This window comes from Triticum urartu, chromosome 3, assembly GCF_003073215.2.
Source record: "Triticum urartu cultivar G1812 chromosome 3, Tu2.1, whole genome shotgun sequence".
NCBI lineage: Eukaryota > Viridiplantae > Streptophyta > Magnoliopsida > Poales > Poaceae > Triticum > Triticum urartu.
In genome coordinates, this window is record NC_053024.1 from 11,525,220 (window position 1) to 11,597,308 (window position 72,089).

At 45.7% G+C, this 72,089-nt stretch overlaps 2 protein-coding genes, 1 long non-coding RNA gene and 1 other non-coding gene across 4 annotated transcripts; 2 read left to right on the top strand and 2 right to left on the bottom strand.

Annotated features, from left to right (window-relative positions):
* Nucleotides 1-17,327: 17,327 nt before the first annotated feature.
* On the bottom strand, nt 17,328-17,427 carry LOC125549652. The gene has a single exon (XR_007301427.1). It is a non-coding gene; the product is annotated as a small nucleolar RNA Z103 (small nucleolar RNA).
* Nucleotides 17,428-18,982: 1,555 nt separating this feature from the next.
* LOC125547632 (probable ubiquitin-conjugating enzyme E2 23) lies at nt 18,983-22,738 on the top strand. The gene is made up of 5 exons (XM_048711449.1): nt 18,983-19,960; nt 20,006-20,698; nt 20,773-20,898; nt 21,061-21,447; nt 21,953-22,738. The coding sequence occupies exons 1-5, from the start codon at nt 18,983-18,985 to the stop codon at nt 22,520-22,522; spliced, it is 2,754 nt and encodes a 917-aa protein (XP_048567406.1). The 3' UTR covers nt 22,523-22,738.
* A 3,439-nt stretch (nt 22,739-26,177) lies between these two features.
* LOC125547633 lies at nt 26,178-27,730 on the bottom strand. The gene is made up of 4 exons (XR_007300716.1): nt 27,239-27,730; nt 26,740-27,132; nt 26,554-26,654; nt 26,178-26,413 (listed from the first exon to the last, which is right to left on the bottom strand). It is a non-coding gene; the product is annotated as an uncharacterized LOC125547633 (long non-coding RNA).
* Nucleotides 27,731-58,354: 30,624 nt separating this feature from the next.
* On the top strand, nt 58,355-62,224 carry LOC125546479 (probable ubiquitin-conjugating enzyme E2 23). The gene is made up of 6 exons (XM_048710734.1): nt 58,355-58,831; nt 58,922-60,034; nt 60,134-60,259; nt 60,494-60,850; nt 61,351-61,432; nt 61,506-62,224. The coding sequence occupies exons 1-6, from the start codon at nt 58,355-58,357 to the stop codon at nt 62,222-62,224; spliced, it is 2,874 nt and encodes a 957-aa protein (XP_048566691.1).
* Nucleotides 62,225-72,089: the final 9,865 nt, after the last annotated feature.

Consider the following 72,089-nt stretch of genomic DNA (forward strand, 5'->3'; position numbering starts at 1 on the left):
TCCAGGTTTCGCTATTGGTTATTGACCGTAGATGAGTCTCGGTCATGTCTACATAGTTCTTGAACCCGTAGGGTCTGCACGCTTAATGTTCGGTGACGATCGGTAGTATGAGTTTATGTGTTTTGATGTACCGAAGGTAGTTCGGAGTCCCGGATATGTTCACGGACATGACAAGGAGTCTCGGAATGGTCGAGACATAAAGATCGATATATTGGAAGCCTATGTTTGGACATCGAAATGGTTCCGGGTGAGTTCGGGCATATACCGGAGTACCAGGAGGTTACCGGAACCCCTCGGGAAGTATATGGGCCTTATTGGGCCATAGTAGGAGAGAGGATAAGGGAGCCTAGGAGGGGTCGCCCCCCGCCAAGCCCAATCCGAATTGGGTGGGGTGGGGGGGGGGGGGTCGGCCCCCCCTTTCCTTCGCCCTCTCTCTCCCTTCCTTTCTCTCCTAATCCAACTAGGGAAGGGGGGGCAAATCCTACTCCCGGTGGGAGTAGGACTCCTCTTGGGCGCGCCATAGAGGGGTCGGCCCTCCCCCTCCTCCACTCCTTTATATACGGGGAAGGGGGGCACCCCATAGACACACAAGTTGATTGTTTAGCCGTGTGCGGTGCCCCCCTTCATAGATTTCCACCTCGGTCATATCGTTGTAGTGCTTAGGCGAAGCCCTGCGCCGGTAGCTTCATCATCACCGTCATCACGCAGTCGTGCTGACGAAACTATCCCTCGACACACAGCTGGATCTAGAGTTCGCGGGACGTCACCGAGCTGAACGTGTGCCCAGATCGCGGAGGTGCCGTACCTTCGGTACTAGGATCAGTCGGATCGTGAAGACGTACGACTACCTCAACCACGTTGTCATAATGTTTCCGCTTACGGTCTACGAGGGTACGTGGACAACACTCTTCCCTTCTCGTTGATATGCATCACCTAGATGGATCTTGCTTGTGCGTAGGAATTTTTTTGAAATTACTGCGTTCCCCAACAGCTGACGATCGGCTAGGTAGGCTGAAGTGACGATGTTTTTTTTTCATGATATAGGTGAAAGCCTAGGTTAGCCACGTTATATGCCAGCATTGACGATGCCCTAGGACGTCGTTACTTCCCTCAGAGACATCATTATGGAGCTCCTTCACATCCCTCGTCAACATAGTCCGGGTCTCGAGTGAAACCACAAGTTTTTGCCTAGGTTGTAGCGTGGCGGCGTTCCCATTACTTGCTCCTAGGGACGGTGCCTTACCTTGTAGTTTCACCACTGTCCAGGTGGGCATGTGTCCTCGGGGAGGTGAAGGAGTTCCTCGACCACACCTCAAATAGAAGTTAAGACATCCAAGGACACCGTGCTCATCAGCATCGACCCAACATGGTCGAATCATGCCCAACCATCCATTGAAGCCACAATAGGCATGCGTCATAGGAAGATTGTCGTCGCCAACAACCATCACCACAATAAAATGGGCCCAACCAACATACACATACCATTGCCCACGCAACGCCAACATGTCGCACACACCATGGAGGGCCGATAACTTCGCCCTACAGAGCTGATGCTGCCAAATATTTCGGAGTTGCCATATCAGTGTACGTAGGGTATCCACATCCTGAGGTCACCGACCTAGCTTCTACCGTTCACTCGATCCACCCGATGTCCCCACCTCCAGGACACCATGAAATCCCAACCCCTTGCATGATCAAGGCCACACGGCCTCCAGTCGGCATGAGCAGTGGTGTCGCAACACTAGAGACAAGTGATGGAGCCCACATGCTACACATCCACGACACCCGGAGGCGTAGGGCGCCAGACGGGCCATTGTTGACTCCCCTTCCTCTGCCCCAGACGTGATCGCATCACCGCGAGGTCGATCGCGCCGCTTTGCACCACCCGACCAACGCCGCACACCGTCCCCAAGCATGCTGCTCTTCCATCACCATCTCCGGGGTCGCCGCTTCAGTATCCAGTCTCCGCCACGCGAGAATGGTCGGAAGACCCCCTCCCCCTTTGAGGGACTGGGACTACCACCTTCACGATAGTGGCAGTGAGATGGGATGTCAGGGAAGGGCGGTGCAAGCTATGGTTTCTCCCATGAGTTGTGGAAACAAGTGACACATGGGTCGGCAGATCATGTCTCTTTTTGTACTTAGTACTCCCTCCGTTCGAAAATATTTGTCATCAAAATGGATAAAAAGAGATGTATCTAGAAGTAAAATAAGTCTAGATACATCTCCTTTTATTAATTCTGATGACAAGTATTTCCGGTCGGAGGAAGTATATGCATGGTTTTCATTTTTAGGACACGTAACATGTACATGACATACATGATACGTGCATGCCCACTTATAGAACTCGCATTGTTCCTATTTGGATCTATTCCTTCCTCAGTGCCTCAACAAAAGAAAAGTAAGCCATCACATCTGTTCTGTTGATACTTGGATGCGGTTCATGCATACAAATATGTCACATCATTAAAGAAGTGGGGATCAACTTGGATACGATCCATGCATGCATGCCATTAAGAAACTAATTTAACAGTGATCACGTCTGTCACCGTCAGGTAGGCTAACGGAGGAAGCAAACGGCGTAGAACCAAGGAGAGGGAGCGGGCAGCGGACACGAGTTGTGGCCTGCGCTGCACCTTTTGGGTTCCCATCGCCCGTACGTAGGTGCAGGAAAAGCCCCATTCGTTTCCTTCTCCCACCCCCTGCAAGCAAGGCTGCAACAGTAGTTGTGCTTTCTTTCCCGCATGCCCAGCATCCATGGCAGGAGTTGCCGTTTTGTTTCTTGCCATGGCTACGACAACTTTCATCTACATTTAGTCTTCGTTGGATTTGATCAACTATCCGTCCTAGTACGTGCAAGGAAGCCCAATTCTTTTTCTTCTCCCACCCCTGCAAGGCTGAAAGTAGTTGTGCTTTCCCGTTTGCCCAGCAGCCAGTACCGTTCGTGGCATGAGCTGCCGTTTCGTTTCTTGGATCTGCCCTCTCCCATGGCTACGACTACTTTCATCTACTTTGGGTCTTCGTTGGATATGGTGAACTATCCTTCTTGGTTCCCTCTTTTCTTTCTTTTTTTTCGCGGGGTTCTTCTTCTATTTATTGCATGCCTTTTTGGTTTCGTCTATTTGCTTTTTTTATTACATTTTTCTTTTGACGTGCCAATGAGTCTTTTGGAAAGGAGCCCACGTAACCCTTCGCTCCTACCCATGTGCGAACTCCCATCTAGGGTTTTCTTGCCTCTCGCCGGCGCCGCCAGTCCGCCTCATCTTCTATGGTTCTTGGATCATGGAGGCATGGTGGATCACGGCCCTTGCTAGCGGGAGGGCTCCGTTTTTATATGCTTTTCTGAGTTCTGTTAGGGTTTGTGCCATGCTCAAGAAGATGAGCTGGCGGCGGCTTCATGAAGATGGAATAAGGTCCTCCCCGGCCAACCCCCGTCCCGGTGATGTTTCAAGCATCGTCGGAAGCCGTGTGGAGATTTATCTCCGACAGATCTCGTGGGATCCGGTCGGCATTTGTCTTCGGTGGATCCGACTGGATCCGGTCTTCGTTCGTCTACATTTCTGTGTCTGCAGGTTGGATCCTTTCGGTCTATGCTTCTCTTCATTGGTGGCGGTTGCTGTTCTGGTGCGCTGGTCCTATGGGGCCTTAGCACGACGACTTCCCGACTGTCTACAGCTACAACAATGTTTGCCCGGCTCCAACGAGGGAGGGGCGATGATGGTGGCGCGCCTTCGGCTCGCTCCAGTGCTTATAGTCGTCGTTAGGTGGTCTATGGACCTGGATTTAAATTTTACTTCTAGTGTTCTTTGTACTACCTGGACAGTTGATGAATAGATGGAAAGTTTTCTCGTAAAAAAAGGAAAGGGCTACTAAATATTCCTACACAAATAATTATACTCATACTACTCCCAAGACCATCTACAGCCGGACTTGGCAATCCGACCCCTCAAACGCCCGCAGACGCACCCGACTCCCTCAATAAATGCATTCCATATTCGGATACCTCAAATTAGAAACTCAAATCCATATTATTACATGCAAAGTGAATCTTAATCTAAGTGGAGCTCGGCCGGCTCCGCCGTGGCCATGTCCGGCGGCTGGCTACGCTCCTCAGAATGTTGGTCCGGTCGCCGGCAAGGTAGAGTAGGGCATGGGAAATGAGCCGGCTCACGGGACTCAAGGCGTTGCCGTCTCCCATGGCCTACTCTTCCTTGTCGGAGCCCGAAACCCGAACGGTGCCGGTGGACATCAGATCGATGACGGATCCGTCCTGAGATGAGCCGCGGACTTCCACCACAACTCGATTGCCCGGACTGATGCACCATACAGGGCGCCGGAGAATGCGACTCCACCTCGCCGACGTCCATCGCCGCGAGGGCTGCCACTGTCTCCCGCGCCCGGTGCCTTGCACGGCGGGCACACCGTGCCATGTCCTCGTCGGACGAGGCCCATGGTGCGTCCCCATGCTCCGTGCGCCACCGGAGGGGTTGCGGGTCCGCCAGGGCATTCGGACACCAGACGGACCGCACGGCCACCGGCGAGGCAGCTATGGTTGGCCTAGTGTCGGATCCATGCGCCATTTGGGCGGACGCAATGGATTCTTGATGGAAGGAGTCTGAGCGCTGCCTCGCACGAGCCTCCTCCCGGGAGCGGCGGAGCGCATGCCGGACGGCTATCTCCTCCTTGGGGCAGCGTGGGATGAGCTCAGGGTCGATGGATCTGAAGGTGAAAGACTCGGATCCACTGCCCGTGACGGTCGGAAGGAGTCGGAGACGAGCTTGGGTGGCGAAGGGGAGGGGACTGAAGTGGCTAGGGTTTAGTCCGGCTAACGGATGGGGGAGGGGGAGGGGGTTTTATGTGGGGTCGGGTGGGCCAGCGTGTCCGGGGCCGACGTGGCGGCCGCGCCCAGGGGCCCCCATATCCGCCCCATAATTGGGTTGGATATGGGAGGTGTCGGTCAGTCCGCGCGTTTGAGGGCCGTTTGAGGGGGGCGTCTTGAATGGTCAGCCCGCCCGGGCATATGAGGCGGTTTGAGATGTTCGGCTGTAGATGCTCTGAGAGCTGCTTTGATTCGTAGGGAGCTTTATAAGAATATGATCCATGATTTTTCTTCCTATGGGTGTTGTTTCATTTATAGAATGAAATCCTTAGGAATGGTTCCATCCGACCGGCAAGGAGACTGCCCAATGGGAGGAGTGGCGAAGTTTAGAGCCGTTGGTTCGACGTGGTCCACGGTGACGGTTGGGTACTTGTCCTGCATGGTGTGCCAGCGAAGCAGGGCGACGGATTTGAGCACCATAGTGGGCGTATGTAGTTTGTATTGAAATCTCTAAAAAGACTTATATTTAGGAACGGAGGAAGTACTTATTTCACTTTCATGCTGCTTGGCAGAGGCATGCGTATCACGTGTGAGGAATAAAGGTGATTAAAATCGACTAACATCAGTATCACTAGTTGATGGGTATTTATACAAGTTTCAATTGCTGTTGAGAGTGATAGTGGTTGCTACAGTACCAAACAAAACCTAAACTCCTATTGGCATTTGCAAATGTTAATGTCGCTTTGCTAATTACAGTGAACCTTCATGTTCTAAAACTATCCCCAACAACACCAAACACCACCAACTTTCAAATTATTCCCGTGCCTAACAAGGATTCAGGTTCAAAAAAGAATACGGTGTATCCCATATTGCGTGCGTGAAGGTGGTAAATTACTTGGAATGTACATACAAGTAAACCCAGAAATAAAACCGTTGACAGCAAATCCAGTCGATTTTAGTGTGTTCGACTAAAATTTCCCGCGGCCATATTGTTTTCCGAATCCACCTAACACAGAAGGAGGGCGGACAATAATGTGTTACACGACGCATTTTCTTACATGAACTATAACACATGCCTTACATTGAAGAAAGATTTTCTTCCATGAACTATAACACATGCCGTACATTGAAGAAAGATGTGTTCTGCTAGGTCCTAGAGGAGACTCTCAAGAAGGGAGGATGACACAATTTCTTTTTCTTTTTCTATCTCAGCAATAAGCCTAGAACACAACCATACTCCACACTGTTCATGACCTTTCATAGAAAATTTATGAGGCAACCCAATACAAGGGAAGACACTGTATACATGACTAGCCTTTTCACAGATGGTCTCTGCATGATGGTGTCAAAGATGCTTGATTTCTTTGAATTGTTGAAAGAATCCAGTAGCTGTTTCCTCCTTTTATTTTCTTGTCGATGTTTCCTTAACGCTTCCCTGAGAGGCATTTTGTACAAGTGCGTATGGGTAGTCAGCCTGGTTCCGCCTAAATCATGCGCAAAGTAGAATAGCCCAGCCTGCAAGCGGCGCTCTTTGTATCTTTGAATGCTATGCCTGATAGATTGCATTGAGCTTTCGATGGCGAGGCGATGCTCTTCGTAAACTTCCCACGTAAGCATGCCATCTCTCACGAGTTCATCGTAGACCTTGAGCGCTGATCTAAAAAAGATGCGTTTGTACGATTCACGGTACAACGATGTGGTCCTGAGAATAAGGTGCCGGTTGACCATTGGGAAGGTACCGTTCTCCTCCCTTCGGCAAAGTCTAAAACTTTTTTTTGGCATCTTGAATTTTTTCTTTCCATGACTTTTGCTGCACAATATAAAACGAGACTCTTAATTAGCCTTGATGCTCAAAATATAGCGAAGGACGGGACTACCAAGATTTATTCGTGAAATTCATGCATGCTCCTCGGAAAAATATATTCATGTCAACCCATGTAAAAAGCTGAGGATCATACCTGACGTCTCCGCTGCTAGTCTCCTTCATCAATCCAGCCATAAGAGCAGATGCTCGAGAACGATCGATGTGTTTGCCGCCTGCCGATATACGTACTCAGCTGGGTCCTTGGCGAGGTTTTTATATACAACAAAAGCAAGGCTGATTGTGGTTATAAATAGAAGTCCAACCCGAACTCGTACCCGTCAAAGCTACCAGCCGTACAGATGGAGGAGTCCTTACCTGATTAGGCACATGAGGAGACGCAGAAAATAGTAAGTATTCCTTCGATGCGCCGTCGGACCAGCATAGATCCACCGACATTTCCTTTATGCGTATAATCTGCTCGGTCTCACAAAAAAAAACCTGCTTGGTTTAGGGCATCTCAAAATCTATATCTATACCTACTAATAAAAGAAAGAAATAGGTATTCTTAGTCCGTTTTGCAATTTTATAGAAAAACCCCTAATGTTTCTAACATTAAACCCGCAATACATATCAAATGTTTTTAAAAATACTCATATCTACTAAACCGTAGCTCCAAATTTAACATGTTATATATGGAACTAGATTAGAAAAATATGTAGAATTTGAATATGATGTTATTTTACCTGTTAACAATTAAAAAAATACTATTTAGGCAGCAATGTTAATCAATAATGCATTATCCGTCTTTTTTCCATACCGGTACTGATTCAGATTGGGGATGAACACCTCAGCAAAATCAGGATTAGACATGAAATTGAAGATAAATTTGCTAGGGACACCCAATAAATAAGGACATGCATGACAAGAAATAAAAAAAGGACCCAATAAAAATGAGATGTCCGCTATAAAAGAAATAAAAGAGAAAATGCAGAGAAGATTTGATAAAGATGAGAAGAAGAAAAAAGAGGACATGCATGAAGAAAAGTAAAACAAGAGGCATGCATGACAAAAATAAAATAAAATACAAGTTTGATAAGATATACATAGTGATGAAACAGGTACCAATACCTATGACATGTATGGCAAGAAAATAGCGGCGCAAATACCTGCGTCCACAGAAGACCATACAAAAATGTTCTTTTCTAGATAAAAAAGTCATTTTTATAATTAAAAATCATGTATCTTTTTAATAACTCTTCATTTATTTAAGAAATATGCATGGGAAAAAAGTGTTCAAGAGTTACCCTAAGTTGGTGATTCTTAAACTGAAAACTGCCATTGATGCACACATGTCTCCTTAGTGTGCTAACGTGTCATCGTTTGTTTTTGTCCTTTTTTTTACTCTCGCGTAACAACACCCCATTCCGAACATGACATGAATAAATGCATAATCACTTACCCGTTTCTTTGTTTGGATTAAATCTACATGCAAGCCGTGTTCAAATAGAACACCTGTAGAATATTAAACTAGCTTTATAGGTTAAGACCATCTTTGTTTGGGCCGTAGCTACAAATTCACAGATTACATACTATTTTTTTCTAAATTAAGAGCCACTACAAGAAATATGTCAACTTATGACCTTCTGTCAGTGGCCCTCGAAGAATTGGTCATAAATTTATGACCATTTTAGACCAATTGGTCAAAAGCTGTTCAGAGGGCTCCAAACCCTAAACCATTGCGACCATTTTGGTCAGAAAAGTCGTAATTTCCTTACACGAAATGGTCACAAAGCAAACAGTGCTAGTCCGCTGCCTTATTTCTAGTTGTTAATGACCAATATAGATGGTCATAGCCTTGTAGATTGTGGTGGGTTGTGATGACTAGGCGCCATCTCATCAGTTTTGCCTATGTGTCATGTTCATGTGGCAGTTTTTGCCCTAGGTTGTGAAGCAACCTATATTTCTATCATTCCCAAAATTCCCAAAAAAATCTCATAAATTCTTTGGGGCATATCTTCATCAAATATGTAAAAATCCTTCCTTGCCTAGTTCAAAACTAATTCAACAATATTCATTTTCCTATTCTGTTCACAACAACACTTTATGAAGGAAGTGCTATTTATATATTCTTGATTGCCCTCGGAATTTTTGGGCATTCTTTCCTATCCAAATCATTACCGCATGACAAAATTCAGCTCCATTTTCCTAGCAAATCTTCCTCGGCAAATTTTCAAAGTTTTTGTCCACCTAGAAGCATTGTGAAGGAAGTACCTTTTTTATATCTCTAAATTACATGAAATTTATACAGTTCCTTCATATGCCCAAATTATCACCCTCCTCCAAATTGTAGCTCAGTCAAATCATCTATGTGAGCCCAGGTTCAGTTTATATTTTATGGCCAAATTGGCACGTTGCAAAGCAAGTGTTATATAGACCCCTCCTATTACCCTGAAACTTTTCGGGCACTCTTCTATACCCAAATGATTGCCACATGATAATATTCAGCTCAATTTTCCTAGTAAATCTTTCTCGGGAAATTTCCAAAGTTTCTACGTCAAGAGAAGCTTTGTGAAGTAAGTACTAGCTAGGCTTACCCAAATGATCTGAAAATTTACCAGCGCATGACCATACCTAAGTAACTTACCTACACCACTTTTGAGCTCATTTCATTCATCCAATCTCTCTCACTAGTTTTCCCAAATTTTTGCCCATAGAAGAGCATTGTGAAGGAAGTACTACTTTCGCATGTCCAAATGGTATCAATTTTCTACAATGCTTTCCTATGCCCAAATAACCATCCTCCACAAAATTTCCGCTCACTCCACTCATTATTTTGAGCCCAGCTTCAACATTCATATTTTTGTCCAACGTGGTACTTTGGAAAGCAAGTACCACCTAGGATCCTCCTTTTGAGCTAAAAATTTGTGAAGACATTCTCCTTAGTAGATGATCATCCTCAGCCAAAACTCACGCCCATTGGCCATGTGCATTTCCCGTACCGCTAATCAAACACTTGGCTGCTAATTCATGTTTGAGCATCGATCGGTCTCCTCGTGAGAATCTTATGTTGTAATCTTCTTCCTAGAACCAACCTGGGGAGTGCCCAACCCACTAGACATGCCTAGGCCGCCCAGAACACATGGCAACATTACGGTCACGCGGTGACCACGTGACGGGCATGCGAGTTTACGCGCTCTAGAGTCGAGGCCCTCGGCCACCGCCCAAACCTCGACGTATCGCCACCAAACTATGTATTTATGATTAAATAGGTCCTTATGTAACTAGAAATGATTTTTGGAAAAAATAAATAGCAAACTATGAGGCAGCTGCAGTTCAAATTTGACCCGCTTCCAACTGAATCGGTGGAAATTTGTATTTTTCACGAGAGGTGGATCAAAACATTTTACACCCAACCATTTTGTCAATTGTGCATTAAATATGGCCTAGTATTTTATAAAAATGATTTGGTCCAATTTTGCAACAATTATTTGGTAGTTCCTTCACAAAAAAACCTCCTTTCGGGCACTCGAAAAATGGAAAATGGTTTTTTCGTCCAACGAAAATGAAAACTTCCTTAGGCAACATTGTTTGCCATTCCAATATGCATCCTTGTGCACAATATGAGATCATTTGAACAAACTATGCCATGAATGTGGCCATAAGATTGATCATTTGGCTTGAAAGCCATGAATCTTCACACTTGATAGCTCATTTCTGAGAACACTTTTTTAAAATAATTAATTTATTACAATTTTATTATTTTTCCTGGAAACTTGTTCACATATAATGACACAATGCGAAGGTTTTCCAATTTTTGATTTTTTTTTGAATTTTTTATGCCCGTTTCAAAATGTGGTCAAAACGGCGGGTTTGACCGTTCCTAGCTAGTGGTTGAATATTGGAATTTTTTTGGTGTTTCTCTGATTAAATAGATACTTATGTACCTAGAAATGATTTTTGGAAAAAATAAATAGCAAACTATGAGGCAGCTGCAGTTCAAATTTGACCCGCTTCCAGCTGAATCGGCGAGAATTTATCTTTTTCACCAGAGGTGGATCTAAACTTTTGACACCCAACCATTTTGTCATTTGTGCATTAAATATGTCATAGTATTTTATAAAAATGATTTGGTACAATTTGCAACAAATATATGGTAGGTCCTTCACAAAAAAACCTCATTTCGGGCACTCGAAAAATGGAAAATGAATTTTCCGTGCAAAGAAAATGAAAACTTCCTTAGGCAACATTGTTTGGAATTCCAATATGCACCCTTGTGCACAATATGAGATCATTTGAACGAACTATGCCATGAATGTGGCCATAAGATTGATCATTTGGCTTGAAAGCCACTAATCTCCATACGTGATAGCTCGTTTCTAAGAACGCTTTTTTAAAATAATTGTCGTATTACAAGTTTGTTATTTTTCCTGGGAAATTGGCCACATATAATGACACAATGCGAAGGTTTCCAAATTTTTTGATTTTTTTGAATTTTTTATGCCCGTTTCAAAATGCGGTCAAAACGGCGGGAATGACTGTTCCTAGCTAGTTGTTGAATCTTGGAATTTTTTTGGTGTTTCTCTGATTAAATAGATACTTATGTACCTAGAAATGATTTTTTGAAAAATAAAAGAGCAATCTACGAGGTAGTTACAGTTCAAATTTGACCCGCTTCCACCTGAATCGGCGGAAATTTGTCTTTTTCACGAGAGGTGGATCAAAACTTTTGACACCCAAACATTTTATCAATTGTGCATTAAATATGTCCTAGTATTTTATAAAAATGATTTGGTACAATTTTGCAACAAATATATGGTAGGTCCTTCACAAAAAACCTCATTTCGGGCACTCGAAAAATGGAAAATGAATTTTCCGTGCAAAGACAATGAAAATTTCCTTAGGAAACATTGTTTGCCATTCCAATATGCACCCTTGTGCACAATATGAGATCATTTGAACAAACTATGCCATGAATGTGGCCATAAGATTGATCATTTGGCTTGAAAGCCATGCATCTTCACGCATGATAGCTCATTTCTGAGAACACATTTTAAAAATAATTGCCGTATTACAAGTTTATTATTTTTTCTGGAAATTTGATCACATATAATGACACAATGTGAAGGTTTTCCAATTTTCTGATTTTTTTGAATTTTTTATGCCCGTTTCAAAATGCGGTCAAAACGGCGGGCTTGACCGTTCCTAGCTAGTCCTTGAATCTTGGTTTTTTTATGTTTCTCTGATTAAATAGATAATTTCGTACCTAGAAATGATTTTTAGAAAAAATAAATAGCAAACTATGAGGCAGCCATAGTTCAAATTTGACTCGCTTCCTGCTGAATCGGCGAGAATTTGTCTTTTTCACCAGAGGTGGATCAAAACTTTTGACACCCAACCATTTGGTCAATTGTGAATTAAATATGGCCTAGTATTTTATAAAATTGATTTGGTCCAATTTTGCAACAAATATATGGTAGGTCCTTCACAAAAAAACTCATTTCGGGCACTCGGAAAATGGAAATTGAATTTTCTGTGCATAGAAAATGAAAACTCCCTTTGTCAATGTTGTTTGACAATCTAAGATGTAAACTTGTGCAAAATATGACATCGTTAAACAAATATTTTATATGTCTTTCACCAAAAAACTCATTTTGAGCATTGAAAAATGGAATGAAAAATTTGTATGTAATCAATCATGACCAATTTATATGGTCAAAAGATCTTCAAATTATTTGGTGCGCTCTGATTGGTCCATAGGTATATCACGCGGATCATGCGTCAACCACCGTTGGATGCTTCTGGATCCAATGGCAGCCCGCGCCCCCTTACCCTCTCACCCAAACCTTAACTTCTGAATCCCCACCTCTCCCCCGATCCACTCTCCCCTCTCGTCCCACAGCCGCCACCTCCCAACCCTCTCGCTCCTTCTCAATCTCTCGATCCCCAACCACCCTGCCGCCGCCGCCACCATCCTCCTTCCTCTCCCCCAACCCCGGCCGCCGTCAACCCCTCACCTTCCCTTCTCTCCCACGGCTGCGGTCGGATCCGTGCTCCCCCCTCGCTCATGACCTAGACCTAGCCGCATGGCACGGCCATGGCCATGGCGGCGGCCAGATCCATCCCCTCCCCTGCTCCATTCCCTCGACGCCCGGTGGTCATCCCCCATTAGGCCACCCGCAGCAGCTCACCCGTCCCTCCTCCTCCTCCCCGACGCCGATGCGCTCGTTCCCCGCCTTCCCCCGCCTGAACCGCCTCCTCCTCCCCGCCGATCCTTCGCTTCCCCGTGGCCCTAGGCCAGCATCGACGGTGCTCCCTCCCAGATCCGGCAGCGCCGTCGTCGAGGTCAAGGGCTTCTTTGACCCGGTCCTTGACGGAGGGCAGGCTCGAGCGTCGGGAGATGACCTACGCGTGCTTCTACGCGGCCCAGATCGAGCAAGGCAGTGGTACGCATCCCTGCTCCTCCCCTTCTCTTCTCCTGCATCTCGCCCCCTCCCCCTCCCTAAATCTGATGCATGCGCCCATTTTCTTGCATGTTCGTGAAGAGACTCGATCTGGTTTTGTGAAGGAAGGGGCCGGCCATGGAGAAGATCCCGCGGGCATCAGATCATCCATGGCGGCCTAGGAGGAGCACCACCGGTTCAGTTTCTTCACTTGCTCCACCGGTTCAGGTGAGTCCCTCCACTTCTCCTCATTTGGATAATCCCAAATCTCTGCTCTCTTACTCACCTCGTCCGTTCTCCCTCCCAGATCCGTCGTCACTCGAGCACCAGGATGTCGGGTTGACTACTATCGACGCCAACGGCCGCCGCCGGCCTCGTCATCGACGACCACACCAACTGGCGTTGCCTCTCCCATTCCATGCCTGTTTAGTAGCTCTGTGTGGTCATGTTTACAGTTGCATGCATATGTTAACTGGTATTGGATAAATTTTAAGAGACAATGTCATTTGGTACTCAAGGTTGCCTAAAATTACTCTGCCATTGTTAACTGAATGAACAGAAACAATACTACATGAGTTCCACTGGTTAGCTAGCTGTTACACAACTCTGCTCTATGTCATGAATTTGGATGAAGAAAATTTGGTTGCTGGCCTAAAAATTAACTGGTCTGTAATTTGGTTGCTGCCTAAAGACGTTAAGATTGCTGTGTGGTGGGGGGTTTCGTGTGCTTTTTCTGTTTTGAGGCGAATGGTGATGTAGTTAAAATGTTGGGATTCTTAAGGCAGGCCTCCAGTTCTGCGTACATTTGTGCTTGAGTTGGAACCAACACTTGCTCATAATATAAACACAACTGTGTGCACAGTTTAGCTAATTATACTAGGGGTGATTAAGAGTGCACTGCACTGGAATGGATTATTGGCTGTGATACTTTTTTTTATTAATCTACAAACGCATGTACAGTGCATTGTTGCTAGTTTGCTTAGATATGTTCTGTTCTCATCTTGGATGAGCAGTGTTTTCTGGGCCAATATATGTACCGGTTTATGTTCTTCTGCACTTGAAACATCAACATGTATTTTTCCTTGTTTTCTGGAATAATTGGTAAACTTCATATTATGCAAACCTGTTGCATTTCGCACAATCAAAGCTTGTTACTACATCAGTTGCTTTCTCCAAGTGTCTTGGTCTTGGATTTTATCTCGATATGCACAACACTCCTATATTTTTGGATAATGTTCTGGATAATGAAGTGAGTTACCCTCCAATTTGGACGACCCATTTAGTTGAAACTAGTTTCTGCACCATATGCTATCTAGCTGTTGGGTGCTAATTCTAGTTACTTTATATGAAGCAACAGTTATCTTGCAGCCATCTAATATGCAATTCTAATAATATTTCATATCCTGATTTTTAAGTTGTATATGTCATTCATGCATGAATTCCTTTCTTATGTACCAGCTCCCTAATCATGTTTTTTGTTTTTCGGGTTGCTATCTTGGGATAGAATCCCTTCTCCTGTCTCGTTGTGATTCCTGCCTTTCATTTGATTTGTTTTGCTTTTTGTGCAGGTTGCTTAGATCTGATTTGGACGAGTTGTTGCTGCTCCCGCAGGTGGATGACGAGGCCTCATGGCTGCTCCCTACTCCTCCAACCACATGACTTGGTGTGGTGAGCTCATGTCATGTCATCTCATCTCATCTCACGTGCACAACAAACTTTGGATTGTTCTGGACATGTCTTGGTTCATTATTTGAAAATTTGATTGCTATGGTGTTGTTTGAGGCTGGCTTGAGCAGAGGAAAAGCTGTTCCTTTTTTTGATGATCATGGTGATACTGCTGTCATGTTGCTTCTTGTAGTGAGTAGTATACACATGGACCTGATAAAATGGTCCTTGATATGATGGAATTAGTAGCATTTGTGTGGGTTTACACTGTTGTGCCTAAACTACTATGGTTGCCAAGCCAGCATCCATTGCATCAATCCTCATGAATTAGTGGACAATGTACACATAAACTCTATGGAACAATAATGGTAGTGATCCAGCACAATAGTTTACTTAATTCCTTTGCTGATGTTTAAACTGATAATTATGATGCATTGGTCCATATGGCCTTGTTTTTTAATGCATATATATGATTTAGTTGACAGGCCTTGATCTCAACCTCTGAAGTTTAACAAACTGGTCTATATTACTGAGGATGTATAATGTAGAAGTATAGAAACCATAAATTCAAGCTTCTGCTGTAGCATGCTCAATATATACTGTTCGAGAATAGTGTGTTCTACAAAAGGTTGAAACAGCATGGTCTCGGTCATTTGTAGGAAGTAGAAACACTAAGGCTGACATCTTTTGGACCTCACTGTTTTATTTGTTTTTTCTAATTTAATTTTGTGGATAGTAAATTCGCAATTGTAAGCCCTTTGTAAAAAAATGCATTTTACGTTTCCATGCCCTGGAGTGATGAAGCATGTGTCTCTGATATTCTGCATGACTGAAAGGCTGATATCTTGTATAAATTTGGCTTTTGCAGGTAATCCTTTTCCCTGCCACGTTCAGCTGCATCACTCTGATGCCCATGAAGGGTGATAGGAACCATCTTCCTGCCGCCATGAAGGGCCACTTGAAGCTGTCAAAAGACACCTGTAGAGTTTGTTATACTGTGATCGCATTTGTATGTGTTGATGTAATAGATTGTTGCTTCTTGTTGATGTAACAGATTGTTGCTTCTTGTTGATGTAACAGATTGATCACATTTGTATATTAGAATCGGCTTGTTACACTTGTTTTCTGTCTATTTTGATTTAAATACTGGTTGTTTAATTATTGGCATATTGAAATATGAGGAACATGGTCATGACAACAAAGTTCCACAAACCAGAATCAGACATTTGGGACCCGCTTATCAGAACCTGACAATTGGGACCCATTTGAAAAAGGAAAAAAAGGAACACAACCCAGAAATAAAAAGGCCGAACTATAGGGCCTGGCCCGTGTAGCTTACCCAAATTGCAAGAAAAAAACAATAAATGGGCTCGGCCCATGTAGAAAATCAAATTGGACCGGGCTGAATCTTGTGCCACGTCAGATTGCCACGCTGGATGCCTACGTGGCCTGGGGAGGTTGCTAGTGACCAAAACGCCACAGTAGACGTATTTTGGTTATAAACGTCTACGACCATTCCAGAAGAAAGGTCGCTATAGTCAGTTTACGACGGCCAGCTTTTGACCTTATGTTTTTGGTCACAAAAAGGTCACAAATAAAAATTTGTGACCATTCAGTGACCAATAGTGGTGGTCACAAGTTGACATATTTCTTGTAGTGAGCGTGTAGTATTTGTTTTCTCCCGTTGCAACGCACGGGCCTTTTTGCTAGTAAATCATCAAACAAATGCCACCAAATATCCGCGAACACATTCAAACATGGGTTCAAACGTATTCATGGACAGCCGGCCGGGTATAGGCCATCCAATGGTGATCATCAGATGTCTCAGTCAAATCCGTTCAGTTTCTGAGTACTGAAAACAAAATGAGATAAAAAAAGGTGGATTCAATCTTCTGCCAAAGTGTGGCGATTCCATTATTTGGATGTTCACCAAGGATGGATCGTACTCTGCTTCCTCGGCTTACAAGGCGCAGTTTGAGGGCCTAACTACGTCGGCAATGGTCCTATCGGTGTGGAAGGTGTGGGCTCCTCCATGGTGCAAATTTTTTGCCTAGCTTGTTCTTCAAGATAGAATCTAGACATCGGATCGCCTTGCTCGGCATGGGTGGCCCAACTGCCGGCTATGCCCTCTTTGCAAGAAAAGTCCAGAGACGGCAGCACTTACTTTTCCAATGTCATTTCACCCTTCGTGTGTGGAACGATATTCTTCACTGGCTAGGCATGAGTCAGATTCATACTACTGCTTGGCCAGCGAGGGGCTCGGTGTTGGAATGGTGGAATGGAAACGTATATCTTCGTTCCGAATCCCCCAAGGCGCTTGCCTCACTCATGATGCTAATCTTCTGGGAAATTTGGGCGGAGCGCAATGCTAGAGTTTTTCACAACACGGCCGCACCTACGACGGTCGTCATATCATTAGTAAGATAAAAGAGGAATTTTCGCTTTCGGCGTTGGCGGGCGCCAAGCATTTAAATATTGTAATGCCACAAGAGTAGATTTTATTTCTAGCCACTTCGTGGCCTGTCTAAACCTTCTTTTTAATGAATGAAATGGCAAATCTTTTGCCTTGTTTCAAAAAAAGGTGGCGAAGATAATAAAGATGGATCGATTTTTTTCACTTGGAATCCTCTGACAAAGGATTACATTTGAGCACAGTATAATTATAGTCGATCAGCTGGGGAAAGGATCCTCACTTCCGTCGGTCACTTTTTCTTTTAACAGTACGATCAACTTCCAACAACCATCAAGTGCGCACTGTTCTTCTTTTCTTTTTTCTTCCTCCGCCCTGATGTTTTCTCCTACCCCGTAGAAATGAATGGGCTTGACCCATTAACAATTTCTGAAATCTCAAAGTGGCTCATGTATAAAATAGCAAGTGGTGATTCTAAAGTTTAATACCACCCTGAAAGTTGAGGAAGTGAGAGACCTCTTTATATAGTTGGTTCTCTACACCATACTTATTGAGGTGTGAAGGAGATCGCATGCGTGCACGCTCGCCTCTCCATTTTATTTTTTGATGTCTTAGCAGAAAAGTTAATTATTTCTTGTTCGGTAAGTATACGAGTTAGAATCCAAGTCGGTTTGAGATCATGATCGCGACACAATACCGCCTCTGGTCCTCTTATATGTACTGCTACCGGGCCGCAGCCAAAGATACATCGAAAACACCTAGTGTTTTGCCTCATCTTGCAACTTGCCCCGTCACCATAGTCTACTCTATCCCGAACACCGGCGTGCGGGAGAGAAGGTGTCCGAATTCGTTCTTGCATACTTACATCAGGTGAGCATGAATTAGGTTTCTTGGGAAGCGCTCTGCGCGACTACCCAAGTTTGTCATCATGGGTCCTCTTCCGTCCAAGTCGGGCGGTGCTACTTATCATCGTCGTCAGCAATAGATCGTCGCCAACATTGTCACCAACAACGCCGATCCCGCAGCAACTAATGAACCGTACGTCCATCATGATATGTTCATGTGTCTACCTATAGTTGTTGTTACATTCCAATGTTGTTGTGCATGTTTTTTCTATTCATCTAGTATGCTAGATTGTTGCATGCTATTTTCTATTAGAGTCATAAAGTACTTACTGGAATTAATCATGAATTTGTTCATCTATAACTGACAAGGACTAAACAACCGTAATCTATAAAATACTAATCGGAACAGAGGCATTGGGATTCTCCTCCCCACCACCGCTCACCGGAGCGGAAGGCAGAGGGAAGGCGAATTCATAAGGTCACCGGTAAAGTCTGGAATGAGAGTTTGCTTTGACCGCCTAAGGTCTAGGGAAGAAACTATTAAGATGGGTTCTGCATCTCCGGAAAGAGTGTACTTCCTTCTCTCCATCTACATTGCCATGGGACGGCGCTGCACGATGCATGAGGCGGTGGGAATTTTTGATCGGGGGACGAGGAGACAAACGCTTCCGAGACGCCTATGATCTGTCCTTTTTTAAAAAGAAAAAAGAATGTGCTGCTTTTGTATAAGGAACAAAAATCTCATCCGTATAAGGCTGGAACTCAGGAGCCGTAGTGTGCGATCTATCTGTTGGAATTAATTAAGCAGGCCGTGGTACTTTTGTCCGTGTAGTATTATAGGAATTCTAATCCAATCCGTACGTGGCATAACATATACCGCACGACCGTGCGTTTCCAGCCGGACGAGATCTAGCAAGCCTCCGGCCGGCGAGATCAGTCGACACCAGGTTCTGGCCGGAAAGCAATCGGCACGTACTCTCGCCGGAAAAGTCGGTTACGATGGTCGTCCCCGCGGCGGCATCTCCCAATCTTTACTTGCTCGACCTCGTGAAATCGGGCCGCATGCTCATCGACCGTGGCCTCGTTCTCGCGGACGGCGAGGTGGACAACATCTATCTCCCAGTCGACACGTTCAAGCTCTTGCGCATCGATGACAGTGTTGTGTACAAGAATGTCGGTGACATCAAGGTGGTCGACAGGAGCCACCTGTACCCCGGACAGGTGGTCGGGTCGGCATCTGACATGGGCGGCCAGATCGGCGTTGTCACCGGTGTCAACACCGTGCTCAACCTGGCCAAGCTCGACAACAACGGCGTGCCGACCAAGGTCATCAGGGGGGTGTCCCCGTCTAGCCTGCGGCGCGTCAGGAGTCTCAACCTTGGCGACTTTGTCGTGTCCGGGCCGTGGCTCGGCCGTGTCGTCGAGGTGTCGATCGACGTCGATGTGTTGTTTGATGACGGAGCCATCTGCAGGATCACCGATGCGGAGTCCACGAACCTGGCCAGAGTGCGTGAAATCGGCACCATGGCGACCTTGCATCGCCACCAGATGAATAGTCAATTCCACCAGGGGCAGCATGTCACCTTGACAGGCGCTTGTTCACTCTTCAAGGATGCTCGCTGGCTTAATGGCTACTGGCATCCCTACCGACAAGTAGGCACCATTATGAAGGTGGAGACGTCCGGCGTCCTTGTCTACTGGGTTGCATCCAGACATTGTGGCACCGACAAGGGGCTAGTAGAGGCATCCGCTCCTCCAGCCTACCAGAACCCAGATGATCTTACGTTCTTCTGCGCCTCGTACAATTGCTGCTGGGGGCTTGCTGACCGTTGTTTTTTTCTAGAAACAAGTTCCACCAAAGAGGATGCAGCTTGTGCTCCTGATCAACACGGTGATGATGATGATGAGGTGGTGGAGGAGGACGAGGACGAGGACGAGGAAGAGGAATACAATGCGTGCTCACAAGACAACCAAGAGGTGTGTGAAGCATCAACCTCTCATGTGGGACCACCCACCAAGCAGAAGGATGAGAGGTTTTATCGGAAGCAGCTAAGGAAGGTCGTCTTTGAGGGCCATAGACGGGCGCAACGACCACAAGTCATGAGACATGTGGAGGTGGAGTTTCCTATGGTCGTCGCCGACACCTGCACCACCGTCGATGTGTTGTGGCAGGACGGCACACGGCAACATGGCAGACGTTCAGCGACTGTCGTCCCCTTTGGGATCTGGAATGAGCAAGAGTTCTTCCCGGGACAACATGTTGTCGCCAACATTCTCCCTATTAGTGCTGCCGTTGATAGTACTGGTGACCATGATGATGTGATAACTACTAGTGTCAACAATGACATTGTTGCGTCTGGAACTGGACCAACAGAGCGTGTGGGCATCGTCAAGAGCCTGCAATACAAGGACCAGACGGTTTGTGTATCATGGTTCAAGACGTCAGGGCACCCAGATGAGGCTAGGGAGGTCGAATGCGACCAAACCATCAGTGCTTACGACTTAAAATTGGACTCTAACCACTCTGCTTACTATGGTGATATTGTCATTCGTATCCTACCATCGGGATCAACAAATGACGCTGAAAGTGCACCCTTGTTATCGGGAAACAAGAAGAAAAATGCCGTTCCTGCCGATCTTTCATGGGTTGGGCGGGTAGTTGAACTTCCTAATGGGCACATCCAAGTCAAGTGGGGTGATGGTAGCATGTCAACGGTACGTGGATAGTTTCTAGTACCTTTCTTAGATCTACAGACTCAACTTTGTTGATTTGTTTGGGCGTGCTGCAGGTATCGCCCCATGAGATCGTTGCCGTCAAGGACAAGCACTACATGGAGCTATGGCTTGAAATGGGCGACTGGGTAGAGGACGATGGCATCGATGATGCACCCGAAGAACCGGTTGCTGCCAACATGGTATTTATCTATCTTTCTAAACATTGTCCACTTCGACAAATAATGAGGTGGGGACTATTTTGGTTTCTCCTGGTAGGCACCAAAGTACTATATACTATGATAAATGATTATATGGATGGATACACCTCAATTGATGTGGTTATATGTGTTATCTTATTTTAGGAAATTGATCTTCAGAATCTAGATAATGATGTCGAAAGCGTTAGCCCGGCAATGTCAAGGACAAGCCTTTTAGGTTTTCCATTCCGGTCTTTGCTCCAATTCACCAGTGACGTGGTAGCTCGAGGTAAAGGATACCTGATGAACTGGCGGCCCTCGTCGTTGTCACCAAGCTCAGAGTTACCCGCGCCCGCAAATGATGATAGTATCGGTGGTGCTGCTGCAATGGGGATCAACGATGCTGCTGTAGATTTGACTTGTCACGGTTTTGCTGGGGGGACGAAGGCTGCATATGCTACCTGTTGCTGCGATGAATCGTCATGCTTTCCACATTTCAATGTACTGCAGATGAGCCCTCTGGATCACCACTACCTTGACACTACGGACCAGGTAATTATATATGTTAGAAAATGATGAAGAACGGAGGTAATTAAGGTTAGAGTAAGGGATGTTTACATGCACAATATGGTTTGTCTAACGGTGGAATCGATCTTATGGCATTCATTTTTTAATGCAAAACTAAACTCCATAACTTAAAATAAGTAAATGACCACACAACATATTACAAGTCATTATTAAACAAATTTTACTAAATGTAGAACTTTAATCTATACTCTTTTCTTTCAAAGGAAATGCAGGGCGCTAGTTGTGGGAAGAGTTGGGCCAAAACAGTGCAAAAGGAATGGAAAATTATGGAGAACGACTTACCAGGTATGTGAATGCACCTGAAAATACACGGTCCATGTGCATGGTTACAAATGAATAGCCAACCATTTAATGTGCAGAAACCATCTACGTGCGAGCGTTTGAGGACCGCATGGATCTGCTTCGGGTGGTGATGGTGGGCGCAAGCGGGACGCCATATCATCACGGCCTCTTCTTCTTTGATATGCAGCTACCTCCGTCGTACCCGGATGCCCCACCGCAAGTGTACTACCACTCCTTTGGCCTACGCCTCAATCCCAACCTCTACGAGTCTGGTACAGTGTGTCTCAGCCTGCTGAACACATTCGGTGGCGAGGGCACTGAGGTTTGGTCGTCAGCAACATCAAGCCTCCTCCAAGTCGTTGTCTCCATCCAGGGCCTCGTCCTCAATGACCAACCATACTACAACGAGGCCGGCTATGAGACACTGGTCGGCAAACCGGAGGGCCGCCGCAATGCGCTGCCCTACAATGAGAATGCTTACCTACTAACCCTCCGGACCATGCAGCACCTTTTACGTCGGCCACCTCGGGGATTTGAGGAATTCGTCAAGGAACACTTCCGCCGTCGGGGAAAATTTGTGCTTAGGACATGCAATGTATGGCTTCAGGGAAATGTTGTCGACGATGCCCATGCCATTGAAGCGACTAGGAAGCGACCGTGCTCGGCTGGGTTAAGGCTTGCACTCACAAACATGATGCCAAGCCTCGTGGCAGCCTTCACCGAGATCGGCGCCGTGGGGTGTGAAGAGTTCCAGTAGCTGCAAATCAAGTTGCCATGTGCTCTCAGCACCACTCACTAGACAGAGGAGTGTTTGATGGTGGGAGCTTTGCTGCACATGGGGGGCAGGTTAGTTCAAAAGAGGGGTCCGTGGATATAGGATTTTTGGTGATGGTGGTGGTCTTGTAATCAGTCACATTTTTGTTCTACAACAATTACATACTCCTTTTTGCTTTATTTTCTCGATTAAAAAGGAGTTCAGCAAGAGAGGTATCATTGTGGACTACGTCATTTATCTATCAACATATATAAAGGCTGGGTGTATATTTATCATTGTGATGCATTAATACAATATTTATCTATCAACATATTTTGTGTATATTTATCATCTATATATTGCCAAGCATGGTCATGCTTTAAGAACGTGCAAGATCTGCTTTTGGATCCAGCTCAATCCAGTTAGCAATAATAGACGGAGATGACCTAGAGGTTAGAGAGCAGGTTAAGCATGCACTTCCAGATGACCTGTTTATATACCCCATATATAGTAGTTACTGCAAAAAGAAATGAGGTTTAACTGAATCATTAGGTAGAAAACACTCTTTGGTGTAAAGCTACAAATTAAGATGGTTATCATCACCATTTGTTTAGGTGTTTCAGAATTCAATCTGCTACTTGCATCTTAATTGCATGGTGTACAGTTGATCTTGCTACTACTATTGTTTTCTTGAGATGAAGTGATCTGGCTAAACCAAATCTGTAGACAAGATAGGAGGCAATATTTATTCTTTGCTTACCCCAAATCTTGTAGAGGGCTGCTGAGTCCTGCAAGCTTCTCGGCCATGATACCCTCGTCTACAGTCATGGCACACTAAAAGCAACATTCGATAGAATCACCATCATACTAAACTGAAGAACAGGAAAAGCAGCCAAATGACAGCAAACTAGTTCATAGACCAAACATGGAAGTGGGGAACGCATGTTCAACAAAAGAAGCACACGCATGATACAGTCTTGATGAGGGGTAACAAAATTTACAGGACAATAGCTAAGGTCATATGGATAACACGCATCGATAGAACCAGAAGAGCAGGGTATGTAGGTCACATTGTCTTGCGAAGAGCACTTGCAGCTCATGGCACAACAACAGAAGCAAACACGTGGATCACACAGATATATCACATAGCAACAAAAAACACCTTGTCGCTACACAAATATGAGCTCAATTAGGTTGGTCTCTGGAGATGGTGCGACATAACCAGAGTGTGTACTTGGGATATACCTAGGTTCTGGGGGTTTCACCACAGATGGAGACGTTGGAGGGATGGGCACCGAAGGTGAGACCTTGTTTAAACAAAATATAAGAATAGACAATAATAAGATTGCATAATGAATCAATGAGAAGAGGAAAGAAAGATGGCAACACAAGCAGAGATCCTGACCTCAGAGATAGCCACGTCACTAAAACCAAGGCCACCAAAGAGCTGAAACTGAGCATCTTTAGAACATGCAACCAGACGTCACTAAGTTTTTGTTTCTTGTCCAAGTTGCATGCTTCATAGTTCCTACCTCAGCTAAAGAAATAGTGTCAAGTCAGTTCCACCTCTATATTCCCAGCTGTATTCACTGCTTATGTCCGAAATCCAATATATGATTGCCTTATGTACTAGCTTTTCAAGAGAAACCTTATTGTCACTTGTGCAGAAAGTAGAAACATTACGGGCCAGTTCTGGTACAGCTACGCTACTAATTACCTCATAGTTAGAAAAATAATCATGATAAAAATTGATGCCTTGAACCCTCGTTTGATTAGTATACCACCTCTCAAGCAGGGGAATCGAATTCTATATTACTTCATTTAAGCTGCACATATGTTAGGTATAATCCGTAAAATTTATTAACTCATGCGATCAACATATTTAGAGACATCAGACAACTCCAGGTCATATGAAACTGAGAAAGCCCTAAAAACATAAAACTATGCAATGTTGGCATTGTTCAACCGGAAGACAGCTCTTCCACTACTAGCAATTTGCACAACCCAAACAGACATACATTCTATGAGGAACCAGGTAGTGGCACAATGACACGATGTTTGGATAAATTTCAAAAGCAATACATTCAGTCAAGTGCCCACATATCACCAAAATTGCACAATGTTCAGAAATGTACTACCAGTTCTAGATCAGTCTTCACTGAAGCTTGTCTTTGACTAATTTCTCTACAAATAAACAAATATTGAGAAAAAACAGTGAAACAAACTACACATAATAGACACAATAGCATCACCTTGCTTGTTAACCCCCTACGAACCTGCCCTCCTTTCCTGAAACCCACAGGAAAAAAACAAAACCAAAATCAGAGACATGTTAGGACGAGATTATCTCACAAAATCTGCACCTAATTGAATAGCAAACAAAGTTGAAAAGATCCATCACACGCATACTGTTTTATTAAACTGGTAGCAAAATGCACCACTTGTTTGTTATTCTGGCAGTTCATGCAAGCAGCCATGTCTTTATGTTGGTACATAAGAGTAAAATAATCGAGCATGAAACTCACTTTCTACAACACAGCATTACTTTCTTAGGAGCAAGAGCAACAAAATAGAGGTGGGAATAGTATCTTGCAGATAGAGATGAATAATCGAGTCTGCTTTTGTCATCAACATCTAGATTCTGTCATGCCTAAAAAATACAAGCCAGCACAAAATAGTATCTTGCAGATAGATACTACAGTTGAGCACTAACCATGTATTCCCATAGAGTCCCGCATGGGAAATTGAGACCATCTTTCAAAGTTCATCAACACGTGCCTTCTCATCCTTTAAATGCACCCTCTAAGTAACTGTACATTCAAAAAACCAAATCCCCCGCACAAGAACATTAGTCCTGTACAACAAGAAACATTAACCCCGTGAACTACAAGCAAAAACTGAATGTCATGTAGATAAAGAACACTATACTCAAAATAAAGAACTTGATCGACAACACAGTAGGTTGATCAATAACCATTCAATAACGAGCATGCAAAAGCATCAAAATGAGCAGCTGCCTTCCCAACTACACTGCATCAAAGGTAGTGTTGTACTACTACGGCCTGATGAGGACGTTGCCGGGTTAGGGAAGGTGGCCCCGGTCAGAGGAGGCCGGATGCGGAACTCGGCGGCAAGAAGCAACCAATCAAGGTCGACGAGGCCGTGGTGGGCGCGTGGGGGAGGTCAGTGACGTAGACCCTCAACTCGTGGCAGCCAGGGTCGGCGGTCTGCACCGACAGGAGGGCATTACGAGGAGGTAGTGGGAGAGGAGGATCCACGGCGGTCGTGTAGTCAAGTCCAGAACGGCGAAAAAGGAAAAGAGACAACAGATGTGAGCTAGCAAACCTAAGAGGTGTGTTACCTTTTAGGACAGAAATGAACCAAAAGCAACTTCAACTATAAAAGGGGGTACAAAGTAATAAGAGGCACCCTTGGGTAGGGGTTGAGTCAACACCTTGAAACCCATAACGCAGCAAATCAATTGCCAGACTTCGCCTCTCACTGACGGCAGTAGCCACCTGCCCTCCTTCCCACAAAATGCGCACTCTGCGGCGAAGAAGAGCACGAGTACTACTCCGTCCGTCGCATAATATAAGATCTTATCACATCCAATTTTCACAAATAGGATGTAATAAGATCTTATATTATGCGAAGGAGGGAATATCTAGTAGATAAATACACCAAAAAAGCATTGCTCACCATAATTAGTTCGAGTTGATTGTATACGAAATAATACTTTAGACTAGATAGAGTATGGATAATTGGCCACTGAGCGAGGAGGACATCTCACCACGTCGACCGGAGAACCAACATGAACAGCAAAGAATTGAGCACCCAAACCAGCGAAGATATGAGTGACGACGTCGTCTTTGAACCCAGGAAGTTTGATAATGACTGTAGGATAGACAATTCAGTTCACAACAGCAAGAGGATAAGCAAAAAAACAGCAAGAGGATAAGCAATCAAATATAGGAGATCATGACAGCAAGAGAGAATAAGCAACCAATTATAGGAAATCATGACAACAAGCACACCTGCTTCACTTGATCATAACTGAACAACTCAGAAGCGTTTATGATGGCCTCATGTCCAACATTCAGACCAACGTCAGTCCGCACAAAGCAGCAACCCCTTCCTAAAGATGATACAAACATATCTGAAGCAAGCTATTTGGGAAATGCAGCAATCCACAGTTAACGTGCAGAGCGGAAGAAACTGACCTGCCTAACAATCTTCACATAAGCATGCATTGTCCGTGCAACGGTGTGGCAAACCAGGTGCCAGCTTCCCCTCGGACTGAGGCCTGAGTTTGACAAGGTCAGTGGGGTTGGCCACAGCGATCGCAAGGGCACCTGATGCATGTCACACACACCATCTAATTTTGCTGCATATTTCATTTCACTTGGAAGGGAAAACTGATTGGAAATTCGATCTGAACAATCAACTATCGTTCTCAAGTAGTACTAATCATCTTAAAATCCCGGAAACTTGTTAATCAATCTGACCTTGGACGAGAGAGCAAGAGGGCGTAGTGGGGAAAGACTGGTGAGCTTGCTGCCGAGCTTGGCTATCCCCGTCTCGTCACAATCGGTCTAGTATTTCATCATAGCACTCTGCACCGGCAGAGGAAAAGAGAAGCAAATAATCCGTATGGGCATGCCGTCGAACAGATGGTGCGCGTGTTTGGGAAGTAGACGGGATGGGAAGGGCTGGGCATACAAATTCGCGGAGGTGAAGGGTATCGAGGAAGCATTCGACGAGGAGGGCGTCGTACACGAAGATGTGGTCGCGGCCGCCGGACCGGCGCCACGCCGGGTGGGCGGTGTGGTGACGCGAGCGACGACCTCTCGCTAACCGGCGGCAGCCGCCGTGGCCCTCCTTCCTGCGAAATGTTGCATCTGGTGGCGCCCCAGCGGCATCGGAGCTCCATCTTGGCGGCGAAGACGGGCACGAACGAAGACGGCGTCAGAATCGCTCCAGTCCGTGATGACCTTACACGGCGGAGGCGGGGGCGTCGGGGTGGAGGAGGGGAGCCAGCACTTGGCGCTCTGCTGCCTGATGAGAGGAAGGTGGTTGCCGGGGCTAGGGCGGGCGTTCCGGATCGGAGAAGGCCGGGATGCGGGAGTCGGCGGCGCCGGCGGGGAGCGACCAGTTGAGGTCGAGGAGGCCGCGGTGAGCTCGCGTGGGAGGTCTCGGAGGTTTTTTTTTTCTTTTTATTTTTTTCTGATTGAGGTGGGTCGAAGAACTGGGGTAGACGGCTTCCCATTATTGTTACTCACAGCCTTTTTTTTTCAGGGATATACACATTCGCGCTAGATCACGAAAATCAAAGTGGCATGTTCTACCTCTCAATTTTACTCTCCATATACTAGTCAATAAATTACAAATATATTTGTACCTTTAACAGCACGAATGTGGAGTCCCCTCATCTCGAGATGTGATCTTGACGCTTAGAGGTGGGTGATCTTCAGGGTTTTTCTTTATATATATTCTTCTCTAGTAGTCATCGTACTCTTTCTGCAAATAAAATTACTCCAAGTCTTTTGTGGCTGTGCCCTGGAGACAGAGAGGTCTTTGTTCTCGCAGAGTCGATTATTCATATCTGATGAGATTATGTTGCCGTGTTGTGCTATGTTGGTTTGATTTTCTAGGGAGCTAGAATCCCTCCTCGCATTATGGTAAGATTATGTGGTTCGATGGCCTCAACATCTAGGGAATCATTCCTGGCCCAAGTAGTTCATCGCTCATGGATTCTGGACTTTTAGGATGGGTGACTCATGGGATTTCGGATTCATTGACCTAAACATCTAGGGAATCATTCCCAGTCCAAATAGTTCATCGCTCAAGGCTTCTGCCTTATGATCTTTTTGGATGGGTGACTCAAGCGCTTTCGAAAACTCTTTATTTGTAATCAAGTTTGTCTAGGAGAATGAGTTGCAATACTGCTGCTCTAGTCCAATTCAATTTCTTTACTAGAGTCTTGGCGGTACCACATTTTACAAAGATTGATACGTCAGAAAATATGTCTCCAGGAACTTCTATTGTAATTTGTAGTTGTGAAAATTACTTTAGAAAAATATTTTGTAATTTATTGCATGTTGGATCCAAAGAAGTGTACCTATAATGATCGTTGTTATGAATAAAATTACCGGTGTTTCTAGAAAAAGTCTAAATTTTCTCTCTTGCTTTAGCTATCACTAGATGACCCGTTGCGCCCATGGCGCAAAGGCCGAGCGCAAGCCAGGTATTGGAGGAGTGTGCATTGAAATATATAGATACAAATTGAAACATATATAAGAGCCTTTTCAGTTGACATACATCTGGACTTATTTGAGCAAATATTCTTGATAAGGCATCTTTACACTAAGAATTTTAAAAAGTAGAGCTTGCATATTTGCAATGAGCAGAGAATATGCAGTAGACAAAGGAAGATTTTTTTAAAAGTATTGCTGCTGACAAAGCATAGCTCATGATACTGCATGCAACAAGTAAGTGATACTGATAAACAATTATGCATAGGCCCTTGGACGTGCACTTAAAGGCAAAAGCATATATTGGTTCAGAAGCGCACCAGACAACAGTCTAAGCTGCAAATGACCGACAGTTAAACGCACAGGATGGTCTTAGGTGATTACATAAGATTCAAAAGCATGATAAACATAGAAGTCTTGGTAGGCATGTATACTAATGCGAAGTTATATAATAAAGGGCTCTTGCAACTTAATTATATTGAATAGACGATCAGAGAGTCCTTTGAAAGTGTATTTGAAGGCGAAAGCATATGCTTGACCTTCCTCCATGTGCGCCTGATGGAAGAAGTTGGTCCAGCCTCTAGTGATGGTGGCCCTTTTGTCAACACCCTTGATAAAGCGGGGTGTGCAGCGATAGTTCCATCTCTAATAGTGACTGGCAGTTCACCATGGTCAGCATCCATGTGAGGGAAAAGGGAGCCCTTAGAAAATGGTTAGTTAGTATATCATTTTATACGATGTCATTGTATGAAATAGAACAAAGTAATTGCAAAGGATTACCGTCCTTTTGCAGTCGGTAGCAAATGTTTCCATCATGTGGCACACATATATAGTACTGATTAGGTGTGGTGGTGTTGTGGAGGAGCTTTCGCAGCCTACGACCATTATGGTTGTCGAGCTTTAACTGTGTTTCCCCACACAAAGTGCCGACTAAATTCATCTAGGTAGTGGGTGTCAGGCTTACCTATGTTAAATTATATTAAGTTATACCATTTTGTAATTGCGATGAGAGTAGTTGGAATGAGAAGAGTAATGTACTCCCTCCGTTTCAAATTACTCGTTGCAGAAATGGATGTATCTAGAACTAAAATGCATCTAGATACATCCATACCTGCGACAAGTAATTTAAAACGGAGGGAGTAGCTCTTACCACGGAGAATATACTTTCTTGACTTTAGATTGATTTTCTTGCCTTTGAATTTTTGCATTGAGCTTGCTTTGCGTGGGTGATGAATATACTCGAATGGTTTATTGTGCTTCTGACATAGCGGTTCGTCTATAATGAATAAATAAAACCATGATAAAATAAAATGATGTCTATGATTTGAAACTTGTCAATAGTCATTATAAATATGTTTTTGAGTATTACTCTTGGTAATTTGGCCGCCGCCGGTATCGTTGGTTGTGTCTGCCTCCTCTTGTTTAATTGCTGACATCTGGAAAGAAGTAGTAGAATCATTAAGCTGACCTATCTGCCCTGTGGTTTCACCTGGCATGTTTAACAGTTATGCATGTGTTTGAATACAAGCAGACCGAGTTATTACTGGACATAATTTCACAGGCTGTTAGTATGAAATTGCAAGTGTATCAGAAAATGAATAATCCGCTGTTGCCGCATAAATATAGGAGCTGCATGATTTCTTATTCTCCACCAACTGCCTTGTTTGTGTGCCACGTGCCTCTGTGGGGTCCTCACACCGCCCTCCCTTTCTCTTATCTCCAGCCGAGAGACACACGGCCACGGACACATATTTCCCCAAGCCCCTCCTCCCTTCCTCTGTTCGTCTCTCCCTGATCTGTTGCCTCCCCCAAGCCCCTCCTACCTCCCCGATCTGCTGCCTCCGTCAAGCAATGCAGTCAAATCGATGGCCTCCATGTGTGTCCCAAGAGAAAGTGAGGTAGAGGGAGCGGACCATGGCTGGATTACGCTGCTGCAAGCTCAGTGGCTCTGCTGCGAGCCCGGGACGGCGGAGGTGAGAGTATGGACGCCAGCTGACGACGGGATACTGTGGGCGTCGTCGGTTGGGGCTACAATGGAGCTCTGCCGGGGCTGCAATGGCGCCCGGAGCTGCAATGGAGCTCCGTCAGGGCCGCAATGAAGAGCGGGCGCTACTGCTGGCGGCATGGCAAGTTGAGGACGGCGACACTCGCCACCGGTGCTGCAATGAAGCGGGCGTTGCTGCCGGCGGCATTGCAATGGAGCAGCTGCTGCTGCGGGCGGCGCGGCAAGTCGAGGACGGCGACGCTCGCCACCGGTGATGCAATGAAGCGAGCATTGCTGCCAACGGCGCGACAAGTCGAGGACGGCGGTGCTGCAATGAAGCGTCAATGGAGCCACCGACGACTGGGTCGCAACATCGCCGCTGCTGCGATATCGTCGGCGCTGGCGTCGTTGCCACGTTGAGGACCTGCTGTAGTCACGTTGGTCATGCGGAGTCAGAGTCACGTTTGCTGCTTTGCGTTGCTTGTGCTGGTAGTGGTGGATGATTTCGTAGCAGCCGCCATTGTAAATTGGTGCTACCACATCAGGCGAGTGGTGGATCCCTGATCCTTGCATGCAGTACCAGTTTAGATAGTAATACTGGTTAAATTAACTCATGATCAACTGTTAAAACCTGCCGCTCTAAATTAAGGTGAAAGGCCCCTTGAATTGTATGCCTCGTTCACATAATGAATTCTTTGTGCAGGGAGTTATAGCGATGCATTATACAAGGAGCTATGGCATGCTTAAGCTAGTCTGTTGATCACAATGCCTTGCCAAGGTGAAAGGATTTACTACTTTCCAGATGGTTATATGGATCAGGTATGTCTCACCGCATTGGCATTTGCTCTTCTTGATGCCCCATAACTAATGAATGAATTTTGCTAATCAACACAAACAATAGCTATTTGTGCTATGGGACACTGCTTGCTTCTTGCGTTAAAATGACAATGACTTTGTTTATGTGGAACACTCATCCAGGTATTTAAATAATAATCATCCAGGTATTTAAAGATCGTCCACATACACATTTAGAACCTGTTAGGGTCCTTGTGTGTGCGAGGCATGTGCTTCTCTAGTATGGTCATGTATTGGTTGACAAATGAGTATCCATGAGAGGGCACCACTTTACATACAGTGCTTCGAGCCTTGTAGGCCTCACCATAAGTCCCTTTGCCAAGCTTCACTGTGATGCCTAACTAACTATTTCACAAACATCTTTGTTAGCTAATAAAAGCAACAGTGAAGGTAAATAAACTCATTTTCACATGTAATGACAAACTGATTTCTTCCGGCTGCCCAAAAAACAGAGTACTAATACACCGAGAGACTGTACAATTGTTCAAGCTACTTTACAAATTAATTTGGGAACAAATTAAACATATCAGGATATACACCAGATGACTGCGAAGAAAAGAAATCATCATCTACTAATACTCTACTAAATGAATGCATCCGTTCACATCTCCAGAATTGTATTGTACATGTCAGAGAATGACTAACAGTACTTGTTCTTCTCTGAAAGCTGTCAAGAAAATACAGTTAGTATAAAAGTTAGAAGGATTTTGAGCTCTAAACTCCAGTTATCAATACACTTGAATGTCTACCGATCTCCAACCGGTTAATCTATAAATCATTAGATTTACCTATAAGACAGCAATGGTCTGTAAGATGTGACTTGCTTGCATGCATTTCATAGATAAATATGTAAATAAAAGTTAGGACTTGCTTACATACCTGGATATTTGCATTCACATACAGAGACAGTATATCTTCAATTCACATATAGGGCAAGAATGTATAGTCACAAACTCACAATTCCATGGCAGCAAAAATCTTCAACAATCTGTGAACTCCATAACACAATGATATTAGAGATCTCTTGTTTTGTTGATATATTGACATATAGAGGAAGGAGGTGTAGCCGACAGGAGAGGAGAAGCAACCATCAATTGTGCTAATGCCACCTCTCCATGATACCATATGTCCAAAGGCACTCGAGTAAAATTCAAACAAATGGCACTGGGAGTTTGGAGCCCATCCATCTGATTTAGATGTGGGAAAGAATAACGATTTTGCCCTCTTGTGGATTTAAAATACAATTAGAAAAGTTCAGTTAACTGGTGAATAGGTGCTTTAAGCTCATCCAACTGCCTTAGTTTTGAATATGAACAAATCCCTCTCATAACATAATTTAACACATCATATCTATGCAGACATTGCCAATTCAATTATCTGGTACACAATAGTTAAAAAATAGGAACTGCTAGTACAACATACATACACACAGTATATTACAAAGCATGGCTAGAGTTCTTTTGTTATTAAAATGCTCCCTCTTGTGAGTTTAATAGTAGTTTAGGAAAAAATCCTTGATCGCAGGAGTTTTTTGTTAACGGCAGTTTTGGTAGAAAATAGAAGCTTCAGCTAGCTCCAAGTCATAAACTTACAGTAGATAGCTCCAAGAAATAGGTTATCAGTTTGTCGTGGATTCTTCTCATAAACAATGTTACCATGCTCTAAAGCCTCTCTGTACTTTACTGATCTGTAGTTATGGTGGGGCAAATGCGAAGTGCCTCACCAGCTACAGCCGCTCCTTCAGCTGCAGCCATGGAAATTGTAGCCCAAGCAAACACACCCTAAGTAAAAGTAAGAAATTGGTTAGGAATAATATGTAATGCATATATAAATAACCAAGAGATATGGAAATTCATATGCAGATTTTATTTGATAATAGTTCTTTATCCAAGAAGATACAGAATTCCATGTGTAACCATATTTCCTACCACCATATGACATATTATGGTGCCATTTCATTAAAAATCATCGAGATTATTAAGAAATGAATGGAAAAGATGAACTATAAAATAAAGTAGCATATGCATACAAGCATCAAACAAATCACCATGCTGACCTAATAAGAATATACATGTAGCATTAGCACTGAATAGAACATCTGGACATGAATAAACAATGACATACAATATTAATGCAAGGATGCCATGGACATATCAAACTGAAAAATAGGACCTATATAAAACCCTCTTTGAAATTCTAACTGGTGAACAGTTTGCGGATGCTTACAAAATCATTCAATGAGTTATGATCGAAAGCAGTAAGTTTAAACCATTTTTGTTCTGACGGGGGATCATAATACACACAAAAAAACACTACTTCTAGATATACATATTGGATATAGACATCATCGAGGCTCCAAATTAAATTACCTCTATAATAAGAAAATTAAGAGAAATCCAATTTCATAGTTTCCAACACCACCTCACTGTTTTATAGTGACTGGACAGCGGGGAATCACATCTTGTCAGCATAGAGTTATTTATGGTTATTTCCGGCACCATTTACCTTACTGCATATTCCAAACATGCATTCAAAAGATCTACCCTTCAAGCCCAATTAAATAATATAGCGGGCAATCATAAAAGGCCGCTTAAGAAATTATTTACAAAACCAATGAAAACACAAGTTAACTCGATCAATCAATGGTAAATAAAGGCATATTGTATTTTCTTTTGAAAATTCTTCGAGGAAAACATATAGAGCTTTTAGCCCACGACAGAGATGATGACATGTAACCTGGAACAGTTTGTTTCTTTCAACCCACCCAACTTTATAAAACCATGCCATTTTAGATTTTGTATTTGTAACTCATAAAATGAATTCATCATTAATGTGTGTAGCAGTTAGTTGTTAAAAAATAAATCAGGCTTAACTGTACCTAAACAATACCCTGTATTGGCAGTTATGGTCTGATTTCAGGGTGTGGGAGGCATCTGTACTCAATCTCTTCCAGTCTTTAGGCAACACGTTTGCCAACACTATCTGCGAAGAAATGTTAACTTCATCAAGCAGTTATGTTCATGGTGATACTTCCAGGTAAATCGATGTTGTTTGTAACTATACAAAATCTCTAGTATCATGTTAGCTTGAAAGTTTTACTGTCTTGCATAATTGATACAACTACAAACACACCATATAACTTGACAGACAGACATCCTAACCAATTGCACCCCGTCTCTCTAATGGAGAAAATAATTCATGCCAAGGTACTTTACGGTTTGCCTATTGTTTTGGTGTATTCTACTTTATGAGCAAACAATTAAACAATAAGCAGAATGAAGTTTCAAGAATATGGCTTAAAAAATTAGACAAGTGCAAAAAGCTACAAACAACAGTACATCACATATGCAACCTTTTTTATGTATATATAACAAAAATGGTTATGTCATATATCTCCAGTGGCGGAATATTACCGAACGGTTAACTCAAAATTAGCATGGTAAAATATATGCAGTTACGGAGAGGAGACCAATACCTGAGATACATTGAGAATGATTAATCAACCAACCGAATTGAACTAACAGCTCATAACATCAGATCATGTACGAATCGAGCGGAAAGTGACTTGCGAGGGAGAGACAAACATCATGTTTTGTACCTTTTGCCCTTAGACACCACCTAGACAAATACACATCCCACTGGTTACAGCAGATAGGAACACCACTGGCCTAGAATAAATGGTTTCCTATAAAGAAACATTATCAGGCAGATAGAAACAAAGATGCCTGGACGGACAAAAAAATTGAATCCCCAGAGCATACCTCTCAAACTATGACACATGTCGAAGCAGATAAACCTGCCCAGGAGACTTCAACCACGCGCCTCAGTCTTGTTCGGAACAGGGGGTAGCATCTATAGCTAACAAGGTCAACCATCAATGACTTATCCTAGGTAGACACGACCAAACAATCAAGCAAATAAACTGTAATTCCATCTCAGTTAGCAATATAAATAATTTGCTTTTGCTATTCTTCAGGCACCTGAAATCTTTTTGGTGTCAGTCAATTTTTCTCTCGAGCCTGAAGCAGCGCACGCACAAAGGCCTGACTGATACTGAACCGACAGTCCACGTTCCATGCACATACAAACAGGCTCCATGTCACACCAATGAAATACAACTGTATCACTTCACATACAACAAGTAAAGCTGTAGCATAGATATAGCCTAGTATTGTTTTTACCTCCCCTATTTCTGGCCTGTAACCCCACGGACACCCTCATCTCATTCATTAAAGTCCTCTGACCCCCCTCCAAGCAGCAAGGCCATGGCCAACAACAACAAAGGACCTGTGGAAGGCAAAGAAACTGCACCAATCCAGCAAAAGAAATGCGGGTGGCTTACCAAGGAAGAACAAATAATTGTGAGTGTGTTTTACTGATAAAATATATCAGACATCATTAGAGCAAAGAACTTAAACATTACATTGAAGCAATAAATAGAAAGTGCCTAAATTCTAAACAGGGGAACACCTTAGCTTGATGTGGAAATTAAAGAGAAGGCATGTATTATATTTTGACACTCCACAAACTGTCTAACTTCTATGCCCAATAATCAGTTTCCGAGACTAATATAATGCAGTGTAAACTAATTATCGTGATGCAAGGGTAAATTATTTCAGCTACAACAAAGGTTTCACTTGTAATTTCTTTGCCTAGTCAACATAGTGGTATAGCACGGCACTTTGTTAACCTCTGTTGTCTTCACTAACTGCAGCAAGCTGGCTGTAGAGAGAAGAGCAAAGCACACCCACATCAATTCTTGACAACAAAGGATGAAAACAACTTGTCACTCATAATGTTTAGCCTAAGCGAGACTGGAAATAATAAATAGATCCGCTATAAGATTTGTTTTGAACACAATGAACAAACGGCGTCAAATCTTATTTTGCAATATCCAGTATGAAATAACGAAATTCATGGAGATGGATCTAGTGATAAAATAATGAAGAGGCAGCCAGTAGTATTTTGGGGCAGAAAGAACTATGTGGAACATGACAGCAACGGTAGCAAAGAAAAACCATGGCTTATTGGCTTACCTAAATTGAATTTCTATCATCTCAAATCTGTACAGAACCTAGGACTATGCAGAAGTCGAAATTGGGTCAATGAAAAGCTCACCTGTAGTTTAGACCAGAAATTTTTGACATACTTGATGCCATCGTTTTCCTTGGCATGGACCACTTCAACAACCTCCTGGCATTCTGTAGTTGTCTTGATTTCAATGGAGAAGCACGGTTGGGCCCATTGGCTACATACATGGGGAAAACAAAAACAAACCCTATGAATGAAGATGTCTTTGCAATGCAAATCTTCCACAACAAGTTCCTGAATTTTGAAATCAAGGGTCATGAGCAAAATAGGGGATTAAGATAAAAAATCCAAACCTGAGTAGCACCAGATGTACGCAACGACAACAATGGGGATGTGGTTGCAACAGAAGAGTCGAGGTCCTGGTGGTTGGAGTGGATTTCTTCTCGATGCGAGGACAACGGTGACGCAGACGCGGATGCTGACGGGGGCGTTGCCTTGCGGGTGACCTCAACCACCGGCTCCGACGTCAGCCATCCCTGCCTCTTGCCGTGCGGTTGTGGCTTGGGCCCTGAGGACATGGGCGAGGTGGAGGGCGGCAACGACGTGAGATCGCTGGCTGGAAGAGCTGCGGGCTTGAGGAGAAGAGGCGAGAGGAGGAGGGGCAAGGCAGCCGAAGAGGGGAGAGGCGAATGAGTTGGGCGTGGGGCTCGAGGGAGGACGGGGATTCGGGGCTAGGGTTTTCACAGCGCTCCCCGCACGTCGGTTATTGTCATACCCTGATCGGAGGCAAACTCACTTCATTTGCCTAGGTCTACATCCAACGAGACCCACCTGTCATTGACTTTTGATGAAACTAATGATGTGCAACACGAATGAACGGTGCAACAACTGCCAGCGTAAAAACCGTACCACAGTAAAGAAAATCGAACGATGGAGGGGGATTAGCGATGGCAAGTGCCTCAGGTGGGCGGGTAGCATAGCGTCCTTTATATGTTCGATACTCCTACGTACGTACGTAGTACTACTCCTAATTACCCCCGCTAGTAATTGGCATGCATTGGTCATTACTCAGTGAGGCAGTTGATAATCAAGGACTTAAAAAAGACGGCTAATGGTTGGAACGCAATATCTTGCGAAACCTTACTTATTCAGTGTTGCTTTACATGATTATAGTTAATCAGTGTTAACCAGGTGGTATTTGTCCGCTTCGAGAAATGAGGGCGCACAAGACCACCAGCCATCAACCGAACTCATGTGTGCAGTAGATGTTTGCGAACCTTTTCTAATTTGTGCTAGATTTACAAACTAGGGAAGAAACATAACTTGTTTAGTGTAAATGATCTGCAGCGGAAAAAAATCTGTAATGCGTTGTACGAAAAAACCCACTAGAAAAATGCTAGGAATTACAAATATTGAGTGCAACGCTTGATAAATCACTAGCTTGTAATTTTTGAAGAAAAATATGTAAGGATACGTTGTAATTAAAAAAACTATGGATACAAGTCCAAACCATCGGGGGCCTTATTCTGATGTGGCTTAATGCTCGCGATGGTGGCAAGATGTCAGTTAAGTTTGAGTTTTGGGGGTGACCTGACATCGACCGCATCGATGCTGCCAATGCTAGGACACAAGGTGCGCAACTCTTCGTCAAGGCGGTTTGCTAGATCGAGAGTATTGATTTGCTTGTCCGGCCGGACAATGGCATGGTAGACATAGTAGATTCACACAAGCTGGATCTGAGCCGGAACTAGCGGATGTTGCCAGAGCTAGGACCGCATGTGGACCTAGTCATGCATGGTGGTATGGCGAGAGGGCCGCCTTGATCGTGATCGGAGCATTGGCGATGAACCTGATACGAAGGATTACATCATCACTCGCACTTATGGTCGGGGTTGAGATGGGGGTGACAATGGTGGGTGGTATCGTGGTGGTTTGCTAGCTATGTTGGTGAAGGACGGTGATAGTCAGCTGACTAACGTCTATGGCTACCATGGATTGGGTCAATAGATAACGGCTACGGTCGGCTAGGTAGGCTAAAGCGACGATGGTTTTGGTGAGCTTTAGGGGAAAGCCTAGTCCGACCCTGTTAAATGTCAGCATCAATGATGGCCTGGCACGTGGTTCCTATTCTTGAAGGCAACATTTTTTTAGAACGAAGGCTCAAGTCGAGTCTGGCTTTAAATTAACAAAGCCATCAACCGATCAGGATTACATCAAACGTCAACTTACATAGACGAAACAAAGAAACAAATCAAAGGATACAGAGTGATGTGCAAGCGGCTAATAGGCTTCCTACCATCTACAAGCAAAGATGAAGAAACTAAAGAACAAGACCAGCTTGAAGACAGTGAAGCCCTCCACGGAGTGCAATCCACCCTGCCGAGACACCGCCAAGCCTTGAGGAGACCCAACTAGCATGTGAGTATAACGCTGACAACTCCATAGACTCCGACCGAACTGTTGACAACCTCCTACATCTCCGAAGGGGCTCCCTAGCTCCTCGCCTGGCACGAGGCGTCGATCTGTCGGACGATGCAAACGCTCTCCAAAGAGCAAAGGTGTACAACCTATGCCATTGCCTCCCGGAAAGCCAGACCAGGGCACCACCAACTCGCGTCGCCGAGCTCCACAAAGGCAAACATGCACTAGTAGAAAACAGGGCTATGGTCCAGGCCGGCTCAGCCCATTAGTCCCGGTTCAGTGTAGAACCGGGACTAATGTGGGCATTGGTCCCGGTTCGTGAGCCCAGGGGGCCAGCCGTGCCACGTGGGCCATTGGTCCCGGTTCGTCTGGACCTTTTGGTCCCGGTTGGTGGAACGAACCGGGACCAATGGGCCTCGCTCCTGGCCCACCACCATTGGTCCCGGTTGGTGGCTTGAACCGGGACCAAAGGCTCCCCTTTAGTCCCGGTTCATGCCACCAACCGGGACCAATGAGGTGCCTATATATACCCCCTCGCGCAAGAGCAGAGCACAGTGCTCTGTTTTTTCTGGCCGAGGGGGAGAGGGCTTTGTGGTGCTCTAGCTCACTTCCTGTGCACATGAGGTGTTCGATGGAATGCCCGAGCCACACTACTTAAGCTTTCTCCTCTCGAAGCTCGACCTCCAAGCTCCATTTTCCTCGAGATTTGTCTAGATTTAGCGGTCCGTCACGCCCCGTCCCCGTCTTCACCGCCGTCGATCACCCGCGCTGATCTCATCACCGACACCACCATGGTGAGCCTCTTGTTCTTATCTTCTTTCTGAAAGGAAAAATATTCTTACTTGTCTGTTTAGATAGATACTTGTATCATTTTCTTACATTTATTATTGCATCTTATATAGTGCGATGGTTTTGGTATCCGCCCCCGTCGGCCCTCGTCCTGTCTATGATTCGGATTTGGTATGTATATTATCTTCATAACTATTGGTTCATTTATTGTTTATGAAAATTATGCCGACCAACGTGACATAGATTTTATTTATCTAGGATGTATGTGAATCGGAAATGCCAACCGACCCTATTGTCGAGAGGTTAAATTTAGTTGAAGAAGAAAACAATTTGTTGAAGGAAAAAATAAAAAAAAATTGAGGAGGAGAAGATGATATTGGAGTTGCATGTTGCGGATGTCGTCGATGATCACAAGATCAAGATGGATGCAATGCGCTTGAAGATTAGAAAGATTAGAAAATATGCCATTCATACCGAGGCTTGGTATCATTATGCCGTTGGATCAATTGTTACCTTGGTTGCGATTATGATCGCATTTGTTTTCGCATTGAAATGTTTTACATAGTTTCAATGTATGGTTTAATTAATTAGATGCTCTGGAGAGCTATATGTTGTTAGATGAGAACTATGTATGCACTTTGGTTTTAATGTGATGATGAACTTCTATTAATTTGGACACTTAATTATATATAATGCACGCAGATGAACCGGCAATGGATGTACGGTGACAGACACACCCGCGAGTACATTAAGGGCGTGCATGAGTTTCTCGATGCGGCTGAGGCAAACAAGCAGAATGGTTTTATGTGTTGTCCATGCACTGAATGTGGGAATACGAGGTCTTACTCTAACCGGAAAATCCTTCACTCCCACCTGCTTTATAAGGGTTTCATGCACACACTATAATGTTTGGACGAGGCACGGAGAAATAGGGGTTATGATGGAAGACGGCGAAGAAGAAGAGTACGATGACAACTATGTGCCCCCTGAATACGGTGATGCTGCAACGGGGGGAGCTGGTGAAGATCAAGAGGAACCAGACGATGTGCCCAATGATGCTGCCACGGGTGAAGCTGCTGAAGATAAAGAGGAACCAAACAATGTGCCCGATGATGATGATCTCCGCCGGGTCATTGTCGATGCAAGGACGCAATGCATTAGTCAAAAGGAGAAGCTGAAGTTCGATCGCATGTTAGAGGATCACAAAAAAGGGTTATACCCCAATTGCGAAGATGGCAACACAAAGCTCGGTACCGTACTGGAATTGCTGAAGTGGAAGGCAGAGAATGCTGTGGCTGACAAAGGATTTGAGAAGCTACTGAAAATATTGAAGAAGAAGCTTCCAAACGATAATGAATTTCCCGACAGTACATACGCAGCAAAGAAGGTCGTATGCCCTCTAGGATTGGAGGTGGAGAAGATACATGCATGCCCTAATGACTGCATCCTCTATCGCGGTGCATACAAGGATCTGAACGCATGCCCGGTATGCGGTGCGTTGCGGTATAAGATCAGACGAGATGACCCTGGTGATGTTGACGGCGAGCCCCTCAGGAAGAGGGTTCCTGCGAAGGTGATGTGGTATGCTCCTATAATACCACGGTTGAAACGTCTGTTCAGAAATGAAGAGCATGCCAAGTTGATGCGATGGCACAGTGAGAACCGAAAGAAAGATGGGAAGTTGAGAGCACCCGCTGACGGGTCGCAGTGGAGAAAAATCGAGAGAAAGTACTGGGATGAGTTTGCAAAGGACCCAAGGAATGTATGGTTTGCTTTAAGCGCGGATGGCATTAATCCTTTCGGGGAGCAGAGCAGCAATCACAGCACCTGGCCCATGACTCTATGTATGTATAACCTTCCTCCTTGGATGTGCATGAAGCGGAAGTTCATTATGATGCCAGTTCTCATCCAAGGCCCTAAGCAACCCGGCAACGAAATTGATGTGTACCTAAGGCCATTAGTTGAAGAACTTTTACAGCTATGGAATGGAAACGGTGTACGTATGTGGGATGAGCACAGACAGGAGGAATTTAACCTTAAGGCGTTGCTGTTCGTGACCATCAACGATTGACCCGCTCTCAGTAACCTTTCAGGACAGACAAACAAAGGATACCACGCATGCACGCACTGTTTAGATGACACTGAAAGTATATACCTGGACAAATGCAGGAAGAATGTGTACCTGGGCCATCGTCGATTTCTTCCGACCAACCATCAATGTCGAAAGAAAGGCAAGCATTTCAAAGGCGAGGCAGATCACTGGAAGAAGCCCGCCATGCGCACCGGTGATCACGTGCTTGCTATGGTCAATGATTTACACTACGTAATCTTTGGAAAGGGTCCCGGTGGACTAGCTATTCCGAATGACGCTGAGGGACACGCACCCATGTGGAAGAAGAAATCTATATTTTGGGACCTACCCTACTGGAAAGACCTAGAGGTCCGCTCCTCAATCGACGTGATGCATGTGACGAAGAACCTCTGCGTGAACCTGCTAGGCTTCTTGGGCGTGTATGGGAAGACAAAAGATACACCTGAGGCACGAGAGGACCTGCAACGTTTGCACGAAAAAGACGGCATGCCTCCGAAGCAGTATAAAGGTCCTGCCAGCTACGCTCTTACGAAAGAAGAGAAAGAAATCTTCTTTGAATGCCTGCTCAGTATGAAGGTCACGACTGTCTTCTCGTCGAATATAAAGGGAATAATAAATATGCCAGAGAAAAAGTTTCAGAATCTAAAGTCTCATGACTGCCACGTGATTATGACACAACTGCTTCCGGTTGCATTGAGGGGGCTTCTACCGGAAAACGTTCGATTAGCCATTGTGAAGCTATGTGCATTCCTCAATGTAATCTCTCAGAAGGTGATCGATCCAGAAATCGTACCAAGGCTAAGGAGTGATTTGGCGCAATGTCTTGTCAGTTTCGAGCTGGTGTTCCCACCATCCTTCTTCAATATCATGACACACGTCCTAGTTCATCTAGTTGACGAGATTGTCATCCTGGGGCCCGTATTTCTACACAATATGTTCCCCTTTGAGAGGTTCATGGGAGTCCTAAAGAAATATGTCCGTAACCGCGCTAGGCCAGAAGGAAGCATCTCCATGGGCCATCAAACAGAGGATGTTATCGGGTTTTGTGTTGACTTCATTCCTGGCCTTAACAAGATAGGTCTCCCTAAATCGCGGTATGAGGGGAGACTGACTGGAAAAGGCACTCTGGGAAGAGACTCAATAATATGCAGGGACGGATATTCTTGGTCTCAAGCACACTACACAGTTCTACAGAACTCTACCTTGGTGACCCCGTATGTCGATGAACACAAGAACAGTCTGCGCTCCAAACACCCGGAGCAGTGCGACGACTGGATTACATGTGAACACATCAGGACTTTCAGCAGTTGGTTGGAAACACGTCTCAGAGGTGACAACACTGTTTGTGATGAGTTGTACTTGTTGTCCAGGGGACCATCTTTGACTGTATTGACTTATAAAGGATACGAGATAAATGGGAATATATTTTACACGATCGCCCAAGATCAAAAGAGCACCAACCAAAACAGCGGTGTCCGCTTTGATGCAGCAACCGAGAGCGGAAAGGACACATATTATGGTTACATAGTGGACATATGGGAACTTGACAACGGACCTGATTTTAAGGTCCCTTTGTTTAAGTGCAAATGGGTCAATCTGTTAGGCGGCGGGGTACAGGTAGACCCACAGTACGGAATGACAACAGTGGATCTGAAAAATCTTGGGTACACTGACGAACCGTTCGTCCTAGCCAATGATGTGGCACAGGTTATCTATGTGAAGGACATGTCTACCAAACCTAGAAAAAGAAAAGATAAGGAAGCGAATACATCATATGATAAGCCAAAGCGCCACATAGTTCTTTCAGGAAAAAGGGACATCCTGGGAGTGGACGGCAAGACAGACATGTCTGAAGATTATGAAAAGTTTCATGAAATTCCTCCCTTCAATGTCAAGGCTGACCCAAGCATCCTGATAAACAATGAAGATTATCCATGGTTACGGCGCAATAAGCAAATGACACAAGCAAAAAAAAAGTGAAGACTTTCTCCCGCAATAAGCAAATGCTATGTGGGTAAAATTATGATACCATCCCAACTTTCAACTTTTTCAGAGTTCATTTGAAATGCTTTCATGTCTTATGGTTCGAAACTTTGATACTTCGAAAGTGATTGTCCATTTTGTACACGAAGTGCATCAAGTTTTTGTCGTAACCAAATTTTTTTAAAAATTCAAATTTAAACTATTTAAAATTTAAAACTAATGGCACTAACAGAAAGTTTATAATTTTTGTGACCTAAAAGCAAAAAGAAATCACTAAAAAACTGTAATTATTTAGTTGTAAGTAGAAATAAAAAATAAATAGAAAAAAATTCTAATTTTATAGTAAAGTTATTCATAAACTAGTGATTCACACAATTTTTAAAAATTCAAATTTAAACTATTTAAAATTTAAAACTAATGGCACTAACAGAAAGTTTATAATTTTTGTGACCTAAAAGCAAAAAGAAATCACTAAAAAACTATAATTATTTAGTTGTAAGTAGAAATAAAAAATAAATAGAAAAAAAATTCTAATTTTATAGTAAAGTTATTCATAAACTAGTGATTCACACAAATTTTTTAAAATTCAAATTTAAACTATTTAAAATTTAAAACTAATGGCACTAACAGAAAGTTTATAATTTTTGTGACCTAAAAGCAAAAAGAAATCACTAAAAAACTTTAAGTATTTAGTTGTAAGTAGAAATAAAAAATAAATAGAAAAAAAATTCTAATTTTATAGTAAAGTTATTCATAAACTAGTGATTCACACAAATTTTTAAAAATTCAAATTTAAACTATTTAAAATTTAAAACTAATGGCACTAACAGAAAGTTTATAATTTTTGTGACCTAAAAGCAAAAAGAAATCACTAAAAAACTTTAAGTATTTAGTTGTAAGTAGAAATAAAAAAATAAAAAACCAAAAAAATGTAGAAATTAAAAAGAAAAAACCAAAAAAAATGCCACCTACTGGGCCTCCAGGGCCTGAATACGACTAGAAACCCTACATGGGCCAGGATTCAGGCCCGCAGAAGGCCCAATAGGCCCACAGGCAAAGCAGTGTCAAATTAGGCCCATAGGCCTGCAGTTCAGAGGAGTTCAAGAGGGAGGAGGCAGCAGTGCTTATAAACTGGTGTTGGGCGCTGTCAACTAGAGATGTGGGACTAAACTTTTGGGCGCGGGGCGCACAAGGGCATTGGTCCCGGTTGGTGGCACCAACCGGGACCAATGGGCTTCGCTTCCCGCCCTTTGGGCTGCCGAAAAGAGGCCATTGGTCTCGGTTCGTGGCAGCAACCGGGACTAATGCCCACCTTTAGTCCCGGTTGCTGCCACGAACCGAGACTAAAGCCTCTGCTATATAAGGCCACACTTTGGAATTTTTCATTCTCATCTTGCAGTTGCAGTTGCCGACGCCGCCAGGCTGCCCCGACGCCGCCCGCCCCCATCGTCGCCGTCGCCCGCGACGCGCGCCGCCCCGGCCCGCCCCCGTCGCCGTCGCCCTCGTCCCTGCCCCGACGCGCACCGCCCCGTCCCGCCCTCGCCGTCGCCCGCGCCGGCCGGCCCCTTGCCCGACGCCCGCCGCCCCGGCCCGCCGTCGCCGTCGCCCGCGTCTCCTACCCCAAGCGCGCGCCCACTGCCCCGTCGCCATCCTCGCCGCCGAATCCGCGCGGTCCTCCTCTGGTCCGGCCGGCGCCCTAGATTTTTTTCATATATAGATGCTTGTTTTTCATATATATATATATATATATATATATATGCTTGTTTTTTATATATATGTATACATATGTTCTCTGTGTATATATCTATGTTCATGTATATATGCAAAAGATTAGGATTAGAAGAGGGAGAAGAATATTAGGATTTTTTATATATATGTATACATATGTTCTCTGTGTATATATCTATGTTCATGTATATATGCAAAAGATTAGGATTAGAAAAATTAGGATTTTTTTCTGTTCATAGATTTTTTTTGGTGATATTAATTATTGTAAATATGAAAATGTTTGTATATTCATATGAACAAATGAATTAGAAGAGGGAGAAGAAGAGGGGGTCGAGGGTCGTCGAACATGAGAGGAGAAAGAGGATAAAAAAAAAAGAGGAATAAGAAAAGAAAAAAGAGGAGAAGAAAGAATAGAGGAGATGATCTTCTCCTCTATTCTTTCTTCTCCCCTTTTTTTCTTCTTCTTCCTCTTTTTTTTATCGGGAACGAGGGTCGTCGAGGGACATAGATGTAGTGTCATCGTTGTCGATATATACCCCCTCCCGATAGCTTACTATGATTAGGTAGCTAGTTCTACGTTTGGCACTAGTATATCCATCTATCATGTTTGAATAATAATTGCCATGTTGTAAATATTTGTAGAAACTATGGACACCGCCCTAGACGAAGCAACAAAAGAAGCGTTGTTGAGGGACATAATCGCAGAAGGAAGTGATGCCATCTCGTTGTTTCTCAACGAAACCGATGGTCTGGAAGGAGAGGGTGAACAAGCTGGCTACGGTGACCTAATGCCGGTGCAAGAAGAAGAACATGAGGACGGCTCCGGTGACCGAACCGAGTCCGGCCAGGTATATATATTAGTTAAGCCTATGCTGACTAGCTGATTGATGCATTCATTGTTTTGGTATGTACACATATTAATTAAGTCTTTGTTCTTTTTTCTAGCCCTCCGGATCGAGCACAACTTCGGTAAAGAGACGAGGCCCGAAGAAAAAGTTGAGCTCGGATGAAAAGTTTGAGATCATAGCAATCGCGCCCGACGGCCAACCTATTGAACCCCTCCGGACAAAGAGCGCATTTGTTGCTCAGTGCGGGGTTCTGGTTAGGGACAAGATCCCGATAAGCATCCAGCAATGGTTTAAGCCGGCTACAGAAGACCCTGAGGTCTCTTATGTCAATGATATGCAGAAAAATGATCTTTGGACTGAGCTGAAGTCAAATTTCACCCTACCGCCTGAGGATAATCCAGAGAACCCAGTTAAAGAGAAATTAATCAAGTCTTTTGCTCTGAAGAGGATGGCAGAACTATTCAGGAGGTGGAAGAAAGAGCTGGATAAGTTTGTCGAAAATAATGAGACACCAGAATTCAAGGGCAGATATGAGAATATCAGAGATCACTGGTCCGCATTTGTGGCCCACAAGACATCGGAAAAGAGTAAGAAGATGTCGGCGACAAACAAGCAAAATGCTGCGAAGAAGAAGCTTCACCATCGCACGGGGTCAGGTGGCTACCTCGTAGCCCGGCCTAAGTGGTCCAAGACTGAGAATGATCTGGTTCATAAAAGGATCGAACCAGAGACAATTAACTGGCCAGACCGTTGCCGGACTTGGTTCTTCGGGGCTGGCGGAACCCTGGACCCTGAAACAGGGAAGTGCATTTGGATGAACGATCAAATGGACATACCAGTCAGTAAGCTTAAGCAGTATATCAAAGCAGCGCAGGAAGGGACGTTCTTTCCAGACAGAGAGAACGACGAGCTCACAATGGCCCTTGGGAATCCTGAGCACCCTGGACGGACACGAGGCACGCCAGGCTCCGTTCCGTGGAAGGTTGGGTTTCCGGACGCAGGCGGCTACAAATCCCATGAGAGGAGGAAAAAAGTGCAGCAGACACAAATGCAGGCGCTGCAAGCAAGGGTGGACGCGATAGAGGAACGAGAAGCAAATCGCAGCAAACGTACTGCCGAAGCCTCCCCCGAAGCTACCCCGCCATCTCAGCGCAGAAGCAGCGTGGCTTCCACCGAGCTGCTTCAGCCAGAGCATGCCTTGACGGCTCCTGCCAGCTATCCCGTGGATGCTATCACGGAGTCTCAAAATTGCCACCTTATGACGCAATGGATGAATTTGAAGGTCAAGGCGGCTGTTGGCTCTGTTTATCCTACTGAACCCGGCGCAACTTTTCACTGCCGGCCGATTCCAGAAGGATATGCTAGGGTGATGGTGGATGAGATAACGGAGGGATTTGAGGACCTCCAGCTTGACCACCCTACCGGTGAAGGGGAGACTCGGCTGGGGTCTGCTTTGAAGACTCCATGCCTATGGCGGAAGGAGCTCATCAACCTTCCGAACTGGACGCCTCCTCCTCCTCCTCCGGCGAGTCAGGGCACTCCGCCTCCACCGCCTCCTCCTCCTCCGGCGAGTGACGATCAGGGCTCTCGGCCGGCTCCTTCTCCGGCGCGCGGCGGCACTCCGCCTCCTTCTCCGCCTGCGCCGACGCGCCCGAGCAGCCAGCCTCCTCCTTCTCCGCCTCGTCAGCAAGGGCGGAAGAGACCTGCCGCCGCTCCAGCTGCTCCGGCGCGTCGTAGTCCTTCTCCTCCGCTGCTTAAGAAAGTAAAGAAGACAACCGCTACGTCTGCTCGGTTGGCGTCTAGCAGTACAACCAGAGGCGGGAGGACATACAGATTCGGTCCTTCTCTGAAGACTCCAGAGAAGTTACCATACGAGAGGACCCAGGAGGAGAACGCCGAGATCGCGCGAGAAGAAGTGAAGAAATTCTTTGAAGGGGTGAAAGCAAAGAAACATTCACCTCCGGAGGAGAAGGTAGATCGGGTGAAAGTGAAGCGCACTCTGGCTGCCCTGACAAAACCACCGAAGTCTGATCCGCCGAAAGGAAACTATGACCGCATTATTGGAAAGGAAGTTGCCGAAGCGGAGCGGTCGGGAAGTACTGTCAGTGATCAAAGGCTGAAAGAACGACGAGCTGGGAAACAAATTGCCCAGCTCGGCGAACAAGCGAAGCAATCGTGCCCCCCGCTCAAGGTGCCTAGCCACAACGTCGATAATGATCCGAGGATGGTGCCCGGTTATAGCAATCTTGCAGATTACCTGCCCGACGAAGTACATTATGAACCCATGGACGTACAGATACAAAGATACGAGTACGGGAAGCCTCTCGTCAGAGATGAAAGATCTCTATCAACGATGATGCGAAGATTGCATGATTGGTACTTGAAAATCTGCAGAGACTCTGGGGGGAGGAGTACTTTGTATTTGAAAGTTAAAAAGGAGCATGACCTCGTTGGAATTGATCTGTTGCCTGTTCCATTTGAGGAGTTCTATCAGTTTTTCAATCAATTGGCCCTCGATAAAGCAACGGTCACCTGCTACTGTCTGTAAGTACTACTACTTCTATCATTAAGTCTCTCCATATAGCTCAGCTCTTTCATTGCATGTATTTATAATCATCCTCACTATATTATGCAGATTGAAGATCGTCGAATTGAAGAAAAGACAAGTCGGTGATATTGGGTTCATTAACACATATCTCATAGATGCAACTCAGGCTAAATTTCATGCCACAGAAACCGAGGCCAGCATGCTAGAATCGTTGATAATAAATCAAAACAAAGATATAATACTCTTTCCTTACAACTTCAAGTGAGTGTTACTGTCTTGTGCGTATTCGGTTTCCCTTATATATTAGTCAAGGTTATAGTAATGTAATTGATGAGTTATGCATGCGTGTGCAGTTTCCACTATATTCTCCTACATATTAAGCTTGAGCAGGGACTAGTAACCGTCTTAGACTCAAGACGAAAAGATCCCAAGGACTATGCAGACATGACTCAAATACTCGAGAAGTAAGTTAAATCGATCATTATCCACCATATCAGCAACTTTGTTCATTTCCTGATATATCAAGTAATTGTTTTCTTTGTCCGGCAGGGTTTGGAGAAAATTCACCAGAAAAGCTCCGGAACTGCCGAAGGAGCTGCAATTTAGACACCCGAAAGTAAGTACTAGCTATAGTAGCATTTTAAGCGCATCTACTAGTCATTCAAGCGCTAGTTTCATCAATACCATTTGGCATTCTTGCTTATCAGTTTGATTAACCTCTATTTCTTGTAAAGTGGTTGTGGCAGCAACAAGGGAATGATTTCTGTGGATACTATGTTTGCGAGTCCATCCGCCACACGACCTGTGAGCGGGGCTACACTGACGAACAATATGAAGTACGTAAATAACAACATTCACAATTTTATTTTATTACCATCATTTGTGTTGAGTTTCATTCATTCATATATATATGTATTGACCCCCTTCTTTAAATTAGATGTTTCGGAAGCGGGATGAACTCCTAGCACCAGCTCGCATGCGAGGAATTCAAGAGGAATTGGCGGCATTCTTTCTTGACCACGTGATCCCTGAAGACGGAGAATTCTATGTTGACCCTGAATCCATATGATTATATTTGTAAGAGATAATTACTGTATATATGTAGCCGGTAGTGTCAGATAGATATACGAGAACTTGTTGTTCGACCAATCTTTCGAAGAAAGAGAGGTGGTCGATATCACTTCTCTCTGTATGCATACATGTTCATCATGATCTTCTGTTTCCTTCGTTTGCTTACTAGCTAGCCAGCGTGTCTAGTCCTCTCTATACGTATGTATAGTACGTAGCGTCGACCCAGCACGGACATAAGAGAGGACACTTCTCTCTATTAATTATAGCTAGCTAACACAATATATGAAACACCAAAATTAACCCCCCAAAACCCCCAAACCCCCCCCCTTTCAAAAAAAAACAAAAAATCCAGCCATAGAAATGCTGACGCGTGGATGCCTATTGGTCCCGGTTGGTGCCACCAACCGGGACCAAAGGGTCTCCTGACGGGGCTCTGCGCACTGCCCACGTGGAGGGCCTTTAGTCCCGGTTCTGGATTGAACCGGGACTAAAGGTGGGAGGTATTAGTACCGACACTTTAGTCCCGGTTCACGAACCGGGACTAAAGGCCCTTACGAACCGGGACTATAGGCCCTTTTTCTACCAGTGATGGCACTGGGAGGGAACCAACACGCAAGGAGAAGCAAAATGCACGGTGGGGCTGCTGATGATAGAGCAACAATGGTGGGAAGCCACCGAACCTGCTGGTGGCGCTGCATCCACCTCGTCCCCGTCGCCCACCTTCATCTTCCCTGCTACCACGGCCAGCCCTGGCCTCCAGCTCATCCCCGCCCGCCCACCTTGCTACGGACCGCCTCAGCCTTCGCCTCGTCCCCCACATCCTCACGACTGCCTTGACCTTCGGCTCATCCCCGACGCCGACATCCTCACGGCTGACCCCGACCTCCTCACGGCCAAAGGGGGTGGGCGGAGGACACCGCTGCGGCAGCATCAGCAAGTTGGCCGGAGGTGGTCGTCCCTCTCCCTTCCCTCCAGTGCTATCCCCCAATAGGTAGTAGTGTGGATCTTCCCAAGGTGCTACACTGTAATTTGTCCTCATAGAAGGTACGCATAATCCTCCATATGAGGTTCATCATCAACACCCCAGCCGGGAGCAAGGAGGCCTTCTCGCAGCGCCACCATGCGTGTCTAGGTCCAAAGTTCTTTTTCTAAAAAAATTGTACAACACATCCCTGTATATTTCTTGTTCAAAAATTATGAGCTCATGATTTCTTTAGTGTTGCACTCAAATTTTGGATTTTCTAGCATTCTTTCTAGTGGTTTTTTGTACATCTAATGCAAATGTTTTGCGCTACAGATAATTTGCACTAAACGAAATTTGTTTCTCGTTTACCTGGTAAAATCTAGCGCAAATTAGACAAACTTTGCAAACATCTATAAGTACTAGCTTTCGGCTGCAGCTTAGGGCAGAAAGTAAACAATCAGCCAAAATGTCATCAAAGTGGTGGACCCCACCGCTCACCTGAGTTCGGTTGCTGGCTGGCTGTCCTGTGCGCCCTTGTCCCTCGAAGCGGACAAATGGGAGTAGCAACCACTTTGTCGTACTCCTCCTATTAGCAGTGATTAAGTAATGTTTATGCAACTAATAAAACATAACTAGTGCATTCGAATCATTTGAGGTCTTTTTTAAGTCCTTGATTTAATGCTACAGTGCTATTTAAATATAGCGCCGACTCAAACGGACGCGTCCGCTTTTCGTCTCAACGCGCCGACCCAAATGGACGCGCGTCCATATTTCGTCCGCCTGCCGACACATTCGCGGTCTAATTTTGAGCCTCATTTAGGTCGACGCAGACATGAGACGGAAGCGCGCGCCGTGCGCCAACTACTACCCCTGGCCCGCCAGTCGGTGGCAAAGACTACACCATTTCCCTCCACTTTCCCAAAAACCATCCCGCCCGCACGCACTCCCCGCCGCTCGCCATGAACGACGCCCTCGATGCCACTGCCGGCCTCGCCCTCCTCGCCTCGTCCGACATCACATCCGTCCCCTTCGGTAAAGGCAAGCCCTCCCCCCCTCCCCGGCGCAAGACCGTCGCGTCGTCCAAGAAGAAGAAGCATCTAATGCCTGAGAAGCGGGCCGCGGAGTCGGCGAAGAGGAAGGGTTGGAGGCACGCGGCGGACGCAAGGGACGAAGCAGCGGCTGCGGGGGAAGACCAACTCCAAGAAGAAGGACAAGCGGGATGTGGCATCGATCTCCTTGATCGCAACCGTGGAGAGCATGATGACCAAGAAGGACTCAAGGGAGGGGAAGCATCGGCAAGACAAGAAAGAGCAAATGAATGCCTTCATGGAGATCCAATGAGAAGGCTTTAGATGAAGGCGGAGAAGCAAACGAGAATGCTTGAGATGGAGGCGGAGAAGCAAGCCAAGATGCTAGACATCAAGGCCGCCAATGCCAAGACCAAGGCGAAAGAAGTGGCTCTCGCTAGCATGATGACGGGGTTGGAAATCAAGAAGGTCGACCTCAACACCGTGTCGCCGAGGAAGAGGCCATGGTTCGAGAAGATGCAGGACGACATGCTCAAGTTCGACGGCGAGTGATCTATGGCGGCGACCTCCATCCCTTTTTTGCATGCCGGGCAAGTGTGTTGTCATGACCACGACCGAGATGGCGTGGTTGAATTTCCCGCCCCTTTTTGTGTGCTGGCATTTGTGCCGACCGCTAGCAAGTGCGCCAATATGAACTATGTGGTGTTTTTTTGGAGCTGGCATTGTATGTCGGCCGCTGGCATGGTGTCGACATGAACTTTGGGCGACGGCATGGCCGCTAGCATGATCTACGGCCGCGGGCCTTTTCAAATTTGTGTGCGGGCATGAAACTGGTCTAGGGCGTTGGGCGCACTGCTGACCCAAATCATAAACAGGGCGGACGCCGAACGGGCGGCCGATTCAAATGGACAAAATCACTATCTTTTTGGTCGGCACGTTGGATTTGGTCTTACTCCTGTAGCAATCTGAACTCAAAATGCAACTGGCGATCACAAGTTTTCAAGCACTCAAGCTATTGCCCGGCAGTGCACCGTTGAGAACTGGAACAACTTATAGATGTGGAGAAAAAACCAACTCATGCTAGACTGACATACTACGATTAGGAACCGAAACATCAAGCCTAGCAGAAAAGAAAGCAACAGTGACTACTGACTACAAACAAATCATAACAATGACATCTATGCTTAACATGCTCCTGGGACTTGTAGCATGGGTGGCGGATGTTGGTCGGAGCTCGGCGATGCCACTACTCGCTGTACAGGCATGCCCCAGGTCTCCTCGCACTTGTTGCACTGCAACTGCTCCAACATGCCCGAGCTGTACACCTTCAACTCCATCCCGCCGGCGGACTTGACCAGCTGGCTGCCCTTCTCGATGCCACCGCTGCTGCCCTTGCGCTCCTGCACCTTCACGCCCTCCACATCGCTGCTGCTCGTATTGCATCTGCACATGCAAATTGTCGAACAGGTTAGCCCCATTGATCCAAATGGAACAGAACCGCGGGATGGAGTAGCAGTAGTGTAGGGCTTGGATGATGATCTCACTTGTTGCACACCTCCAACTCCAGCCCGCCGGTGGCCCTCGAGAACTGGCCGCCCTTCTCGCCGCCGCCGTCGACCTGGAGGGCTTGGATGGAGATGCTCTTGGTCATCACAGCGTGTCGCGTGGCCATAGGAGCAGAGGGTACCTCGATGACCATGCGGCAGGCCTGGGGGGTTCCCCCCCCCCCCCCCCCCCGCGTGCGCGCTCAACCGAGGGGCTCCAACCCTAGCCGCCGGGTCACCGCTCCTTCCTCTCCCTCCCCTCCGTCGCTGCCGGTGGTCAGTGCCGGGCATAGCTTATGCGTGCGACGGTGGCGGCGGAGGCACCCCTCCCTCTCGCGGGTCATAGGGTGACGCGGGGCGCCCTGGCTCGATGGTGTGACCCCAATCTGGACTGCGGCGGGGACGATCTGGTTCATGACGGCCCAGATCCGGATTACGACGGTGTGGCGGCCGGCTGGCATCCTAATGGCGGCTGTGGAGGCGCCGGCGATGGCTGTGCGCGGCGGCGTCGGAGGCGGCGCAAGCTGCGGGCGCGCCGGCCTGCCCTGTTTGGGCGGCGACGGCGGCTTTGAGGGCCTGGTGGTCGCGTCGGCGGCACCTTCAGTTAGATCTATTCTGACTGGTGCAGCCAGCAATGGTGGTCATCACTTTCGTCAGAGGTGGCCAGCCCGTGGCTGGGTGGTCGAATATCGAAATTCGTCAGCAGTCTCGGCTACGAGTCGGGGAGACATAGTTGCCGGTGAAAACCGAGCCGTTGGTGGGCGATGGCGGCATTTTGCGCCGTTACCTTGATAAGGCGTCGTCGTGTAGCAGTTGTCAACCCACCCGTGCTGCTTCAGGGGAAACCCTAGGATCTAGTCTTCCAGATTGGACGATGGCGGTACTACGGTGTCGTTTCTCTCTTGGGAGTATCGTTTGTGGAGCAGCGCTGGGAGACAAAGGCGGGAGGTGGAGCGGCTTTGTCTTGCACGGAGCATCGGTGGAGCTATCAAGTCATGGCTGACCGACAGGTGCTAAGCTGAGTCATGCCTAGTTGGCAGGTGCTACGCATGACGGATCTTCCAGAGTCTTTGCGTCTAGACGAACGAGCGCAGGGCGGTGGTCTTGTTGGGTGCCGTGGTGGCGGCGACGGATGTTTGGACTGGCAAAGATGATGCGGATCTCTATCCTAAAGATGGGTCAGTGGTCCGATGATGATGGTGGCTTCTAAAACGTATGCATGTGGTGTGCCCTTTAGGTAGGCTGCACTGGCTATTGGCCCCGGTAGGTTATGTGGATGGATCAGCGACGACGCCAGTTTTAGATATGGGGAGTGAGAGCACTCCATATTATCGAGTTTGTAGGTGTGAGTGGTGGCTTCGGGTGGATTGATGTATATACTTGCCAGACCTTTGTGGGATAATTAATAAAGATGGCTATATGCATCGATTGATGCAGAGGCCGGGGCTTTAACCTCCTTTTCAAAACAAATGCGGCGGGCCTGGGTCTTCTAGTGCGGGTGGCGGAGCTCGGCCATGCCGTGTGCGAATTGCCGGGTCTCCTCGAACACCAGCCCGCCGGCGGACTTGACCAGCTAGCCGCCCTTCTCCCCGCCGCCGCCGCCCCCTAGCCTGCGCGCCCTCCACTTCATGGCTCATAAACTCATGTTGCTCCTGGCATTGCATCGATACAAGCATTTTATGGAACAGGTGAGTGTCATTGTTCGTAATGGAAGAGAACTGCAGGATTCGAGATGATCTCGTCGAGACAAAATTCACCGGCTTCGTCATGCGATGCTTGCCTTTGGCACCCCTCCTGGTCATTTCCAGGTAGCCGGTTGACTGATGGAGATGCTCTTGGGCATCACCATCTGCCCCGTGGCTGCGTGCTTTTCTGCTGGGAGACGAGCGCTACATGGCCTGCACCTCGGGGGAGCTGAGGTGGAGAGGATGGAGAGGAGGCGAGGCGCGCCATTGGCAGCACGGGGGAATTGGCATGGCCTGCGTGTGCACGTGCCGAGGTGGAGGCGGCGGAGCTGCTCGGCCAGTGTGACGGCGGCCGCTGAGCATGGCGAAGCGGCCGCCGAGGCCGTTGTTGGCGACGCGGAGCCCAAACCTGGAATACTCGTGGCGGAGCGCAGCGGCCTCGCGCGCAGCGTCGCCATGGTCGACGCGGAAGTCGGAGTATGACGAGGACGAGCAAGGCATCGCACATGGGGACGCCCTCGGGCTCGGGGTGCCGCGCGACGTGGTCCTCGGGCCCGGGACGAAGCTTGTGCAGCCGCTGTAGAAGCAGATATTGTCGCCCATGCTCCGGCGCGAGCACCTCCCTCCCACTTATGCCTTGGGGTCATCGTCCCCGGTAACGTCCGACGCAAGGGCGGCGAACGGGTTGGGCGGGGCGGAGACTCCGGTGGTGGTCAGGTCGACGGGGACCTCCTCAGGGGTCTCGTCCTCCTGCACCTTGAACTAGATGCATAGACCTGGCGCCATCTTGGAGGCGGCGTGGGGGAAGCCGAATTTTCCGGTGCCGCGCTCCGCGCTCATCTGCTCCTCCTTCCTCCCTCCTCCTGAGAAAGAGCGATCCAAGCCGAAGTGATCCCTGATGGCCCCCACCACCCAGCCCCGTGCTCCCGTCGTATGCCGCCGCACCACCCCTCCTCCGCCCCGCTCGCGCCGCCCCATCGCGCTGGCCAAGCACGTCACCCCCGCCTTCGGCCTTCCGCCGTCACGACCATGGCGTTGTTCCATCACATCTAGCTTGAGGTGCAGCTCAACGACACGAAGGAGCAGGTCCAGTCCTTCTTCTCGCAACCGGTATCTCTGCCCTGGTGAACCCCTTCGGCGCGTCCCCACAGATGTGAGTGGGGACGACAAGCCAAGGCCTAATCGGAGGGGCTTGCGCCGGAGCGTAGCCGACTCCGGCGATGGCGAGCTTGAGCAACATCAATTACGAAGAGTCTCTGGATAACTATATATCTACCTATACTATGGATTTAGTATGGAGTCAAATATAGTAAATATTAGGCACATGTGCGAGTCAAATAAATATCAACATTTATACTAAAAGTTAATACATGTTAATTTATAAGTCATTTTTCCAACTCACAGTGATTGTTAATTTTTATGGTGAACTTAAACATTTTTCATAATTGATTTACATTTCTCAATAAAATACACACTAAAACATGTTTCTATCTGTTCAACTTAAATGTGATAGTAAGGCATGAAGAAATTACATGTCTTCCTGGATTTATTTGTGAATCTTCTATTAATGTAGCATATCTGTATTGATTTTATATAGGCAATACCTATGATTTCCATAGACTAAGGGATACCCTCTAGATCTTATGGCTAATAGTCTGTTTGTAGGTCGAGATTCTTTCTGCACCATCCAAAATTAAGTGTAAACACAAAGATTCAAGCATGATGACAACTGTCATATAGGACCCATTTTATTCCTCCTATAAATATATATCCTTAGCGGCAACAATACACTACAAGCATTTTCCACTTTCTATCAATGCGGTAGTTTACTTACAAGATTGAATCCAACTAACGCACACCCCTCCCTCTATTGGCTACCAATCTAATCTGGGCAAGAGTAAACAAGCATACGAAGAGAAATTTGCATCCATAAACCAAACATAAAGGCATCCATAAATCTAAACATTAAGCACATGATCAAGCTCAGAGCTAGGGACTAAATCAGATTAATCATAATTATGTAGCGCATCTCATATGGCTATTGTCTACTAACTATTTTTGTACACTTGAAAAACAACTCTTGGCCGAGCCCATGGATTCTCTTCCTCTCTACTTGTCGACTACAAATCCTAGTGCCTTGACTCTGTGTGTGTGCGCGCGCGCGCACTAGTGAAGCTATGTACAAAGTTGCAGGTGCCATGCCCCTCCCCTAGCCTTGGCTAGTTTTGTGGAGAATGTGTGTGTGTGTGAGAGAGAGAGAGAAAGAGAGAGAGAGATTGGGGGAGGGAGCTCCGTCAGCTACGTCCAGACTAACGAACTTGAGGAGGATCGGAGCAAGACAAACTCGAAAAAGAAGCGCCACCATCTACCCGAGCGTTGTGCCTGCAAGAACTAAAAAGCCCTAATCTATAAACTACTAATCGGAGGAGAGGCACCGGGATTCCCCTCCCCGCCACCAACACTGAAGCGGCAGACGAGGGGAGGCAAATCTACAGACTCGTCAGTGAAGTCTGGAAGAGAGATTTTGTTCTAGCCGTCTAAGGTCAGGGGAAGAAACTATTAAGATGGGTTCTGCATCTCCGGAAAGAGTGTACTTCCCTCTCTCCATCTACCTTGCCATGAGACGGCGCTGCACGTCGCATGAGGCGGTGGGAATTTTCGATCGGGTGACGAGGAGAAACGAACGCATGTTAGACGCCTATGATATCGAAAAAGAAAAGAAAATGTATTGCTATCGTAGAAGGAACAAAATCCTCATCCGTATAAGGCTAGAACTCAGGATCATTTTTTTTTTCTATATATACAGTTTCCGTCGTGTGCGATCGATCTGTATTAAGCAGGCCGTGGTACTTGTCCGAGTAGTACAGGAATTCTAATACAATCCGTACGTGGTATATAGCATATGTACCTAGCACCACCGATCCGCCGGACGAGATCGGAAAGCAAGCAATCGGCATAAGGCCGCCAGCTTCTGGTACGTACGTACGTGCTCTCGCCCGAAAAGTCGGTTACGATGGACGTCGTCCCCGCGGCGGAATCTCCCAATCTTTACTTTCTCGACCTCGTGAGTTCCGGCCCCATGCTCATCGACCGAGGTCTCGTTCTCCCGGACGGCGAGGTGGACAACCACTATCTCCCCGTCGACAAGTTCGAGCTCCTGCGCATCGATGACAGTGTTGTGTACAAGAACATCGGCGACATCAAGGTGGTCGACAGGAGCCACCTGTACCCCGGACAGTTGGTCGGATCGGCCTCCGACATGGGCGGCCAAATCGGCGTCATCACCGGCGTCAACACCATGCTCAACCTGGCCAAGCTCGACAACAAAGGCCTGCCAATCAAGGTCATCAGGGGAGTGCCCCCATCTAGCCTGCGGCGCATCAGGAGCCTCAACCTTGGCGACTTTGTCGTGTCCGGGCCGTGGCTCGGCCGCGTCGTGGAGGTGTCGATCGACATCGATGTATTGTTCGATGACGGAGCCGTCTGCAGGGTCAGCGATGCGGAGTCCAAGAACCTTGTGGCGGTGTGTGAGAACCGCCACACCAGGCGTCGCTGCCAAATGAACAGCATATTCCACCAGGGGCAGTCCGTCGGCGGGCCGGACGCTTGTTCAATCTTCAAGGCGGCACGGTGGCTTAATGGCTATTGGCATCCTCAACGAGACCTAGGAACCATCATGACGCTGGAGACCTCTGGCGTCCTCGTCTACTGGGTTGCATCAATGCATTGTGGCACCGACAAGGAGCTACTGGAGGCATCCGCTCCTCCGGCCTACCAGAACCCAGACGATCTAACATTTTTCTGCGCCTCGTACGATTGCTGCTGGGGGCTTGCTGACCGCTGTTTTTTCCTTGAAACTAGTTCCAACGAAGGGGGTGCAGCTTGCTCTCCTGATCAACATCATGATGATGATGATGATGATGGGGAGGAGGAGGAATATAATGCATGCTCAGAGGACAATCAAGAAGAGTGTGAAGCATCAACCTCTCAGGTGGTACCTCCCACGAAGCAGAAAGATGCGAGGTTTTATCGGAAGCAGCTAAGGAAGTTTGTCTTTGAGGGCCATAGACGGGCACAACGGTCACAAGTCATGAGACATGTGGAGGTGGAGTTTCCCATGCTCGTCGCCAACACGTGCACCACCGTAGACGTGCTGTGGCAAGACGGCACACGGCAACAAGGCAGGCCTTCAGCGACCATCGTCCCCTTTGGGATCTGGAATGAGCAAGAGTTCTTTCCCGGGCAACACGTTGTCGCCAACCTTCCTGTTAATGCCACCGTTGACGCTATTGATGACATGACAACTATTAGTGTCAACAACGGCATTGCCGCACCTGGAACTAGACCAGCGGAGCGTGTGGGCATCGTCAAGAGCATGCAATACGAGGACCAGACGGTTTGTGTATCATGGTTCAAGACGCCAGGGCATCCTGATGAGGCTAGGGAGGTTGAGTGCGATGATACCGTCAGTGCTTATGACCTAAGATTGGACTCTAACCACTCTGCTTACTATGGTGATATTGTCATTCGTATCCTACCATCAGTATCAACAGATGACGGCAAAAGTGCACCCTTGTTACAGGGAAACAAGAAGAAAAATGCCGTTCCCGCCAATCTTTCATGGGTGGGGCGGGTAGTTGAACTTTCTAATGGGCACGTCCAAGTCAAGTGGGGTGATGGTAGCATGTCAACGGTACGTGGGTAGTTTCTAGTACCTTTCTTAGATCTACAACTATGTTACATTCTCTACTAAACTCATTAGTTGTTGTTGATTTGTTTGGGCGAGCTGCAGGTATGGCCCCATGAGATCGTTGTCGTCAATGACGAGAACTACATGGAGCTATGGCTTGAAATGGGCGACTGGGTAGAGGACGATGGCATTGATGACGCACCCGAAGAACCGGTTGCTGCCAACACGGTATATATCTATCTTTGTAAACATTATCCACTTGGGGACTATTTTAGTTTCTCCTGGTAGGCACCAAATTAAGTACTATTTATACTATGATGATAATATGATTTTATGGATGGATTCACCTCAATTGATGTGGCTATATGTGTTTTGACCTGAAACTGTAGGAATTTCTTCCGGCAGTCATTTTTATAGATTTTCACCTCAAATGATATGGCTATATGTGTTATCTGATTTTAGGACATTGATCTTCAGAATCTAGATAACGGTGTCGAAAGCGTCAGCACGACAATGTCAAGGACAAGACTTTTTGGTTCTTCATTCCGGTCTTTGCTCCAATTGACCAGCGACATGGTGGCTCGAGGTAAAGGATACTTGATGAACTGGCGATCATCGTTGTCGTCGTTGCCAAGCTCAGAGTTACCCGCGCCCGCAAACGATGATAGTATCGGTGGTGCTGCAGTGGGGACCAGCGATGCTGCTGTAGATGTGACCAGCCATGGTACCTGTTGCTCCGATGAATCGTTCTGCTTTCCACGTTTCGATGTACTGCAGATCAGCCCTCTGGATCACCACTACCTTGACACTACGGACCAGGTAATTATATACTCCCTCCATTTGTTTTTAGTCTGCATATAAAGTTTGGTCAAAGTCAAGCTTTGTAGAGTTTGACTAACTTTATATTAAAAAATATAAACATTCACAATATGAAATCAATATTATCAGATGCACCATGAAACTATTTTCATACCATATAGTTTTAGTATCGTAGATGTTCATATTTTTTTATATAAATTTGGTCAAACTTTGTGTAGTTTGACTTTGACCAAATCTTATATGCGGACTAAAAAGAAACGGAGGGAGTATGTTAGAAAATGATGAAGAACGTAAGTAACTATTAAGTTTAGAGTAAAGAAGGTTTACATGCACAATATGGTTTGTCTAACGCTGGAATCCATTTTACGGCATTCGTTTTTTAGTGCAAAACTAAACTCCCTAACTTAAAATTAGTAAATGACCACACAACATGTTACAAGTCATTACAAAACGTATTTTGCTAAATGTAGAACTTTAATCAACGCTCTTTTTTTTTCAAGGAAATGCAGGGCACTAGTCGTGCGAAGAGTTGGGCTAAAGCAGTGCAAAAGGAATGGAAAATTCTGGAGAACGACTTACCAGGTATGTGAATGTAGCTCAAAATACATGGTCCATATGCATGGATACAAATGAATATCCACTTATTTAATTGCAGAAACCATCTACGTGCGAGCGTTCGAGGACCGCATGGATCTGCTCCGGGTGGTGATGGTGGGCGCGAGCGGGACACCGTACCATGACGGCCTCTTCTTCTTCGATCTGCAGCTACCTCCTTCGTACCCAGATGCCCCACCGCAAGTGTATTACCACTCCTTCGGCCTACGCCTCAATCCAAACCTCTACGAGTCTGGTACAGTGTGCCTCAGCCTGCTAAACACATTCGGTGGCGAGGGCACCGAGGTCTGGTCCTCGACGGCGTCAAGCCTCCTCCAAGTCGTTGTCTCCATCCAGGGCCTTGTCCTCAATGACAAACCATACTACAATGAGACTGGCTATGAGACAATGGTCGACAAACCGGAGGGCCTCCGCAATGCGCTGCCCTACAGCGAGAATGCTTATCTGCTCACCCTCCGGACCATGCTACACCTTTTACGTCGGCCACCTCAGGGATTTGAGGAATTCATTAAGGAACACTTCCGCCATAGGGGAAGGTTTGTGCTCAGGACATGCAATGCGTGGCTGCAGGGAAATATTGTCGACAATGCTCATGCCACTGAAGTGAGTAGGAAGCAGCCGTGCTCGGCTGGGTTAAGGCTTGCACTCACCAACGTGGTGCCAAGCCTCATGGCGGCCTTCACAGAGATCCGAGCCGACGGGTGCGAAGAGTACCGTAGCTGTGAATCAAATTGCCATGTGCTCTCAGCAACTCACTAGACAGATGAATATGTGATTGTGAGACCTTTGGTACACCTACAGATTAGTTTGGATAGGGAGGGGGCTACGTCAAAATTGAAGGGGGGGGGGGGGGGGGGGGGATTAGCTGAAAAGTGGGGTACGCAGATATATGATTTTTGGTGATGGTGGTGGTCTTGTAATCATTCACATTTTTGTTCTACAACAATTACATACTCCTGTAGGTTACGGATTTTGCTATGCTTATTAAACATGCTTCCCTTCTATAGCTATATAATAACTTCCAAAAGTCATAATTTTGGTTAATATATACATTTCTAGGAAGTTAAAGAGAGTAAACTGCGAAAGAAATGAGTTAAGGAAAACACTTTTTTTGGTGTAAAACTACAAATTAATTAAGATGGTTTTGTACTTAAAGTAGATCATAACCATGTTATAACAAGTGTCGTTCTGTTCTGAAATGATGGTTATGTACCTTCTCGCTGTTTCATGCTTTTTGTTCTACATTTGTCTGCTGTTAATTTATCATGCTAAATATTATAAAGAAAGTGATGCTATGGGGTATCTGCAATGCATGAAAAAAAATGTAGAACCACAATGATCGGAATTGTACATCATATGGCACTTTGATCAACAAGGTGCGCAATACCAAATTCTTCTAAGAACAAGGCTCCATGTAATACAACTACGTTCGGTAGGCTTCGAGCACTTTAGAAAGAATTTGATACATTTGGTAGCGCTCGACGAACCACACAGTTTAGCCATGATGTATTTCTCACAAAGAGACACAAAATACAAGTATTTGCTTCCAAAGGATATTGCAAGGGAATTAAATTCTTTGCTAATCAAACATGGCAGATAATGTGTACGATCCTCCGACTCCCGCAAACATCCATATACCAAGCCTAATAATCGAAGAAAAATCTACAAACTAATGAGGCGAACAGGCGAAAAATCGATCAAGAACAACACATATTAGGACATACAAGAACACCAAATTTTGCCAAACACCCATTGGTTTCACCTCATTAGGACATCTCCCAGGGCAACCCCCAATTTTCCTCCCTCGTCCGTCCACGGACCGCGGGGGGGGGGGGGGGGGGGGGGGGGGGGGGGGGGGGCAGTCGCAGATCACACGGATGCGGGAGGTCCTTTTCCAACCGTATGCGCATACATTTCAAACACCTTTTCAGCAACCCGGATGAAATTCATGCAAAGACGGACGGATTTCATACAAACACGGCGGATTTTCATTAGATTTAGAAAAAAATGACGCTAAACCTATCCTACAGTGGCAACGCCCAACGTCCAAAACCTTCTCGTCCTCCATCCGTCGTCTTCATGTCCATGGTGATAAGACCGATGAAGTGAAGATGCGGCCTTCGGCGAGGAAGAGTAGAACATGGGAGACAGACTGGCCCACATGGGACACAAGGCCCTGATGCCTCCCGTGCCCTACTCATCCTCGAAGGAGTCCGCGCCTTGTCCGTCGCCGGTAGACGTGAGGTCCACGATAGAAATTGGTGGCGCCCGCGCTGTCTTCGTCTCACCGGGCCGCCAGCGGCGTATAGGAGGCGCATCTGCCGTTGTTCTTGTTCGCGATTGCCTGGAGCTGCGCCACCACGGCGGCCGCTTGAGCGTGGACGACATCATATATGGCACGCTGCTTCGCGATGAAGTTGGGGTTCGCCGCGGCCATAGCCGCCACGACCTTCTCGCTCGCGCGCTTGTTGTAAATCTGGCCCTCCGCCAGCCGGTGCTGCTCCAGGAGGAACAACGATACAACCTGTTCCACCTACGCCTGTTGGAATGCAGACAAAGGCGCCGGCACAGGCTGCACCTCTACCATGGCTACATTGTACTGCGCCTCCTCCATGGTGAGGCTGGCATGCACAGGAGGCGCGGGAGCCGAGGCAGTGTCGTCGGAGCCCGTCTTCATCGTGGTGTCGTCCTCGTCGCCGGAGACCTCGAGCAAGCTGGCCAGCAAGCCGGCCTCGATCTGCCTGGCACGGAGGCTCTGCCATGTGGAGGCAAGGACGGCCACCGCATGCTTCATCTCAGTGGAAAGTCCCTCTGTAGAATCGAAAGTATGTCTAGAGGGGGGGTGATTAGACTACTTGATCAAATAAAAATCTAGCCTTTTCCCAATTTTAGTTCTAGGCAGATTTTAGCAACTTAGCACAAGTCAAGCAATCAACCTACACATGCAATTCTAAGAGTATAGCAACGGAAAGTAAAACAATTACATATAAAGGTAAAGGGAGGAGTTTGGAGTGTGCAAACACAATTGGAGACACGGAGATTTTTGGCGTGGTTCCGATAGGTGGTGCTATCGTACATCCACGTTGATGGAGACTTCAACCCACGAAGGGTAACGGTTGCGCGAGTCCACGGAGGGCTCCACCCACGAAGGGTCCACGAAGAAGCAACCTTGTCTATCCCACCATGGCCGTCGCCCACGAAGGACTTGCCTCACTCGGATAGATCTTCACGAAGTAGGCGATCTTCTTGCCCTTACAAACTCATTGGTTCAACTCCACAATCTTGACGGAGGCTCCCAAGTGACACCTAACCAATCTAGGAGACACCACTCTCCAAAAGGTAATAGATGGTGTGTTGATGATGAACTCCTTGGTTTTCTGTTTCAAATGATAGTCTCTCCAACACTCAACTCTCTCTCACAGGATTTGGATTTGGTGGAAAGATGATTTGAGTGGAAAGTAACTTGGGGAAGGCTAGAGATCAAGATTTATGTGGTTGGAGTGGAATATCTTGACCTCAACACAAGTGTAGATGGTTCTCTCTTAGAAAATGTATGTTGGAAGTGTAGGCATATTCTGATGGCTCTCTCCATGAATGAAGAGTGGGTGGAGGGGTATAAATAGCCTCCACACAAAATCTAACTGTTACACATAAATCACCAAACTCGGTGGGACCGAATTATGAAACTCGGTCAGACCGATTTAGTTCTTGGATCACTTAAATGAAAAGATGTAGAGTCCTGAGCTTTGTGCTTGAGCCAATTCTTTGTCCTTAGAATTCTGAGGGATCCACTTTTCTCATTCATGCCATGCCCATCATTGAGCTTTTCTGAAATGTTTCTCTTTAAGTAGCATTAGCCCAATGAGTTATATGTTGTTAGGAATTACCAAAACACCCAGGGATAGTTGCACTTTCACTCTCCCATAAAATTTCACCGCCTGCAGTCATGGCGGATGCAGTGCAAGGGAGAGGGATGGGGATCAGGCTTGTGTTGTGGCATGGAGGTCAATGCGCGGCGCCGGAGTGGGTTTCTCGACCGGCGAGCCCTCTTAATGGTGGCATACGGACGAACGGGGCATTCAACGGGCATGGTAGATATGCGTCTCGTCTCGTCCAGTAGCACGTCTCCGGGCATTGAACAGGCGCGGACACAGAAGACGCGTTGCGGACGGCCCATTTTGGATGGCTCCCGTTGTCCTGACAATGCGGTCCGGATATATGTTGACGGTTTGATGGTGGGCGTTGGAGTTGCCCTTATACATTTTCTCTTCTTCATACTGTTTTCACTTCATCATACATGTTTCTTCTCATTATGCATGTTCTCTTCTTCCTCTTGTTCACCATGGAAAACTACTGCATCCACAAGACTGCTGAGTCTTCCAAGCTTCTCGGCCATGCACGGTACCCTCATCTACAGTCACGGCGTACTGCAGGCTACAGAAGATCGATGAGACTGTTCTACATTAGAAAGAACACCATTACACTGCAAGTGAAGGTGACAAACACAGACACACTTGGCCCCATGCCCAACCAGCCATCCATACAAAAGCTACAATCCACAACTTTTGATGTGCCCATCTCCAGGCCGTGAGGTGGGAAGCAATTCTTCCATCATCTAGAAATCACTAGGTTAAGGATGTGGCTTCACACACGCCACACGCAGTTCGCATGTCTATTACCTGGGTAAACTAGTTTGTGCTTACAAATTGGACCTTTCCAACGCGTATGATAGAGCGGACTGGGTTTTCTTGAAGCAGGTGATGTAAAAGTTGTGTTTCTCTCAGCGATGAATGAACTGGATTATGTCATGTGTCACATTGGTGAGATACAGGGAGAGATCAGGCGCGTTGTGGGATGAGTTGTTTTGTTTTTTGTGAGATGGGGATGAGTTTTTTAATAGATGAGGGAGAGGACCCACATGCAATGTAATAGTTGGTTCAGGTGAGGAAAAAAATTGGGATGGAGGTGAGGAAATGTTGCTACCGGAAATGAGCGTACAGGAACACCACAAGAGGCACGCAACGGCACGCCCCAACCCCTAGTTTATGAGCACTGATATAGGGAATCCAATCATATAGCGCATGAATTGGCAAAATGGGATTGATTGGCTCCTCCTAGTATTCGGGTTGACTCATCTCCAAAGGACTTGATTCCTCTACATGTAGGAGATGCAACAATTGTCATGAATGAATAAAAGAGCAATGAAACCGGAAATCCAATTCGGCTCCCGGGTGCATGTGCTCTTGCGTGCGATAAATGATTTTTGAAATGTCAAAAGGAATACCAAAAAAAATATTTGTTCATAGCCACAGCCAAATGCTACCTGCAAATTTTTAGGTCAAAAGGTTATGAATTTTGCCCTGCACAAAAAAAAATTCAAAAACCAAATGTTACACCTAAAACGCTACTGCTCCATTTCGCATGAAAATTGTTAGGCATGCTTGCGACACTAACAAGAACATCTACAAAAAAATCAGATTTTTTTCTATTGTTTTTTAGTATATTGTTCACGCGGGAGCAAATGCTCCCGGGAGGCAAAACGCCATCCCCGAATGAAACTTTCAAAAACAAAGATTGTGTCTCCACTAAGTACTGTGCAACAGACATGATAACATTTCACACGTACATTGCTACACTTGCGTACACCATTATCCATCCAAATTCACTCATGAAAGATCCTTCGCTTAGGTCGAGCTAGAGGAGTGAGGACCTCGTCTACTAGGCTGAAGATCACTAAACTGTGCTCGTTGGCACGAACAAATCCATATGGCAGCGCGAGTCCAAGCCGAGCATATTATTTTGTTCAGTGTGCTCAATTGCCATTATCTAGGAGCGGGGCCAACATCGTCTTTTAACAATTGAGATGAGGAACAGGAGGCTCCGGGAGCTCCTATACAGGGTATTAGGAGCCCCTATTTCGCGCGTAGGTTGGCGAATAGGCACCAATAGCGCACCCCCGCGCCTAACACGCATTTTGGCCAGCCCATATGAGGGTTGGGCGCTCCTGGATTTTTTTTGTTTTTCATATTTTGTTTTTATTTCTTTTTTTTACTTTGAGAACTTTTCACGAATCTCAAATAAGAAAGAGTTACCAGGGCTTCAAAAAAATTCCCAACTAAAAAAATGTTTACAAATATGAAATATGTTAGGGATTTCATAATATTTTCATTAATTCAAAAAATGTCGATGAATTCAAAATAACCTAAATTTTAAAAAATATTCAAAAAATCAAAAAATATTAGTGAATTACAAAAAATGTTCCCAAATTTCCGAAAAAGTCCAGCAATTCAAAAAATGTTTGCTGATTCGGAAAATATTTCATGAATTTCATATATGTTCACACATTTCAAAAACTGATTGTTAAATCAAAACATTGCTCCCAAATTTCAGAAATTTTTGTCTCATCAAAATGTTCAGGAGTTACAAAAAGATACTTACATCTGTGAATTTGAAAAAAAAATTTACAAATTTAAAAAATATTTAGGACGTGAAACTTATTGGCGGGTTATAAAAAAGATTCTCTATTTGGGAAAATGTTCAAAATTACAAAAACAAAGTTCACAAAACCAAAAAATAGTGATGATTTCAATAGCTGTTCAGGAATTTGAAAGTTTTTCACAAAATGGAAAACTAAAAGAAAAAAGTAATAAGTAAATAAAATGAAAATGAAAGAAATGTAAAAGAAAATGAGGAAAAAAAGAAAAAATAAAACGAAAATGGAAAATAATAAAACGGAAAGGCGATACGGGGTCTGTTGTAGTTTTGGAAGCAACCGGCGGTGGTTAATTCGTCGAGAACGGACGGACCTAGGCATTAAATAGGAAGCGCCCACGAGGCTTATGGCGCATCCTTTTCGGCCTGTCGGTTTACAGCCTATTCTATTTCTAAATTTGGGTCGGCCCTTTTTCCTGTCTTATTGACGGTATTTTATTTGGGTTTTCTATTTTCTTTATTTTTATTTTTTTTAATTTTTGTTTCCCCTTTTTATTTTGTTGATGTACCTTTACTAGTTCCTTTAATTTCTCAACATATTTTAAAATTGATGAGCATTTTTCTAATTGTGAATATGTTTCCAGATCCAAAATATTTATATGTAATTGGCAATATTACTCAAATTCACGAACATTATCAAAAATTGTGAGATTTTTTTAATTCCAGAAAATTTACTTATAAATTCGTGAACATTTTTTGAAACTCATGAACGTAGTTTTTTAAACTACCAACATATTTGAAAATTGGGGAGCATTTTTGAAATTCATGAGCACGTTTTTTCGTTTCTTCATACAACATTCGAAAAATGAATGAGCATTTTCTAATTCGTTTATATTTCTTAATATATGAACATTTTCTGGCAAGGCGATAGTTTTCCTAAATCGTGAACATAATTTGATTTCGAAGGCATCGATTTGAAAAATCGTGAATAATTTTTAAAGTCATGAAAAAAACTAAGTCATCAACATTTTTTAATCCTTGAATATTTTATGACATCTTGGACTTTTGTTTTGAAATCTCAAAACATTTAATGTAGATAAAAAATAAAAATCAAATTAAAATGAAACAGAAAATTACGGGGCGTCCCGCTGCGCACATATGGGAGAGTGTGTCCTAGTTTGTTCGCCAGCGTGTAGTGCGCTAAATAGGAGGTCCCCAGGTTTAGGCGAAATCCTATTTCTCATTTCATGTGCGAAATAGAGGCAAGAGTGTCTGGGGCGGACACGCCCCCCTTCGATGTTATTCGCTGTGGCCCAATGCATTGAGTTGGTAATCTAGTAGTTCGGTCAGTGGTTTTGGGTAGCTTCCAGAAGCTTCTCAGGACAGTTTTGGAAAACGCCCAACAAATTTTCTTCTTCTTTTTTTTGAATAGTTTTTGTTTAGTTTTATTTGCCTATTCTTTCTAGTATTTTCTTGTTCTTTTTATTTTTTTCCATCTTATCTTTTTCCCAAAATGTGTGAATTTTTCGAAAATGCACAAACTTCTATTTAAATAGTGGGCAGCACACCTTACTTCTAACTAATTTGGCTAAATCATGAGCAGTACAATTAGTCTCTTTAGGAGCCATGGTCAAAAATAACATGTGGAAAATCACACACAAGATCGGCCATAAGTCATCTCCAAACCAATCGATTTCCCCGTTTGTTGCCACGACGAATCTGTCATTCGAGTCTCTGATGACTGCGTCATACGAGCCCTTGAGTAAGCCTGGGCCAATCAATGAAAGGGCATGGTGGGAGGGGAAGTAGAGCACGAAAAAAAGGCTACACTTTTTAAAATACTCCAGTAGAGATAGAGATTTGAAAGTAGTAGAGAAGATCTAATCAGAATTTGATATCACGGTGTGCCGAGCATGCTCCGGGCGATGTGTGCGTTCCGGGCATGGGTTAGTCATGGCATGCATGATCCAGCTTCTGTAGCGAGTCGGTGATGGATCGGTTAAGCTTCTGGTGTATATCGGCTGCGGATTTGCCCGGCATGTATGACAAGTGCATCAACGAAGTAGCCAACTAATAATCTCAAAAATAGAAGTAGCGAACTCGATTCATCCTGGAGACGTACGTCATGGCTCGGAGGCTCACAGTCAGGTTCATATGCATCTTGAACGACCATAAAGCGTTTGTACTTGGGTGTTGCGGCACATATATGCCCAAAAAGTGCTTGTTTTTTTACGGCCGAAAAGGTGCTTGTTGTAATGCACGTCCATGGACTGCAATCACTACTCCCGCGTTGCATATATAGGTGGTAAGGGCATTTCTAACGGCAACCCGCAAAAACCTTTCGTATCCGTCTGCAGACTAGGAGACCAGCCCGCGGACACGGATGCAGGAAACAGTCATCCAATGCTAGCGCATACATTTCAAACCATATTTTAACTAACCGGACGAAATCCATTCAAACTGGTCGATATTCATCAAAGCTCGGATAGAAAATAGCACAAATCATCTACGCATAGCATGCAAATTAAGTCTAATACAATAAGGTCTCAAATTCGACTAGATCCTGGATGATCAACAAGTTTCTCAGGAACGGATCATGTCCTTCCACACATACTTCCCCTTCAGCTTCATCAAGCAGTGTACGCACGTAAATGGCCGTCCCGCTGACCTGTGGTATAGCACGACGGCGTGTGCGGGCTATATATAATGTGTAGACCAACATTGAGTGAATGAATCAATCAACAAGTTTAGCAAGAGGAAGTAAAACTTACCATCTCCTCCATGCCGCGTGCAATGGCCACCTTGCTTCGAGCTGACTGATCAAGTTGCAGTACTTGATGACGTTGACCAGGGTAGCGTGCCAGTGATACGACAACGACCTCATGTTACGTGGTCGCATGATGTACACGTCGTATGGCGCAACGTGCTTTCCTGCGGGAAACTTTTCATGCACTTGCTCACAGAAGGTTAACCCTCTGGTCCTGCCTATGAAATCCACGGATATGGCCAGCCACACATCGCACAACAACTTACCCTCCATGGTCGAGTAGCTCACCATCCTTCGTACTATAAAAAATGACATAGCATTTGAAAATAAGCTCAATGACATCTAACCGAACACCTGTCGGGCGTGGTGTATGCCATGGAGGTCGTCGACAGGGGGGCGGAGTGTATCTGGTATAAACGGTTCCATGGCTGAAAGCTCCGTCGGAACGACGAGCGAGCGCGTCGGTGCTGGTTGCGAACGTCAGGCAATGCCTCTATGGCAGCTGGAGATAAACAACATCAGCGACAGAGGTTGAGGGTGCGGATGCAAAGTAAGGGAGAGAAGGGGCGGAGTGGAAGGAAATGGGGCCGGAGGGGGATTGTGTGGGCCGGAGGTGTCGGAGTCCTACTTTCAGGTGTCCAGACTCTCGCAAACCTTCCATACTTTTGTCTCCAATTTGCGAAAGAAATCGCGTCCAGACCGCCCCATGGACCTATATAGGTCAGCTTTGGATGGTTTTCGATATTCGGACAACGCAGTCCGGACGTTTGCGGGAAGTTTACGGGGCCGCCTTGGAGATGCCCTAAAAGTATCCACAGCCAGACTTAGCAACCCCCCCCCCCCAACCATCCGTGAACGCGCTCGGTCGGTGTCCGGGAGTGTATTGTTTTGAGCCCCTGTTTGTCCGTGCATGCAACCATGCTTCTCATTTTCTTCCTTGAATGTCCGGTTAATTATATGTTAAATTAAAATAATTGTCCATGTGTGGCTTCAGCTGGCTTCCCCACAACAGCTTCCGCCATGCATGACCACACAGGCCGCAGCATGCTTCCGCCATTCCAAGCATGGACACATCACATGCACCAAGCAAGCTTAAAAAGCGTGCACACACATATGCACCAGCCGTGCCAACGAGATAAAGGGGTTGCGACATGGGGTATGTGATGGCTTTTAATTGGCCAAGTGGACGTCCAGACTTCTGCAAATGTCCTGCAGTTTTGCTTTCAATTTACAGGAAATCGGACATCCCGACCAGTCCACAAACATATAAGCGTCCGCATTGGTTGATATAATGCATCTGAACAACTCAGTCCATATCTTAACGGCAGTTTTGAGGACTACATTGGAGATGCCCTAACATCTTATGTTATGGGACAGAGGGGTACCTTTTAACAACATGCATGCTAGTTCAGTTGGACAATTTGC

Coding starts and splice junctions, on each gene's coding strand:
- LOC125547632 (XM_048711449.1), top strand. CDS start 18,983: ATGGTCGTCCCCGCGGCGGCATCTCCCAATCTTTACTTGCTCGACCTC. Junction 19,961..20,005: donor GCTCACAAGACAACCAAGAG/GTGTGTGAAGCA, acceptor CCCACCAAGCAG/AAGGATGAGAGGTTTTATCG. Junction 20,899..21,060: donor AACCGGTTGCTGCCAACATG/GTATTTATCTAT, acceptor ATCTTATTTTAG/GAAATTGATCTTCAGAATCT.
- LOC125546479 (XM_048710734.1), top strand. CDS start 58,355: ATGGACGTCGTCCCCGCGGCGGAATCTCCCAATCTTTACTTTCTCGAC. Junction 60,035..60,133: donor GTGATGGTAGCATGTCAACG/GTACGTGGGTAG, acceptor GGCGAGCTGCAG/GTATGGCCCCATGAGATCGT. Junction 60,851..61,350: donor ACCTTGACACTACGGACCAG/GTAATTATATAC, acceptor TTTTTTTTCAAG/GAAATGCAGGGCACTAGTCG.